The sequence below is a fragment of the Tupaia chinensis genome, unplaced genomic scaffold (assembly GCF_000334495.1).
Source record: "Tupaia chinensis unplaced genomic scaffold, TupChi_1.0 Scaffold143247_2, whole genome shotgun sequence".
Lineage (NCBI taxonomy): Eukaryota > Metazoa > Chordata > Mammalia > Scandentia > Tupaiidae > Tupaia > Tupaia belangeri.
In genome coordinates, this window is record NW_006203092.1 from 2,501,673 (window position 1) to 2,573,761 (window position 72,089).

The 72,089-nt window shown below is 37.9% G+C and overlaps 1 protein-coding gene across 1 annotated transcript; it reads right to left on the reverse strand.

The window, feature by feature from the left end:
- Positions 1–1,443: 1,443 nt before the first annotated feature.
- Positions 1,444–43,465, reverse strand: LURAP1L (leucine rich adaptor protein 1 like). Its single transcript, XM_006163845.2, has 2 exons — positions 43,072–43,465; positions 1,444–2,250 (listed from the first exon to the last, which is right to left on the reverse strand). Exons 1-2 carry the CDS (start codon positions 43,378–43,380, stop codon positions 1,876–1,878), a joined length of 684 nt encoding a protein of 227 aa, XP_006163907.1. The 5' UTR covers positions 43,381–43,465; the 3' UTR covers positions 1,444–1,875.
- Positions 43,466–72,089: the final 28,624 nt, after the last annotated feature.

Consider the following 72,089-nt stretch of genomic DNA (forward strand, 5'->3'; position numbering starts at 1 on the left):
CAACCAATTTATGAAAAAAAATACTACAAAATAGAGGTTAATAAATTTTATCTGGAAATTTAATAATATATGTTTTAGAAACAAAAAATTTGACAAGTGTTTAATAGGGATAAAACAACAAAAAAGTTGGGAAAACATTTATTGAGGGTGGGCATTTTTCATTGATAATAGGAAGATTCATATTGTTAAGTATTTAGTGCAGAAACATATATATATATATGTATATATGTTCATATACACACACATACATATATAGATAGATAATTTTTAAAAGTTTAAAATCTTAATTAGATTCCTTTATTAAGAACCATCAAGATAAAAAAAAATATATTGGGAACCAGCAGTTAGCGTAATGGCTATGTCGCTGGACTCCCACGTAGTCGACTACAGTTCGCGTCCTGGACCCGGTGGCTTAAAACTCACGCTGGGCGCGTGCATGCGTGCCCAAGATCCCGAGAGGCGAATGGATGAAAAGGGATTGTATCATGACCATCCTCTCTGGGGGGTGATTTCTCACCAGATGTTTATTCACTACATGCGTTTAATTTTTCCAGATGTTATTTCAGAAAACTAAGAGATTATTTAGTCAGCCCAGGAAGAAAAAAATATCATACTTGATTTCACAAATGAATAAGGAATCTGTTTCCACAATGTAAGGATACCTATCTATTCACCCACCCACCCATCCCTCTGTGCGTGCCTATCTATGTGTTTCTCCTTCCTGTTAGAGTTGCACAATGCATACAATCAAATGTCAACAAAATCTCAAAATACAGTTAAATTTAGGATATCTTTGCCTGTAATCACATTTCTACCTACTCTTAATTATTTTTTGAAATTTGGAAGACTTTACATATTATTGCACAAATTACTATTTGGTTCAAGTTAGAATAATCATTGGTGAAATGCTAATCTGCAAAATCAACACAAGGGTGAGCTGACTGCCATCTTGCATTCAGTCAGAAGCTTCCAAAAGAGGGCCGTGTGTAGAAGTATTACTGATTGGGATGAGCAGGTTGTGTAATGGCTACATCACTGGACTCCCATGTAGTCGACCACAGTTCAGTTCAAGTCCTAGACCTGGTGGCTTAAATTTACGTGCCCAGCGCGTGTACATGCCCAAGATCCCGAGAAGAGAATGGAGGAGAAGGGATTGCAGGATGGATAGCACCCTGAGAGGTGATTTCTCACCTCTGTCTCTGTCTGTCTCTCTGACAAGCACACTCAGCCTATAGGAAAAAAAAAAAACAAACAAACAAACAAAACAAAACAAAACAAAATCCTCTAAAAAAAAAAAAGAAAGAAAGGAAGAAAGAAAAAATAAGTATTATTGATTATCAACTAGGAACTCGTGACTCAGAAATAATGCCTAATGTCTGTCTCAAGCATTTTGTTCAACCTGTTTTTATTTTATGAACAGTAATATATCTTGATATCTTCTGGCAGATGAATCTTTGCATCATTTAAGAACACAAGCAACAAAATTAACTGTTATTAGACTTTGGTTTATTGTAAAATTTAGCAAAGTTTTTCTGTAATCCCTGACCCCTTGCTCTGAAAACAAAAGCAAAAACATAATTATTGCTTATTTTTTCCCCCTATTTTGTGCCACTGTAAAAAGAAGGGAGAAAAATCCATATAATAAATAAAAATAGAGCTGTAACAGAGAAAAACAAATCAGTCCAGATGAGAATATTAGGAGCAACAGAAATGCCATTAAGCAGTTTTGAAATAAGCTTCTTTTTAAAAGGTTGCATTATTAAAAAAAAAAAAAACACACCAAAAATATAGCAGCGGAGAAGAAGGATAAATACAAGTTAATTGCACACCAGTCCCATGCAAAAAAAAAAAAAAAAAAAAAAAAAAACTGAGTCATTAGCCAAAGCAGTAGTACTCAGAATCCAATTTGGGATGCTTGTGCAGTGCCTGGGAATCCTCTATGATGGAGCTGTCACTGAACTGGTCCAAGTCTGAAGGGGTCTGATGGCCTGGGACATCATCTGCCAGAGTGTCCAGATAGCTTCCCACGGAGATGCCATCCAGCCCATCACTGCTGTCATGCAGGCTGTTGTAGCTGCCACGTAAGGAGGTGCTCTGACTCTCCAGCAGACTGCACAGGCTGCCACTGAGGCTGCTGCCTCGGCTGGTGATGGTGGCTTTCTCTTCAATCATCCACTTGATGGACTCGATACTCTCATTGATAATGAGCAACTGGCGCATGAGCCTGACGTCCGTGGCTCTGAGGTTAACCTATGGAGAAACGAGAGCGAGGAAAAACATGTCAGTTTTCCTACAATCTTGAAAGACTCCAAAGTCATTTGGCTCCTACCTGCTGCAGTCCACCACTTTAAATTCACAGAATAAATGAGAAGTGCACTTGATTTCAGGATCTTTCTGAAAACTGCTGATGACGGTAGAGGTCATAATCAAAGAAGTCACTTCCTGCCAGATGTCAGGCTCCAAAAGGGATAATAAAACTCCCACAGAGGCCCTGACACTAGCCAAGCTGCCTCACAATAGACTGAATGGCAGGTTCTCTGTTAAGAAATCTATTCTCTCTCTCTCTCTGGATAGACGAATAGCTTATCCATCAATGGGAATATATATGTGGACCCTGAGAGGTGGGGAGAAGAGGAAGGCATAGAAATGAAGGAATCAATATCCAAATCATAGATACCTCTGTTTATTCAGTGACAATGTGCCAGGCTTCACCAGGAAAATTCCACATTCATTAGCAAAATCTAATAACACTGTACTGCAGGTATTATTATTTTTATCCTCATTTTATGGATGCAGAAACTGAAATCTACACTCAAAAAATTAGAGTACAGAAAAGGCCCTCACTCTTTATGACTACAATGACACATACAATGTTGAATAATGTTTTTAAATAAAATCAAAGTACCCTCAACTCCCTAAATAAAGGGAGTGTTGCTACAGTAGGCTGATCAAATTTGCAAGATGAAATATTCAAGTATATTTTTAGATCTGATTATTTATTGTAGATATGTCAGGAGTACTACAATCAAAGTTGGAATATGAGACTATGGGAAGGTACTACAACCCTCTAAGTGCCTTTTAAGTGCATGGTCCTTTTGACAATTCTTTGTTTGTTTTAGAGAGATTTTTGCTATAGAATGTGTACACTTGCCAGAGAGACAGAAAGTGAGAAATCACGCCTTGGGGAGATGGCCATGCTTCAATTCCTTCTCCTCTCTTTTCTTCTTGGGATTTTGGGCATGCATGCACACCTGCCCGGAGTCAGTTTCAAACTTCAGGTCCAGGACTTGAATCGCAGTCAGCCATGTGGAAGTCCAGCAATGTAACCATTATGCCATCTGCTGGTCCCAATGATTCTCAGTAACTCCCAAGAAATCTGTCTCTACACCACAAAGCAAAGTCTGTTTCTAAGTACCATGGTTTAAGGGGAACCCTTGCCTTTTCAAGGTTGTAGCAGTTTTGGAAATGGAAATGTTATGAGAACCCCCATGACCCTCCCATTCTTGTTGGGATGGAAGAGATGTAGCTCTTTTAAATATTCCAGTGACTGGGTTGGGAAACAGGGACACGTTCAGCCACCAGAGGTCACAGTTACATTCAGTAAAGTTTGAAAATGAATTCCTGTTCCTCCAATTAGAGCATTAGCCCCATAAATTGGACCATGCTGATTCTCTTTAAGCTCTAGGGGTAGGCCCAGCCACAATTGTGTGCTGGCCACTGCTGCCTGACAGATTAAGACCATGTGGGAGGTCCAAGTTTGATTCCTAGCCCACCCTAAAAAGCCTAGCACAGTGGGTTCTTATATTCCAGCTACTTTGGAGGCAGGAAGGTTGCAACATATCAAGCTGTGCCGAAAACACTATGCATAACCCACACACACTACCACTACTACTACCAAAATCTAGGGCTAATTCAGGTTTGTAGGTTTCTAGAATCATCAAAGGTATTATTCTTGAATGACTAAAGCCATAAAGGAGAAAGGAGCCACTTGTCTTCAAAAGTATGTTTTCATATTTTTCTGGTGAGAAATTAATTCATAACTGAAGACTAACTTTGGATTGAGTGGACACAATGAACAAACATTAGGAGAGATGGGATTTCCAGTAATGACTCCAATAGATGCAAGATTATAGGTTTCAAAAATATGTAAATAAAAATTTAAAAAGCATAAAGTATTATTTTAAAATTCATTTTGCTTGACTATTAAAGTAGCTTGAGTGACTTCCTCATCTTTCCTGCAAAAACCAACAAAAATAAATACCATATAGGGTAATAGTAAAAATTATTTCTGGGGTACCAGACGGCATGGTAGTGAAGGCACTGGACTCCCACATGGGTCACTGTGGTTTGAATCTCAGACCTGGTGGCTTGCTTTCTCACTTTCTCTCTCCCACTATCATGAGTGTACATGCCCTGTAGCAAATTAAAAATGATAATAATAAATAAAATTAAATAAGTATTTCCAAAGAAAGAAGTGATTTCCAAGGTGTTCATGAACAAAAGATTGTGAACTTAACATGTCCTGAGATACTTTTCTATCCATATTTGTGGTGGTGTCTCAATGACCTTGCAATGAAATGTTGGCAAAACATGTTGGCTTTCTGTACATCTTACATTCAAATGTAACCTGTCCCTGCACCAAAAGTCATCAAGATACTGTTTCAAGTTACAAATAATACAACAAATATTTACAGATCAGGAATAATTAGCCTAGTTTTACTGAGGAGCCTAGAAAATCAATGAGAGTCAAACTCTTACAAAATTCTTCAGCAGGCATCTGGAGCTGATAAAACTGGCTGTACCCATTACAGGCATGGTGCAACGGCAATCTGACCATTTCTCAGCCACTCCCCAAATGAACCACAGCTGCGTTTGCTCATATACCCACTATGTCCCATGAAAACCCAACAACTATGCCCAGCTTCAGGCTCATCACCCTTACTCACTTCTGAAATACTTCACTCTTCTCTCTGAACCCTCCTCTTTCTTCACGTCCTACTTCTGTCAGGTACTACTTGCTGTCTCCAGCCATCTCTTCCAGTCCACTTAAACTCTCCATTCCTTGTAGTTTGCACCTCACAGTAGATTTTAATTTTGTCATAGTGTATATTGCTACAGATTATTGTGTTCTTCAGTCTTTTTTAAAAAAATACTAAACTGTAAGCTCCTGAAAGAAAGAAGCTTTGTTTTATATTTCTCTCACATCTTAAGATTTGTTTTAAGCATTGACTGATTTTTAGAAATTATATCTAAGCATAGGCCGATTTTTAGAAACTGACTGATTTTTCTAGTTTTAGGGTCCGCTAAAGTTCAGCTCTTAGAACAGTCATAACATTTCCCCAGAAACTGTGCCACTCAGGGGTTAAAACACATTTAGAATAAAGTTTTTGTCAGCAATGTGTCTCTGACTTACAAAGTGGCTGCATCAAATTCAAATATCTCAGTTTTGTTGAGCAATAAGAATAAAAGGGGAGCAGACTATGGAATAACAAAAGCTTCCTTTGACCATGAAATGATTTATTTAAATAAGAAAATCTTTTTCTTCTAAGGACAAAACATTCACAGGCCATTGAACCACTGTTGGGAGAAAAATGACGAAAGCAAGTCAGTTAGAACATGTTCATCTGGCTCACAGTCATTATAGATTTTACTGTGTCTCACCCTGGGTCCTCCAGTGAGAGTAAACAGCTTCGCACTGTGGGAGCGCTGGGTGCGCCAGTTCACACGGTGTCTACTGCTGGAGGTCCATGACCCTGGGGAGCTCCAGGTGCAGAGAGCATTTGCCTGGCTGGGTGCTACACACTGTTTTCCCCCAAACTAGGGTGCAGCTCTGCTACTGATAAGGCTTGAAAGTATGCACGATCCACCCAAGAGCTAAATCACAGTGTCCCCTCTGTCTCCAATAACTGTCTGGCCTTTCCACTCTATTCAGTCTTTACAAAGTCTGCCCATCAATTAAGAACAAAATAGCCTTCTTTGGCTGCATCAGACCAAAGTGGTTCCTTCAGTTGAGGTTTGGTATAAAAGAAATCCCAGAAGTTCATGGAAAAATGCAATTAAAATATGAATTTATTTTGTTGCCCAAAAAACACACTAAAATTCATGCAAAGTTTTTCATAATATACATTTTCTGGAGACTTTTTGAAGACCTCTCATAAAGTCCTATGACTTTACTGTGAGGATATAAAGAGTTAGGACTTTACTCAGGATCTAAGTTTGGATCACCTCTTTGGAAAACCAATTCTTAACCAATCATGGTATCCAATCCCCAAACCTCATTTTATATTCCATTTCTGTGTATCTCATTTCCTTCATAATATCGATAACTAGTTGAAATCATCCTACTTATTATTATTTATGTACATATTATTTTCTGTCTGCTCCACAAGCATGAAGGAGCCAATGGAAATACGGAATTTAGTCTCTCCTGTTCACCACTCTGTGCAAAGATCTAGACGAGTGCTTGGCACATAGTAGGTACTGAGACCAGCAGTTACTGTAATGGTTATGTTGCTGGACTCCCATGTAGCCGACTGTGGTTCGAGTCCCAGACCCGGTGGTTTAAACTCATGCCGGGCACGTGTGCATGCGTGCCCAAGATCCCGAGAGGAGAATGGAGGAGAAGGGATTGCGGCGTGGCCATCCCCCCTGGGGGGTGATTTCTCGCTTTCTATCTCTCTGTGTCTCTGTCTGTCTGGTGAGCACACATGCCCTATAGCAAAAACCTTTCAAAAAAAAAAAATGTAAGTACTCAATTAGCATCTTTCCAACCGTTGAATTACCAACTTTGCCTCAGACTGGACCATCTGTCAGGAACCTGGGGTTTCTCCGTGAATATGTGACTTGAGAAGGGAAGTAGTAGCTTCAGGAAAGCTCATATCAGTATTAAAACATGTCATGCATATAATTCCATTTCTATTCATTCCACTTTAAAATTCAAACATTGAGTAATTGGTGTGAGGTCATGCTAGCTTAAGTTTACAGAGTACAAGAGAGTATCTCTAAAAGGAAGTGGACTTCAAGGCGTGAGTCACACTCCAAACATTTTTCTGTTTGTTCAGAGGTGATAACTGGTACTAGGGCAGCACAGGTGTTCTGTAAACACTTGGTGAAATGAATTAAACAAAGGGAACACACAGAATGTGTACCAAAAACTAAAACAACAACAAAAATGAGGATTGGGCTGGTAAGAAATGTGGAATGTCCTTTCTTCTTTTCCTATTCACTACCCTATCACCACCCCCAACTCACAACCTTGGTCCTCACAGTTTTCAAGATGTGATTTACCCTCACACTAAGCCTCTCCTGCATCAGAATTGTGGCATAACAGGTCTTTGTATCTGTGGGAAGGCTGAAATTTTATGTCATTTTTTGACAGGTGATGAAATATCTGGTAGAACTTGAAATAGGAGATCTTGAAAGAACAAATATTCTTAAAAGTAAAATTTCTCAGATATCCTTTTATTCCAGACTGTCATCTAATTCTGAAAAAATACAAAGATTGGGAACCAGCAGTTAGCGTAATGGCTATGTCGCTGGACTCCCACGTAGTAGACTGCAGTTCGCATCCTGGACCCGTTGGCCTAGAACTCACGCCGGTCACGTGTGCGTGCGTGCCCAAGATCCCGAGAGGAGAATGGAGGAGAAGGGATTGCGGCATGACCATCCCTCCTGGGGAGTGATTTCTTGCTTTCTGTCTCTATGTCTCTCTCTGCCTGGTGAGCGCACGCGCCCTATAGCGAAAACCTCTCAAAAAAAAAAAAAAAAAAAAAAAGATTATGATTTGGCACAAGGGAATCCAAGGAAAAAAGTAGTAAATTTGCGGTGAATCAGGGAGCTGCTTATCAAGTTGACTTCTGTTCTGGTACTTTATGAGGAAGGTGGTGAGGTTTGGCCCTTCCACTGCAACTACACATATGTGACTTTCGGTCAAAGTGACCCCACACACAGGATCACACCCTCCTAATACATGAAGAAAATCATGATGTTTTATTCTGAACTCCGGTGAACCACGACAATCAGTGGAGGTGTAAAGCAGTTCTGTGAATGAAGACTAATTCTGCCTGGTAACCAAGACTGAACTCAACTGAGGAACCCACCAGCCCTTATACCCGCTTTCATATTGACTTTTTATCTTATGTAGACTTTCTATTCATTTGATAAGATTATACAGGTCAGATCATCTCAGAATCTCCTTCCATTCTAACACGTACTCTGATTCTGAGTCATTCCTATGGTCATTCGATTACTAGATTGTCTTTGCTATGAGAAAATTATTCAGGCTATAGAGGAGACAGAATCATCCACTGTGCTGCTCAAATGCTCCAGCGAAAGATGTAGTTGGTTAAAAATCATGACTAATGCCAGCAATGTTTGCTCTACATGAATTTTAATTACCTTACCAGAAATTGCATGGTAATAAATTTTGCTCTTGTCACTTGAGTTTAAATAAAAATCATGTCAGTGTTCTACTCCAACACAAACACGCCTAGCATCTTTAATACATCTATATATTAACTGAAACGTGCATGTGAGCTTCTGCATGTATCTTCCAAATAGGGACATTTTTCACTCTCATCATACTGGGGTCTTGGATCACGCCATGTGCTCCTCTCTCTCATAAAGTGCTCTCCACACTATTTTCATTCTTTTATTTATAAATTTCCACTAAACAGTAAAGCAGACCTAATTATGCATTCTTACTGTGAAATCCACAAAAATCTATGATGTAAATCCTATACGCCAAGCAAGCTGAAATATAAATTAGAAGGAAAAAAGACTTCTTTGCAAGTCCATAATCATAAAGAGGAAGAAAGGAAAAAAGACTAGATGTCTTTTAATGTGATATTATGACCCTAGTTTCTAAGTAGGGGAAACCAATCAGCATTTTTGTAATTGATAGAAGACAGTTTCCTTACAACAAGGCCTTTTTCCTAAGCCACGTTTTTTTTTCCAAATGTATTTAATTTTAAAACATCTATGCGAATTGAAGAGCCATTATAAAGGCACTTGGAATAGTGTTTTTCCAGCAGTTTATCACAGTTTATTTGTGTGTTCTCTTTGCATAAAATAACTTCCTTGTGTCCAAATTTGCTCCCTTTCCAAGTTCACATCCTCAATTTGATGATCACAGAAGATTTTCTGCCTACCCATCCTTAAACTTTCCAGCAGTTTTATTACTACTATATTTATAAAGCACTCCTTTAGCTGTTTTCTCAAAGGCTCCATAAGGATATTATTGTCTCTTTGCAGTCTGAGAAGGCATGGCACAACATTTCCACCCACTGCTTTTGGTTTGGAACGCTTCAGAAAAAAAGCCCGAGGCCATGTACAAGCTAGTGTTGTTCCCTCTGCCAAAGCTTTCCTTCCTTTTCTCAGTCAGTTCAAAATTTACAACAAAACGTTTCTAATTGGACAACAGAGGATTCCATTTTTCTATCAGTCAGCTTTGTCTTCCTCCATTTGTGTTGTTTATATTTGGAACTGAACAATAACTAAAACAATGTTCTCTTTTCCCAAAACCTTAAGAGGAGAGATTTCCCCAAAGACTAAATTACAGACACAAAACCCTGTCATCAGCACAGCTGACTGACTGATGTTGTTTTGATAAAGAAGAAAGCTATGTCTGGTTAATTTGAAAGGGGCACATCAGACTCCCCAGAATCATAACCATAAAGTCCTGCCACCAGGCTTGCTCTTCAGATCTGTACAGTTTCTGCGGCTGAGTCTTCTGATTACAAAGGTAAGACACGTAGCTTTCCAGTAGTATTCAGGTCTGGGTCAAACTGACACTTAGATGCCTGTGACGTCTATTTCTTTTCCATATTCTACTACAGTGAAAATTGTTTCCCCAAGTGCTTTCAATATGCATATGCAAAGTGTAATTTTGGCTAGTGCAACAGACTATAAATCATCTGAGCCAAGGTTCATTTAGAAGGATTGAGCTAAAACATGGACTCCACGCACATAAGCAGAGAAGCTTACACACACACACACACACACACACACACACACACACTTAGGATCTTCAAGAAGTTCACGGAAAATGCATATTATGTAAGAACTACACATAGATTTTTAAATTATTTATGCAACAAAATAAACTCTTACTTTAATATCATTTATCTATGAACTTTTTAAATTTCCCTTGCAGAACACAGAACAGTGAAGTTGTTCTGTTAATTTATAAATAAGTATTTTGTATTTGTGTGTTTCCAATTTAGAATTTAAAATGGTATTTTCTTTGTTTATTTGAGAGGTTTTTGTTTGTTTGTTTGTTTGGTTGTTTTGTTTTGTTTTTATTTTTTTGCTATAGGGCACATGCACTGACCAGAAAGACAGAGAGAGACAGAGACAGAAAGTGAGAAATCATCCCCCAGGACATATGGCCACGCCACAATCCTTTCTCCTCCATTCTCCTCTCGAGATCTTGGACACGCACTCACACACACTCTGCATGAGTTTAAGTTACCGGTCTGGGACTCGAACTGTGGTCCACTACATGGGAGTCCAGCGACATAACCATTATGCTATTTGCTGGTCCCTAAAATAGTATTTTCACATGGAAGACTGGGGCACAGCAGTGTGCTCCTCTGTGATCTGTAGTGGCTATGCTTACATCATAAGAGGAGGACCAGGGTCGTACACTTGCAAATGTTTAGTAACAAGTTCCCTGGGGAAAATGTACATATGTATACAAGTACATACTTATAGACATGGCACTACAGATTGTGCTGATACAAAAAAATGGGCGAGACTGGGACCAGCATATGGCATAAGAGTTATGTTGCTGGGCTCCCATGTATCAACCACAGATTGAGTCCAGGACCTGCCAGCTTATAATTCACAACTGGTGCGTGTGCATGCAAGCCCAAAATCCAGAGGGAAGAATGGAGGAGAAGGAATTACAGCATGGTCATCCTCCCTGGGCGTGATTTCTCACTTTCTGTATCTCCAGCAAACACATGCACCCAATACAAAAAAATCTCTCTAAAAAAATGGGTAACACCTTTACAACTAAAAACATATAGTACTTTTTTAATATAACCAATTCCAGAGAATGCTTGTGTTTATTCTTGCCAAAGTCTTGTATACATAGCAACATATGGTTGTAGTTCAAACTGGATTTCATAGAGTTGATCCCAACCTGCTAATCCTTTTCTTAATAATTATTTAGCACTCAATCTGACATGTGGCCTACTGTTGAATGGCTTCTCACCTGGTAAAATTATATTCAATGAACTGAAAACGGTTTCAGCCTCTGTACTGCTTATGTCAAAATTTTGCTGCTTCATCAATAATGTGAACAATTTCTTTGCTAAACTGGATAATAGTTTTTGAATAAATGGAGAATATAGGCTTTGTTTTAAAGCACTATTGGAAATGCCATAGGACAGGTGCCACCACGCCCCACACACTATTGGAAATGTAACAGTTAGGGGTATGCTGTACTTTTCAAGTTTAATATACAATATTAGCATTTATCCATTACTTTCTTAAGTCGAGACAATCAACAAAATAAAAATCACCTTCTAATCTACAGTGATTTCAATTTGTATGGTATTACTACTCCTATTATAGCCAAGTTTAAGCTACTAATGTGGTGTCACTAAATGAGTTTCATAAGAGATGCTCAGTACTGCAGCTTGTATAGTGTTTTCACCATCTAAAGAGAACTTCGGACAACTAATTAATAGTAAAACATAGTAAAATAATTAGAAACTAGTGAATTTTGAATCTTTGTTACCTTTATTCCAAATGCAAATGATTAATTTGTAGGTTTATATACATAATTTAAGTTTTAATAAAATGACTGGGTTTAATAATAAATTTGCCAGAACTCCTTAAAATTAAACAAACAGGGTGCCGGCACGTGGTGTGGTAGTTAAGAGTGCTGGACTCTCACATGGCTGGCTGTGGTTTAAGTCCCAGACCTGGCAGCTTTCTTTCTCACTTTCTCTTTTTTTCTGGTCAAATTACAATTAATTAATTAATTAATTAACTTTAAAGAATTCTTTAAAAAAATTTTAAAAACAGCTCCCATATCGCCAGAGGTGTTAGATTCAGTACATTCATTGATATGGAATGTAAGTTTGTGGTAAGTAGATTAAAGATGTTCATTTTACTTCCTAGGGTGTTTATTCTTGTGTACATGATTACAAGCTAAATGTAATTTTGTCTTTTCCACTAAGTAGAATTTAAGTTACATGTAAACTCTTTATACCAAAGTAACTAGTGTCTTTTATGAAAACACTACAAATGCTGACTATAGATCATTCCTTCAGTGTCACTCAGGCATGAAATGTATTGGGAAAGGAAATAATTAAGGTGTCTGAAATTTGCTAAGTTGAGCACTTAACATTTTTTATTATAATAATTTTTGATGAATATATTTCTGAAATATGCTGCACCTTTCTCTGTCTTGGTAAGCAGAACCAAGTTGTAAGGGGCCACCATCATAAAAATAATGCAGTTACCCAGCTATGCATTTAAGGGTTGTTGGTGAAATAGGACTGGTATTCCCTTTTTTTACATTGTCCTTGACATATTTCCCTAACTAAATACTTTATCTACTCTCTTAGCAATATTTAAAAATTCACAAAAAAAGTGTGTACGTATGCACGAGAGAGAGAGAGAGAGCGAGAGAAAAAGGAAGAAGCACTTTCCGCAGGGTTCGGTCACGCTGTTCCTCTCTCCATTCCTCCTGTCTACCAGGATCCTTGGCGCATGCACACATGCCCAGTATGCTTTCAGACCCACCAGGATGGGGTCCCAGGCTTCAGTATGTGGCTTCCAACTCCACAGTCGGATACACTACCAACTGCATCATAGAAGCTGGGCCTCTTTAAGTAATATCTTGATACTGTTATTAGATATGCTTGTCACAGACCTATTTATTTCTAATTTCCCTAATTTTATGTCCAATCTGTTCCCTATAACCAATAGTGCTTTCATAACCTCCATTTTTTTCCCTATTTGTGGAGTTGGGGAAAACCAAGTTGCCAGGAAAACTCATGCTTCACTTCCTAAAAAGTATCAATGCATGAGTAAAATTGAGGAAGCATCCCCTGCAACAAAATAAAATTCACTCACCCTCTTTCCAGAGCTGGTATCTACAACCTTGAATGTGAACATGGGTCGCCTAGGAATCTTGTTAAAATTCAGGATCTGCTCACTAGTTCCTCGATTCCACTTTCTAACCAGTTCCCAGCTAATACCAGCTATGTTGGTAACCTCTAAAATATTTCCCAATAACTTCCTTTTCCTCCATCAACATTCTTGTGCAGTTCCCTGTTCTTAAACGTAGACTGGACCTACTGATTTTCTTTCTTTTTTTTCTTTTTTTAATACTAGAGGGTATGTGCACAAAGGCACATGACATGATTCAGTATGCACAAGTGAGAGAGAAAATCCCCCCTATTGGGCCAGCTTGCTCATTCTAGAATCCTCTTTCCTCCAATTTTCCATTTCATCAGGATCTTGGGCATATGCACGTGCCAGAACTCAAACACTGGTCAGCCATGAGGGATCTGGCTTCTTCTGTTCACAGACTAACTGCTATGCTATGGGGCTAGCCCTTGACTTGTTTCTAAAGAAAAGAATACGGACAAAGTCATGGATGTTACTTACGTGAAAAGTAACACAAATATTATGGTTTCTATCAGCACATTCTCTCACTCACTCTGAGGGAAGCCATCCTCTAGCTATTACTGCTTTATTGTGAGATCCACATAGGGATCCACAGCTGAGAATTTCAGACGATGGCAAGCAAAGACCTAGACCTGCCAACTTGCAGCCACATAAGTGAGCTTAGACAGGGATCCTCCTTGAATCAAGCCTTGAACTGACTGCAGCCCCAGCTGACTTCCTGATGACAGCCTTTGGAGGGATGGTAAGCCAGAGGCACTCAGTTAATTGCTGCACTCCTGACACAGAAGCTGTGAAATAAAGTACATTCATTGTTTTAAATTGCTAAATTTAGGGATTCTTTTTTCTGTTATGCTGAAAGAATAATAAACATACCAGTGCTATTGGTATGTGACCACACTTAGAGTAGCAAGGACCTAGAGCTTGTTCAGCTTCCGCATGATTTAGGGTGAAGCATGCTGGACCATTGTCCATGAAATTGACCCACCTGATACATTACTTTTGTAATTTGGAAAAAAGTAACCATTAGAGAAAGTAGTTAAATCATTGATTGAAACAACAACAAAAAAAAACGTTCAGAGAAGTCAAGTCATCATTGAAGGTGCCACCCACACCTTCCACAGGACTTTTCTTCTCCTAAGAGAAGGTGTCTTTTTTACCAAGGAGAAATGACAGATGCTATGTCTGGTAATTAGTGACTCGGATGATGCTTTAAGTGGAGGCACTTATAAATAATACCCCCATAATTTGAGGATCATAAAAAGTAAAGTATATGCAGGTAAGGCAATAAACTATAAAATTCACATAAAATTTGAAGAGTTTAGAATATACTAAGAAATAAACTAAAATGACATTACAGAATTTTCAATATCAACAACTTTATTAAATTACAATGCTACTTTTCAGAATTCCTGTCAATTTGAAAATAAACTTTCAGTTGGTCTCAGTCGAGGAAAAAGGGAAGATTAAGGTGAGCATAAGAGTTGGGTTTATTGAATTATCTCCTATGAATAACGTTTTTGCTATATATATTAATTCACCTTCTTTAGAAAGAGCTCTTTGCAGAATGATCCTTTTGCATAGAAAATATAACTGAGACACTGACATTTTATTGAAATCATTATTTTTCACTTGCTGCTGAGAATTTGGTAAGTATATTTGAAATGCTTTACTTTATGATGCTGAAGACCAATCTTGTTTTAGTTTGTCTTTCATATGATGCCTAAACACTGACTAAATATTTTCATTTGGGAACCTTTGAATGGGACTCTCCACACAGAAGTCTCTGGTTGAGAGCAGTGATCTGAACAGTGGCCATTAAGAAAAATCTGCCATATTACAACACTCGTTGACTATACATCGATCTAGCCTAGTGATACTCAGTTTCAGCTTTTTAATATGGCTTTGCATATACTAATAAAACTATCTGACATTTATCAAATGCTTCCTATGTGCCATGTACTTAGTTAGACACCTTAAATATTAATTAATCTGATCACTGTAATGCCATTGTCACAATAAACTGTCAAGAAGCTGGTTATCATCCTAATTATGGTTCCAGCCTGACACGTAAAGAGCTTGAATGTCGTCACTTCCATGTTTGTAATAAGGAAACAGGTGTACCACCGGAAAAATTCACAACTATTCTAGATCCATCAGAGGTAAAACTCATAAAAGAGTAATTGTTCCTCTGAGGCTGGGTCGCCTTGGAGTTTGAACTCACAAGCTAGTCCACATAGAACCTCTAGCAATTCATCAATTCCAGCTTCAAGTGTTCCTATTGACATTGGCTCTGTTGGGAACTTCTGTTCTTGGTAACTCTGATTTCTCTGAATCCAGCTGTTTTCTTCCAGGGCTGTAATTTGCCCTGTAACCTCAATTAATGTTTAATATGAATTCGCTCCCTATTTCTAATGAATTTCTATATCTGATTATCTGACTCAGCCCATCCCAACTATTCAGCTGTTTACAATTTGTTATCCACAGCGACTTAATGATACCTCTGGCACCACAGATTATCAGTGACCAAATTTATATGCTACTATCTTGTCTTTTAAAACATAAAGTGCTTAAACTACCCTTTTGCATACTACCATTTGAATCTCTTTTTATTTTGATTTATTTAAATTAAGTTACATTCAAAATAATATACCCAAAATATTATATTCTTTTTTCCAATTTATTAATCTAGAAGCTCACTCTCTTATTGAAATGGACAATTTTACCTAGATGTGTGAGTTTGCACTCTTTTAAATGTGATATAATTTGTTGTGTTTGTATCTACTTTGACTCATTTCGAGCAGAAATAATACACCAAAAAAATTAAAACAAAGGCATTAAATATTTTATTTATTTACACCTGTGATGTCCTGAGACCAAACTTCCCACTGATGGTGTAGTTTCATAGGAACAGCAAGAAAACCTAAAACTTCAGTTTTAGTCTTAGTTCTACCAATAACTTAACTTCCAATTTATAACAAATCACTTAATCTTCCCATGCCTCCCTTTTCCTATTTGTTCCATCAGATACTGGAGTTTGTTTGTTTGGTTTTTATTTATTTATTTATTTATTTATTTATTTATTGCAATAGAAAATGTGTACTCACTAGAAAGACAGAGAGATAAAGAGAGAGAGGTGAGAAATCACCCCAGGAGAGACAGCCAAACCACAATCCCTTCTCCATTCTCCTCTTGGGAATTTGAACATCAACATTTATGTGCCTGCCCTGAGTTTCAAGCCACTGGGTCTAGGACTCGAATCACAATTGGCCATATGGGAGTCCATCAGCTTAGCTATTACACCAGGTGCTAGCCCCTTGGAGATCAATTTTAACATTCTTTGCAGCCCTGAAATGGCTTTGCTCTCTAACATAGCATGGTAGCAGTGCATGAGCTCCATACCATTTGCAAAGAGAAGGAAAGGCTGTGCCAAGTGTTTCAGCTGCAATAGGACACTGCTGGAATAATCTCAGTGTTTGCTTCTGGAAGATGACTGCACTGATGGAAAAGACTTACCCACGTGAACAAGCGTTTTTCAAGAAAGACAAATTTTTAAGACAGAAACAAAAATCATTAATAACAACTGAATATGACAAGTGACGAAGGTGATAGGCATGAATAACTCTAGCACAGCGGTTCTATTCTACCCCTTAATCTGAGTTTCTAACATGGTACATGGAAGAGCAATAAATGTATGCTGAGGGGAGAAACGGAGAAAAGAGAACGAACAGGCACACAGAGCATGTGGTAATGCAACGGAGAGCAAGAATAGGTTAATTAGGTTAATTTTTGTTGGAAGACATGTCAGTGAGATGGGCGTTGGTGTCCATGCCAAGGACATTGCAATTTACTGTAGAATGAGGAAAATAAGCACAGGCCCAGAAATAAAAGGTCATTTTGTACTCCAAAGTGGCAAGCCGACCAGAAGGAGAGAAAGTCACACTTAATGGAGGGAGATGAAAGTGGAAAGGTTACTTGCAGGATATTATGGGGGGGGGGCTGGAGCATTGAATAAGGACAACCCTGAGAAATGCAGCCACAGTTCATTCCACAAAAACACTCACCATATTACCCTGATCACAGCTCCAACTCACTGCTGTGCTGTGCATTACTGACTTTGAGTACCCTTAAAAAAGCTTAGAGGGCTTTCTTAGTACCTCTGGTCTGTTCTTTAGTGTTGGCAAAATTGTGCTAACAACAGCAACAAAAGACAGTAAAGCAAAAATAATTTGGCTGCACAGGGACGTGAGATAAGAACCCCAGCTTCGACTGACTTCAGGCCAACTTGATCCTATCAGTCCCCTTCTGGAATGGATGCTAACTCCTCCAGGACTAATTTTGCTAAACTGTAAGTAAACTACTGTTTCATTTTCTTGAATCCAGAGTGACAGATTCACTTTTAGGAGGACCTGGCCTGGGAATTCAAACAGAGTTAATTTGTATATGTAAAGCATGGCTGTTTTCCATTTCTTAAAAAATGAGAGTGAAGAGCTTTTAAGTATATGAGACATAAAGACCCAGAGGGCTTGACTCCAAATTCTTATTCTGAACTCCCATTTCCTCTCCATAAACCCAATCTTACTATTCATAAAATTCTCATGACAAGTATGTTCTTTTATTTGGGTTTTTACTTGTTCTTCCTTTTGGGGGACATTCTTTAGTTTCTCTGAAATATCTGTTTATGCCTTTATTTTTTTAGTGGACACAAAGGAAATTTGTCACATAACTTTCGAACGCCAAAAAGCACATCGTTCCTAATTTTAATTCCTCAACACACTTTATGCTTTTAATTAACCTATTTAAAAACATTCTTCAAACAAGATTTCCTTTTTAAATTGCATCCTTTTAGTAATTTCACTAATTATGCTGCAAATACTTCTTAAAATGGTGCATGACTTGAGAATTAAATGTTTCACCTTAGGAAAAAATATATGGTCTGGTGTTCCCTTGTAAGGAACAAGATTACAAATTCCTAAAATATACTTCTAGTAACTCCTAGTTCACAAGTAGACCATGAGCAAAGTTCTTAACAATTTGGCTATCTTTAATACATTTCACCACATTTAAAGTAACATTCTGGTGCTAGGATAATTCAGAAAGATGTTACTAGACTCAGTTAGTGACAACATGTGGAGCGGCTAGATAATCTTAGATGAAAGGTGCTATGTGGAATTGCAATATAATTATTATAATTAAGATACCACAAGTTCTACTCATGTAACTCATTGGGAAAGTATTTTTGAATCCAATATTAAAAAATTTCGATCTTTGGGGCTGGCAGGTGGCGCGGTGGTTGAGGTGCTGGACTCCCACATGGCTGACCACAGTTCAAGTCCCGGACCTGGTGGCTTGCTTTCTCACTTTCCCTCTCTCTCTTTCTCGTATTCTGTCTCTCTGGTCAAACTAAAATAAATTAAATTAAATTAAATAATTCTTTTAAAAAATTCGATCTTCATCATTATTCAAAAGCCCTAAATAATTTCAGTTCCTTGTATACTTTAGGCATCACAATTAATTTTATCGCCTAGTCAAAATCGAAATAAGAGTTTTGCAGGAACAGGCAGAGGCACAGTGGTAAACTACAATGCTCTGAGAAGGTGATCCACAAATGGAAGTCCTGGGGTTACACATAGATTTCTGTGTGTATGCCGGTCACACTCGTGCCCCTGATAGGTGGCTGGCTATAGCTGCTGGTTGAATGTGGCAACCTGTTTGGGTTGCTCCCTTTCTCTCTCTTTCTCTTTGTGTCTTTATATCATGGAAGAAATAAACTTTTTAAAAAATGTTACAAATAATAAGTCTCATTTTTTGTTTGGATTTATCAAGGGGCATCTATCGCATAAATATTACTTACTTGCCATTGTTGAAATTACTAAAATAGCAGATACTCAGATGATTTTGAAAACTCTTACTCATGCATTGATTACACCATGTTACAAAAAGGGTTTACCTAAAAACATACTAAATTCGACTGAGAAGTAACAGTTTTTTTTTTTAATTTTTTCCTATTTGATTCAATATCTTTAGACTTTTTTCCCTCTAATTCCTTATGAAATTCAAATGTTGATAGTGCAGTAAAATGGTATTCCACCTGGTACCCAATTAGAAAAAAAATGGTTTAAAAAAAAAAAAAAGAAACATGGTTTGTATCTTGACCTACTGGGTTTATTAGTTCTTGGATTTTTGTCAGTTGGATATATTACTGTACATTTTACTTACACTGGTTCTCCTGTGTGTAAAGCACTATATGTCAGTTCTTGATGATATGGTTAAGCAAAAGCTATGACCTCTTTTTCCTTCAAAGCCCTATTTCATCGGATATGAACTGTGGTCAGCCATATGGGATCCAGCTCTCTCTTTACAGCATCTGACTGCTGCACTACAAGACCAGCCTGAGAGTGTTGACATTTTAATGCAATTAAGCAGGTAATTGTTGTTCCCTTGTTTAAAAAGGTAATTTATATGTTGGTTTTAGCATAGAAAATCTGCCAAATACACTTTTCTTAAGTAATTTTAATTTTCATTGGAAAGAACAATGCTGTCTTACTCTAAATATATAGTATTGTTGCTCTGAAGCATTGCATGTGTACATTTTAAACCTGAGCTGATAAGTGTGTAAGTGATTGTTTCCACATAGTAATGAAAATGTACCCTATGACATCAAAATCACAGATTTCTAGAGCTAAGAGGGGCTATGGGTACTGTTGGAGTCATTTGAAGACCAACACGTTCTGTGAGACATATGCAGATCCAAGCTTGAAGACTTGTCCCAAATTATATCACCACTTAGCCCCAAATATTCCAACATCTGAATCTTCTGTTATCTTTTTTTTTTCAAAAATACTAAAAGAATGAGAGATACTTGTATTATGCTCTGATGAGCATGTTATTCATCTTTAATATCCCTTCAGAGTTTTCTGATGACAGTTTAGGATTGGATAAGTAATAGTCATCTTTTCAAGGAAGAAACAACTTTCCAACTTAGGTTAAAGAGGCACTGACCTGCAAGAGCACTCATGAATGATTACACCCTATAATATTTGATGTCCTGTTCACTTTGATAAAAATTTGCCAATACTTTAAAGGCAAAGATCACTCCCTCATTGCATTTCTCTGTTCAAAAGGCAAATGAAGGCACTACAATTAAGTAAAAATTATATACCAATTCAAAAACGAAAATGGCAGGAAAATAGAAATATGAATATATTTATGATTTTACTGTTATCCTCTTGTAATCATTACCAGAATAAATGGTTTGCAGATATCTATTCTTGCTCACAACAAATTAGCATAAATTCAATATTAATTCATCATTTCCAGCTTTGAAGGACCACAAATGAGGGTGATCTAGGCAGACACCTGGCATATGGCAACAGAAGGTCACTATATTTAAGAGCTAATGGGAAATGCATGGCTTACTTTTCTTAATTCTTATTGCAAAAGGTGAAAAGGATATACAGAGAAATAATCTAGCAATGTAGATTTAATTGGGTCCAAATTTCCTATGGCTTTTAAGTGTACTATTTAAAATAAACGACTTGTGCTTCAATAGTATATACTATTTCAGGACCAGCAGTTAGCATAATAGCTATGTCACTGGACTCCCACATGGTCGACTGTGGTTCGAGTCTCAGACCTGGTGGCTTAAACTATTTCGATGTCCATAACCAGGTAAAAAAATCCACAGAAGAAAGAGTCAAACTATAAGGAGGATCCCACAATACCACTGGCAAAGTAATGGCTACAAGTGAAGGAATTTCTGGAGCAGATGGCATGTGATAATTCACCAGGACACATCCAGATACCTGACTTCATATTACTGACTTCGACTGTTCCTGCTCAGCTGACACCCTATCTTACGTTAAACTGAAGTGTTCACCTATGAAGAATTTACAGTTTTATGTTAAAGTTACACATGTATTATATCATAAATTAGAGAAAAAAATGATGCTTATGTTAAAATTTTGGCTCAATCCTCATAAAACCCTGTAGTGATACCTTAAGGTAGGATGGTTGTCCAATAAACTAGTATCTAAATTACTGCTCATTTTAAGGGAATATCCCAGCATCCATTTAGAGTTGGTTACATAAATACAATTCAGAAATTCAGAAAATTAAAAGTAAAAGATATTTATATTCAAACCTAAGTCTACCTAAATAATGGATGGATTTTACTGGATCTATTTGCCATGTAATTAGCAATGATGACAAGTCAGATTCAGTCCCATGAGTATACATTTTCTAAATAAAGTTAAATTGGGTTGATTCGATTTCAGTCTATTTAAGAAAATAAATAATTCTTTTTCAATAAAATCCTTATACAATTTTCTGAGATTAAAACAGCCCAAAAGCTTGCCCTAAATCTACATAAAAAGACAAAGTTATTAAAATAATACTTTCTTTCAAACTTTCCTTCAAACTCTCATTAAAATTTGAGATGATTTTCTACCAATTAAAATCCTAGTGGATACATCAGGTTAAAAAATATCATCTATGTCTTTTAAAAAAAAAGTGTTATAAGAAATGTGTCCTCACTGAAGGGAGACAGAGACAGAGAGGGAAGAGAGAAAGCACATCCCAAAGAGAAGGCAATGCTGCAATCCCCGCTCCTCCATTCTCCTCTCAGGACTTTTGGGCATGCACAAAGACGCACCCAGCAAATTTATCAAGTCACTGGATCTTGAACCACAGAGTCAGCCATATAGGATCCAGACCCCTTATTTGGGCCCACTGGTTGGCCCAAATAATCCATATTCTACTAAGGCTCCTCTCAAAGGAGGGGTAAACTTATTTTTCCTTCTCCATAGTCTATCCCCAATGAAATAGAATTTTGGAACCAAATACACTTGGCATTAATTCCTCCTAATATTTGTATGTGCTACTTTCATAAAATCCTCAAAGTCTGACTCCCTTAGCTACTTCTCAATTACAGCAGTAGCATCTTTGTAGGCTGGTTTTGCAATGATCAGAGTTCATTGCTCTGGAAGTGGGATAAAGGATAGCTGGTGGTGAAATCTTGGAAGTAAATATAATTTTCGTAAATAAAGCCCTCCATTTGATGGCAGAATAGGAAGAGTCCTTAAGAAAGATAGATTTCAAAGGTAGTGGAGATTGTTGTTACTGATAACATATATGGTATTTGGATTGTTTTCTTATTATTTTGTTTTGTTATCCCACATGAAAATTTTAAAAATATATTTTTTTAATTTTATTTGTTATTATTATCATTATTTTTAATTTCCAAAAAGATACCTGTGTTCACCAGAGAGAGAGAGAGGAAGAAAGCAAGATGTCAGGGTAGGGACTTGAGCCGTGGTCAGCCACGTGGGAGTCCAGTGCCTTAATTACCATGCCACCTGCCAGCATCACCCACAGAAATTTTTAACTAACCTACATTGACTTTCATAGTGACAGCAAAGAATCTTAATAATAATAATAGCATAAACAGTAATAGCTAGCCTTTAATACAGCATTATGTAGGCATTATGACAAGTACTTTAAATACATCTTTGTACCTAATCTTCTCTTTAAAGATTTTTGCTATAGAGCATGTGCGCTTGCCAGAGAGATAGAGAGAGACACAGACACAGTAAGCGAGAAATCACCCCCCACAGGGGGGATGGCCACAGTCCTTTCTCTTTTATTTTCCTCTTGGGATTTTGGGGCATGTACACACATGCACCCAGCATGAGTTTTAAGCAGCTGGGTCCAGGACTTGAATTATGGTCGAGTACTCGGAAGACTAGTGACATAACCATTGTGCCATCTGCTGGTCCCTGCACCTAATCTTTTTTTTTTTTGAGAGGTATTTGCTATAGGGAGCATGTGCTCCCCAGAAAGACAGAGAGACAGAGAGACAAGCAAGAAGTCTCCCCCCAGGGGGGATAGTCACATCACAATCCCTTCTCCTCCATTCTCCTCTCCGGATCTTGGCATCCACCTAATCTTAATAAAAACCTTACATGATAGAAATTACTATTTTCAATTCGCAACTCAGAAAGAATTAGTCGATTGTCAAAGTCGCACAGCTAAGAAGTGATAGAGCCAGGATTCAGGTCTACATGTATCTGAAGACCTCAAAATCAACCTATTTCCTTGTCCTTACATAGGTGCAGGAAACACAGCAATCATGAGGTCTTTTTGAAAAATCTACTTGTCAATCTGACAAAAGAAAAAGTAAATCAGAAATTGAAAAATCATGTTATTTGGAAAAGAAATGACATTTGTTTCTTCAGCCAAGGAATTATTAAAGAAATAACCAGAAATATAGGAAAGGTATTAATCACAACAGAGATTTAAGAACCAAGTTAAATATCCAATATTAAGGAAACATACTAATAGACAAAACTCAATATTTTTTCAGGTGATACAAATTAGGTTTAGGAAACTCACATAGAAAAAGGTTTATAATGCAATGTCAAGTAAGGGAGTAGGGGCCAGCAGAAAGCTTAATGATTACATCACGGGACTTCCACATAGTCGACCATTGTTCAAGTCCTGAACCTGATGATGAATTAAAATTCATGCTGGGGGAGGACCAGTAGTTAGAGTAAGGCTATGTCGCTGGATTCCCATGCAGTCGATAGCAGTTCGAGACCCAGATCTGGTGGCTTAAACTCACGCCAGGCGTGTGTGTTTGTGTGGCCAAAATTCTGAGAGGAGAATGGAGGAGAAGGAATTGCAGCGTGGCCATTTCCCCTGAGGGGTGATTTCTTGCTTTCTGTCTCTCTGTCTCTCTGGCGAGAGCATGACCACATAGCAAAAAAAAAAAAAAAAAAAGAAGGGCGGAAGAAGAACCCAAAAGCAAAAAAAAAAAAAAAAAAAAGAAGAAGAAGAAAGAAAACTCATGCTGGGTGCATGTGTGTGCATGCCCAAGATCCTGAGAGGGGAATGGAGGCGAAGTGATTGCAATGTGATCATTCCCTGGGGGTAGAGGTGAGGGGGGGGGTGATTTCTTGCTTTCTATTACTCTGTCTCTCTGCTGAGCCCACATGCCCTATAGCAAAAATTTCTCTCAGGGAAAAAATAAAGGCAAGGGAGTATGCTCTACAAAAAGTGAGACATGTTATAAATTATAATTTCAATAATGTAAAAAAATTTACAGAAGACACTTGAGTAAAACAAAAATGTTAACAATAATGACCTCTAGGCAATGTAATCCTGTTCTTTTTTTTTTTGTCTTTCTCTTCCTTATATTTATGTGCTCTCTAAACTATATATCAGAAATGTGTATTACATTTTAATCAGAAAATATTTTAAATTATAAAATAAATCAAATAGTCATAAACATAAGTGCTTATATTAATGGGAAATCTTGGGTAAATGTCCTTTGGATGATTAAAACATTTAACTTCTTTTGTTTATACAACTTCAACATAGTAATAAAAGCAACTTTAATTTATGGAGAGCATATTGTGAATCATAAAACCTGAGTAATTGTGGAATTATATATGATAGGAAGAAAGCAAACATTTCTGAAATATTTATATCTTATACAAGCATAATTGTCTCATTCTCTTTCTATTCTTGTTCCAAAAATATTTTTGTCATTTTTTTATTTTACTGCATATTTTCATTCCTCAGTAATCGACAGTGTGCTTTCCTGTTCATGACTATTTCCAAAGTACAACATCCTTGAAGGATCCCATAATATAAAACACATGGAAACTGTTTGGTTCTCAAGAAAAGAAATGTAAGGGAAAAAAAGTATGCAAAAATATAACATCACTTTCATTATATAACTTCCCTAAAATAACACCTACTGTTGGTTCTTATTGCTTATGAAATCATACTTAAACTTCTTAGCTTAACATTCAGTATTTCTTATTAATTGGGATTATTTTCCTTTTGGAAACAATCTTGTTTCCATTAACTCTGACAGATCCATCCTGCTATCTCAGCTATCCCCATTACAGTTCCTGTGCAGTCCATGCTCCTCGTTACCCCCACATTGGCTCGAGACACTTCCATTGCCACTTCTCCCTCCTCTCTGATCACTTCCTCAAATAGTACTTTCTAGATAATTCATTTCTTATTAATTTCTCCAATACTAAGTCCTTACACTCTTAAAATCTTGGATAATAGCTACGAGAAATAGTCTAGTGAGATATATAAAAAGCAAAAACAAAAATGAATTAAAATGCCATCAGTGGTACAATCTGAAGGATAACTTCACATAGTGAGAGGTAGGTGTGGGAAAGGAATGAAGACCCAGGTCAAAGGAAGAGCACCTACGAATGTTAACAGCAAAGGGGCTCTGGGCAAAGCTGGAACTGAGATGGGGTTCAGGTTATAAACTGAGGTTTAAATGACCAGCTCTTTGGCACAGCATGAAATGAATAGGATATAATTTCTGTTTTATCTAAATTGTATTTTATTAGAGATCATGGGACCTTGAGATTAGACCAGAACTTTCAATATCACAGAAATTAAGTTGTTTTAGTACAATAATAACTGTATGCCTTATACATGTGATAGTTTTGTTTTGTTTTTGAGAGAGTTTTTGCTATAGGGCACATGCACATGCCAGAAAGACAGAAAGAGACAGAGAGACAGAAAATGAGAAATCATCCCCTGAGAGGATGACTATGCCACAATCCCTTCTCTTCCATTCTTCTCTCAGGATCTTGGGCATGCACGCACATGCGCCTGGCATTCATTTAAGCCACTGGGTCTGGGACTCGAACCATAGTTGACTACATGAGAGTCCAGTGACATAGCCATTACACCATCTGCTGGTCCTGTGTGATAGATTTGTAAGAAATCTGACATCCATGTCTCCACCTTCATCTATATTCCTTCTGGGGTTTATCACAGAAGTGGGATACACTTGATGCTTAAAAGTGTGTTGCATTCACTTGATGTCTACTAAAGAAGCATTTCTAGAAGCAGAGATGAGGAACAATGTCTGAAGCGGATATTTACATAGCTAAATGGTGTGTAGCTGAGAGTTTCCATCTGTCTCTATGGCTCAACAAGGAGTAAGGATTTGGAAATATGTATATTTACTATAGATTTGCATCATCAGTGTTTAATTGGAACAAACAAGATTTTTGGCTGAGGCAAAATTAATTTCTCGTGTGAAGTCATAGAATGGCAAATAGATTCTTATTAAACTCATTTCCAAGTGTATGAATAAAGCTGACATTCTCAACATATACTTAATCATTTTTGTTCTCAGACAAGTTTGTGTACTTGAGTAGTTCCAAATTCTATTTACAAAAGGGCACTGGGGAATTTTCATGTAGAGAATAACTTTTTCAAGTTATTTGATCTAAGTGACACAAAATCAACTTGATTTTTTTTTTTTTTAAATAGGAACACTACATTTCTCCTTAAAGAATTGGGTGGAATCCAAATGAACCAATTTTGTCTTAAGACTGAAAGCAAACAAAAATGACCAAACACTTACTGTTGTGAAATTACTGAGCATTCCCAGTAATGATGCCTGAACTTTTGGAATTAAACTATAAATGGAAGTACATTTCCTCTATTTATACTGGCTATTCTATGACACGCAAACAACCAGTCTGGGAAGTGAGAGAGTTAGTCTCATCTTTATCTACTGTGAATCACCCAGGCTCTCTATCTCCCTTTCCAACTCAACAATGAGAGCACTTTCTATTGCTTAGAGACTTAATAGATACTTAGTGGTTTTGAATAAAACAGGGTTACAGACTCCTAACAATAATCATTTCAACCCACTTGCTTACTAGTGCCAATAGGGTAAGACAGTTGTGCTATGAATACTTAAAAACCTCCCACAGAGAAAGTAGTATCCATTAGTGAGTTCAGCTTTGTTATTTATTTATTGACTGCTCATGACCATATTCTGAGCTCATTTCATTTATTAATCAAATCAAAATGTTTAGGCAATTCCATTTCGCACTGTATCCTTCAATGCACGTTGGTTTTCTGTGTCTGGTGCCAAGTAAAGCTCTGGTCCAGTAAGCAGATGTTGTTGTGCCATGACAAGGAGTGTGTCCGAGGCAGCTTTTACACAATGTCTTTACTGCAATGCATGATGGTCACTAAGATGCTTTCCTAAGTCCTGTTTTTATAATGTACAACATCATGTAAGATTTTAACTTTAAGAGAATGGAAAAGTCAACTGCTTCACTTAATAAACTTCCTACCTTCTGTGAAATCAATTTTTAAACTTTGCTTGTAAATGCAAATTGTAATATTGCTAGAAAGGAGAGCAGTAAAAAAGCACTGCCATTTAGTGATCAAACAAATCCAAAAAGTGCCTAGTGGAAAATAAAGTACATGCATTAATCTAACACTACTCCATAGTACGGGTTAAGGTCATGGGCAACAATGTATATATGGATAAGAATCAACTCGATTAAGTGAAAACCCAAATCCCACATCAATACAGATATTCAGTTCTGTTTTACATTAAGCACACCAGTGGAGAGAATCTAGATTTCATTTCCTTGTGGCATGAGATGACCCCAAAGCCAGATGCACGTTGGTAACATGGTGGTCATTTTTAAGTTCTCAGCCCACTAAAAGATGATAATTGGGGGGAGGATGATGGGACAGAGTGGGAAAATATCACCCATTTTTAAGTCCATATTAAGTTTGATATCTGTTAAGACAACATTTAATATTGATTATCAGCATGAATCCAGTGTCTACCAAAATAGACCTTGTCATATGCTACTTCATTTTTCCTCACTGATAAAAACACACACAGAGAAGATCATAAATCTCCTAGTTATCCTGACTTTTTTCCTCACATAATTATTCTGGCATTTTCAAACTAATTCTTAGAAACTTCTAAATAAGGAATAGGTGGGACAAGTACTACATTTAAAAGCAAACACAAAAGCAAATTTTAGAAATAAACCCAAAGTTAAGAAGCAGAAATACGAACATTAAAATTCCATGTCATTTCCCAAGGTTGTCAGGGCCACGTTCCTAGCAAACATAAGGACAAACAAGTGGGTATTTTTCAAGGGTTCATTTGCTATTTTATTTATTTATTTTATTATTAAATATAACCACGAAAAGGAGTTTGTTTGAGTTATAAAAACTCAATTTTGGGGTGGCAGGTGGCATGGTGGTAAAGGGCACTGGACTCCCACATGGTTGACTGTGGGTCAAGTCCTGGACCTGGTGGCTTGCTTTTTCTCTCTCTCCCCCTCCTCTCCCTCACTCTGTCTTTCTCTGGTCAAATTTAAATATATAAATAAAGTTAAATAAAATCATTCTTAAAAATAAACTCAATTTTTTTGGGGGGGAGAGGTTTTTGGTATAGGGTGCGTGCGCTCGCCAGACAGAGAGAGACATAGAGACAGAAAGCGAGAAATCACCCCCCAGGGGGGATGGTCACGCCGCAATCCCTCCTCCATTCTCCTCTTGGGATCTTGGGCACACATGCACACGTGCCCGTCCTGAGTTTAAGCCACCGGGTCCGGGACTTGAACTGTGGTCGACCACATGGGAGTCCAGCAACATAGCCATTACGCTAACTGCTGGTCCCCCCCCCAAAAAAACTCAATTTAATGTAGCTCATGGTGACATTGTGATAGTAATAGCATAGCTTGATTAATTCATTCTTTAGCCCAGAGACTGTATTTGGCAGAAAGTACTATAAATAACCACATTTATTGAGTAAATGCTTTATCTTAGCAAACCTAAACTACAAATATTTTATTGAAATATATGCTGCTGCAGATGTTATATTCATTGTGTAATTTTAATCTTATAACCTCAGAATTTAGAAAAGAAGATAATATATAAGAAATTACATTATGAACTATATAAAATAGGTACAATACAAAATAACCACTCACAGGAGAAATTTTTTTAAGACATAAGTGCTAACAAATTGTTTTTTCTTCTTATAGTACTCTTTTTTCTCACCTAATGAAACTGGTGCTCAGAATCCTTCTCTCCATACAGCTCAAATACTGCTAGGCAAGCATTGTTATTTGATCCAACATTCAAAATATATTTTCTGAATACCATGTCAAAAGCCTCCCAGTTGCTATGCCTTGCTTGCATGTATACCAGAAAATTTGGATAAAAAGATGACTTTGTGATAAAACAATATCTGGCATTAAGCCAAGAAATATATAAGAGATTGAAAATATATTCTTCTAATTATCCTTAATGAGCTTCAGGCAGACCAACTGGTATGCTATAACTCAGTGTTGGCTCCATAAGAATATGAGAAGGCCATTTGCAGAGCTCTGTTGAAAAATATTCTTAGGACATGAGTGAACTCAGTAAGAAAATGTGAAGTAAGTTATAATTATGTCATTAATTGTGTGACTACAATGGACAAGGGGGAAGAAGGGCATTTATTCTCTATAATTGTTCTTTTGTTGTTTTTTGTGTGTGGAGGAGGGGAATGCTCACTGAACTATTCACAGGTAAAATGATATCAGCAATTTTAAAGAAAATTCAATGTTCCTTAAAAATGTGTGTGTGTGTATTGAGAAGTGAAGAGACAAGAAATAGGAAAAGATTAAGAAGGAGAAATGTGAAATGTTAACATTTAGGAGAATCTAGTTGAGGGGCATGTAGTGATTTTTGGTATTATTTTTGCAATTTTTACGTAAAGTCAAAAATGTAATTTCCAAAAAATTGTAAATCTCTGCCATAATTTGGGACCCTTATGGATAATAAAAATTAGGAAATACTAACATTAAAAGTAGCAAAAACCCTTGTGAGTGTTTCTTCTTGGTAGGTAATAAGACGAATGCCACTGGGAAAGTGAGTATATAAAATGTTCATGCAGAGGTCGGCCCCATAGCCTAGTGCTTCTGGAAACAGGATTCCACATGGCCAACTGCAATTGAGTCTCAACCGCAGCAGCTTGAAAAACACAGTGGGTGCGTCTGCATGTGTGTCCAGAATGCCAACGGAGAAGTGACTGAGAAATTGTTCTGATTATGGCCTATTTGAGAGTGCTTTTTCCTTTCTCTCTCTTTCTTTCTGTCCATCTCTCTCTGGTGAGTGCACATGACCTCTGGCAATAAAAAATAAAAAGTTAATGTAAAGACAAGAAACATCCAGAAGGAAACCCAGGAGATGCTGATTTAACTGCAGCATTAAAAATATTTGGCCGCCACTTTTCATCTTTCAAATCTAGTTTTCAAAGAAACAAACACAAATTGAGTTCATTCCTTGAAACTTCTTCCAGCTTTAGGATCTCATAATGAGCATTCAAGAAATCTAGCTTTCCTACTCTATCCATCCAGCTTCTTAATCCAGACACTACTGATGGGATGCTCACAAGTTCACTAACCACTTCAAATATTTCCGAAGTCCCCATGTCTATATCAAGGGGTGTGCCGACTCAAAGAATGAATGCTCTAATGAATGTACCTCAGGCACTAAGCTAGGCTGCTAAATTAGATGATTCCTTATTTATAGCCAAAACCACATAGCTGATAATATGGATTGAAAAACATAGTATATAATAATATTGATACTGTTCTTTTTTTCTAAGTTCTTTCTTTTCACCCTGAAACCTCAAACCTTCTTTCTAGAATAGGAAAAGAGGATGGCAAATGCTAATATGTGCATATTCTTTATGAACTTAAAGATGAAGACAACAACTCCCATCCATTTCTATGCTCTGCCAATCCCCTGACAACAATGGTTTTTGAGACTGACAATATCTCAGTATACAGTAGGCCTTACTTTTTTAAAAAGTCAATTGTTACAATAAGATTTAGTCTTTCTTTACGTTGGAACTGAAGTTCCAGGTAACTGGGCTTGGCTTCTGGGAGACAAAGAAAGCGCTGGTGTTCATAGTACCATTTCGAAAAAGAAAAAAAAAATTGTAGTGCACTCAAAGCACAAAAATTGGAAGCAGAATCAAAGTGTACTTTAATTCACACATTATACAACACTTTGTTCCAAAAAAACTTGGCCAGGCATTAGAGAAATACAAGCATTGATTAGTCAGAGCCTCTGCCCTCCAGCAATTATGGTACAGAATAAAAAGATAGTGAGAAATATTAATAACCAAGTTGGAATATGGAACCTAAAACTTGCCATAATAGTAAAGTGTCAGATGAAGTCATGTATAAAGAATTTTGTCAGACTTTCACTCTAGAAATCTTCAGCTCCAGAGACTTATAAATATTTTTTAAACAATAACATGCTTTAACTGAAGAAAGATTTCTGTCAATATAGAGTATATAATTCAGTAAGTTTTATGGTATGACAAAAGTCACTAATTTAAGTGATGAAATAAAGTTATACTTCATGGTTCTGTGCAGATTCCTTTACAATACAATTTTATCATCACATTTCAAAATAGTAGACTAGAATTTGGTTTCTGCTTGTGCAGGTTTCCTGTGTAATCTTTAAAAAAAAAAAAAGCTTTCTCTGTAATCTTGATTATTTCCAACTCCTTTCTTTTCCTTGGCAAGGATAAACCTTCTCTCTAAAACCCTATCTGAACAGCTATCTGAGTCTTCATATTTTCTATTCAACTATTTATGGCAAGAAGCATAGGCGCTCATAAACTCTTAGGCAACAACTGTAGAAGGCCACGGTAAATATTTCTGACAGTCATCATCAGTTGCATAGCCTTCTTATGGTAGGCCAGTCCAGGACTAGTAGTACCCAGTACCCACTAGATCAAAATCCTGAATAGTCTGTTGGTTAAAGTTGGTTATTTGACCTTTTTTTTAAAGACAGAGTCACCGTGTCTCTGCTAGAGCCTCCTAAGTCCTGTGGCCTATGGTCTAGAGGACCAGGAATCAAACCCCAGCCTTCCATGTGGCCCCAGCCAACTGAGCATGGCATTTTGACAGTGAACACTATGTTGGCTGGGCTGAAATGGCCAATTCTTACTGGGCACTAATCATCCCAGGTACTGCTCCTGTGCGGGGACGCTCAACACTAAGTTTAGCAACTCAGATGAAATAGAAGTACAGGAAGACAAATTATTTCATTTATTGTCTTGCCTCCTTCTTCTATAAAATATAATTAAAGAAAAAAGAGAAATGTGAAGTTTAGGAAAGTACTCGTCCCATCTTTTCCGTTAAGAGTCAAAGCATTACACCACTAATGCTATGGAAAGAGCAAGAACACTAAGGCTTAAGGAGAGCTTACTGGTGAGCAGGCAGAATCCCAGCTACTTTTCCTATATTAATCTCATTACTTAAATTGTGTGCTTAAAGGCTGGGCTGCGAATCATTGAATGCAGTTCTAGCTTATTCAATGCCCTTGCTCTTTGATTATTATTTGTGAAAATTCTCTTTATTATTTCTATTTGTTTAGTAATATTTTTTCCTTATTTTTTATGATTAGTACAGAGAAACTGCACAGAACAAAATAGTTCAAGGGAAAAAAATGTCACCCATAACTACATCATCCAAAGATAGCAATGTTAACATTACAGTCTTCATTCCAGACTTTTGTTCTGTTTGTGTACATCCATAGCCATTCTCTCCATCCTATCATGTTTACAGTATAATCGTCATAGCTACACAAATGTCTATTATATACATAGAAGTAACTGTGTCTGCTCACATTATTCTAATTCTTCATTCATTCATGATACCAAATGTATACACAAACTACATTCTTGTACAAATTCATTATTATTCCTTATGATAAATTTCTACAGTATTATTGGCACCAGAGTTGGTAGGCCAATATATATATATATATATATTACCATAAATACGTTACTTATATTTTGTATCTTGTATAAACGTCACAGTGTATTAAAATACACGAACCTGGCGGCGGCACTGCTGGAGAGCACCAGCTCAAGGCAGTTCTCTGAATTGCATAATCTTGAAAGCTCATTTTCATCATTTTGTCAGGGACTGAGAGGGCCTCCTTTTCCATTTTGGTCTCAAGCTTTGTTTGGTTGATACCAAAACAATAATAGATGGGGACAGGGACATTTAAATGTTTTTTTGACTTTTTTTTTTTTTTTTTTTTTTTCTAAAACATCAAGGAAGCTGTTGGAATCGAAGCCTGTACTGTGGATCAGCAAGTTATAACAGTCATTGCTCCGTCTTTCGAATGCCGCTGCTAAACTCTTTTTACGAGTTTGCTGACGTGGGTTTAACAAAACACCAAGTGTATTCTGCCCACCAAATATGTAGAAAATCAGAAGACTTAATTTTTTAGCTCACTTCAGGTATTTAAATTTAAATCTTACAGAAAAAATATCTACGATCTTTTTTTTTTTTAACGTTTTGTTATAGGGTGTGTGCACTGGTCAGAGAGAGACAGAGACAGAGAAAATGAGAAATCACCATCCCTCTCACTCCCAAAAACGTCCACAATTTAGGTTATAAGGGAATAGCATTAACAACTTTTTAGTTTATATATTACAAGCCAAATTACCCAAGAAATGTCGTTTCAAAATTAAAAATTATTCTACAAAAGCCATGTACTAGGCCAGCTATGATGGTACTGGCAGTAGGGCATTGTGCTGCCATTCTGGGAGCCACATGGAAGACCAGGATTCAGATCCTGGATTAACTTTAGCATCCCAGGCATATTTGGGCATGAGCACCTACAGATCCTGGCTGGGTAGAAAACTTGGGTTGAGAGTGATAATCCCAGCATAATAAGACTCTATCAAGAGTGACTCTCTCTCTCATTAAAAAAATAAAATACATAAGGAAACCAGCAGATGGTATAATAGTTATTTCACTGGACACCCATGTAGCCAACTGTGGTCAAGTCCTGGACCGGATGGACCAGGCACATGTGCATGCATGCCCATAATCTCAAAAGGAGAATGGAGGAGAAGGGATTGTGGTGTGACTATCCCCCGCCCCCCCGGGGGGGGTAATTTTTTTCTGTCTGTCTCTCTGGTGAGCATACACACTCTATAGCAAAAATCTCTCTTAAAAAAAAGAAAGCAAATAGATACATTTTTAAAAAGACAGCAACAATGTGCAGGTGATAGCAGAGGGGTACATGCAAGGGAGTGTGATGGGACTCCCAGAACACTGAAATGAGGGAAACAATCATCCTCTGAAAAATCTGATATCAATCATAAGGTATCAGGAGTCAAGACTGGACTCACCCCTAAAGACTATTCAGTATGAGCAACTCTTGATTGATGGGAGTAACATTTTGAAGAAAAAGAATAGTGTCAGAAAATGCAATGAACATGCTATGCTGGCGGCCCAACCAAGAGAGCTGCGGGGAAGGGATACCCTGAATCTGCCAAATGAAACACTGGGTCCAACAGTGCCAGGAGATGATCAGATTCCTACCTTTTCTTCATTCCATGCTTTCCCAACCCTAACTTTCCATGGCATGAGCCTTTGAAGAGGCCTTATTAGTCAATTTTACACTATACAATCATTCCAGTTTTACATATCACTGTGTTATAAGAGTCGAATTGAAGGATATTAATTATTTCCTCAGTTGAAGAACCACATGTTCTCATGATGTCTGAATTCAAGGAACAGAATCTGGCAATTATCATGAGCATCCCAAAGTCTGAACAAATCTTGGGTGCTTTTGGGCTATGAAGTCTGAAGACACACTACATTACTAGGTGACTGTTCTGCCTTCTCCATATGAGACGTATCACCTTTTGCCATGTTAGTCTTTCAGTCAAATTTTTAAAGGTTTTATTAACGTTATTATTATAAGCAGAAGAAAAAAATTGACAAGATTATGGTTCAATGATGTATGACTGAAGAGAAGTTCACTCCAATTTGAAGATTTTTAATTATTTTCTATTAAAAATAAAGTGTCTGATAAAGTCAGAATTTTGTGGTCAGAATCTATTTTCTAGAAGAACTTGTAAGTATTTGTCTACTCATTTACTATAAAAAGTAAAGTTGGGCCAGTCTGTTGAGTGATGGTTAAGACAGCTGGATCCCACATGGCCAACTTCATTGTTCGAGTCCCAGACTTGGTGATTTGAAAAAAATGCCAGGAGCATGTATGTGCATCCCCAAAGTCTTGATAGGAAAATGGAAGGGAAGGGATTGTGGTATGGCCATCTCCTCTAGGGAGGTGCTTTCTCACTTTCCTTCTCTCTCTGGTGAGTGAATGCAATCTATAGCATGATTATATAATTACAGCTGTGCTGGAGTGAGTGAAAGAGCCAAGACTGGAATGACAGTGGAGATGGATAAAAAGTCTCCATAGACGGGCATCCCTGGAACCCTGCTGGGTCTTGTTGGTCTGCACTCTGACTTGCTCTGGACTTGTCTAGAACCTCTGCCTGTCTGACTTCAAAGACTATGAAGTTTTCAACAAATCAGAGAGCAATTATTTGAGGAATAAAGCACTATCTTTCAAAGGAAAGTGAGAAAATGTAATAAATTATCAGAGACCTCAGAGTCTCGTCATGAATACCAGCTTTAGAAGCACAAATGGACTTCAAAACACCCATGGAAAAATACGGACTTTGAGTATGAGTTTATCTTCATGCAAAAAAATCTTTGAATTCCATGTGTGGTTTTTTTCATAATGCTCATTTTCCATCAACTGTTCGAAGATCCTTTAGTGTGTCTCAAAAGCCTAAAGTCTTGGACCCAGCAGGTGGTGTGGTGGTTAAGGCACTGGACTCCCACATGATTGACCGTAGTTTGAGTTCTGGCACCAGTAGCTTGAAAATCATCCTGGGCACATGTGCATGCTCAATATCCCAAGTAGAGAATGGAAAAGAAAGAATTGTGGCATGGCCATCTCCCTGGGGTATGATTTCTCACTTTTCTTCTCTTCATCTCTCTTTCTCTTTTTCTCTGGTAAACACATTTGCTCTACAGCAAAAACCCTTAAAAAATGAAAGAAAACATAAACTGAACTCTTATGATATGAAAAAGTCTTTTATTAGGGACTCATTACTAAAATCAAAGGTAAAATACACATATTTTTATGTTATCATGGGAACAAACATCATTAGTTTAAAATTCTTCCACAACATGTGGTCTCTCTTGACTAGAACAGTACAGTTGAGCAACCTAAATGCAGAGTAATTCTTTTTGCCAAAATATGTTGTTCACATATGTATTGATCATACCAACATACACCCCTAAGGACAGGATGAGATCGGTCAATTTTTGAAAATGTCACTGTTTTCAAGTTATGTATAAATCCTTTAAATCTTGTCTATGAATTTCTAGCAGAGTGACATTACTGTCTTTGCCTGCTCTGCTGTCAATCTGTAAGCCAATGAGTAAGGAAATGTGTTTCAACATATTTATTTATTAGAGTAAGTAAGTATATTAGCAGTCTGTGGGCAAAATGACAGAAGACCATTGGGAATAAGATTTCTCATCTTCTTGATGTCTTTATCCCTAATCATATACCCTTCATTTGCATAATTACCAGCATTTTAAATTCTCATATAAGGCATCTATCTTGTGAGAAATCTCTTCAGCTTTATCTGTTTGTGTCAACCTTATGGCTGACGTGATGGCACCAGGCTCCCGCTGATGAGTTGATTTATAATGTCTGGCCAAATTATACTTGCTTATATCTTATCAGCTATCTTGTGAACTCATCAAGGTAAATGTTTTGCACTTTCCTGCACTTCATTATATACCTGTGGTTTTCCTTAACATTTTGGGCAACCTACAAAAACAAACAAACAAAAACACTAAATGATAAAACTCCATGATAACTAAATGAAAGAACTAAATGACAGGATGATCAAAGTTATTTCTGTCATTTTTGAGCTATGGTAATAGCCTGGCTTACTTTGAAGCATGTCCAAGGCAACTGTGAGGTTCATTTAATAAAATCATGTCTTTTTGAGAGAATTTTAAATAATCTTTGTTTTCTATTACAAAAGCACAGAAGGTACTTAAAACAGGAAGAAAAAAAAGAGGAAAGAGCAATACAAGAAAGTGTCAGTAAAAACAAGTGTAAATATATCATTCTTAAGAATTTTGACTTTTTGTATTTATATTCTTCTAGTATTATTTATGTTTGCCTATATAAATGTGTGTTTGTATCTAGTCCTGAATATTGCCTAGAAAACTTTATTAAACTAAGAATTAAGAACAAAGAAACAAGAAGTAAGGAATCAGGTTTGAGTGTTTAATAATAAGAAATGATAAGAAACTGTGAGTTTAGTTATGCTTCACTATTAATCAGCTGTCACACAAACCACTGCCCAAAATATTGATATCAGGATACAGTATTTTAAAATCAATTTTCATAATGGCTCTGCATCATCTAAATATTGGTAAACCATCTCAATATTAATATAGAATTGACTGAATCCATGGGGACCAGCAGGTGGCGTGGTGGTTAAGGTGCTGGACACTCTCACATGGGTGACCACAGTTCAAGTCCAGAACCTGGAGACTTGCTTTCTCACTTTCTCTCTCTCTCTCTCTGTGTTTCTCTCTGGTCAAATTAAAATAAAATGAATGAATAAGTAAAAAATTAAATTAAATAATTTTAAAAAAGGATTGACTAAATACAGAATGTGGCATCAGCAGGTAGTGCATATTCCATTCCAAAATATATTTTGATTTTCTGAAAGTAATCTGGGAAGGCAAACTTTGGAGAGTGCATTGGGCCTCTTTTAATTTGATGTTCCTATTTTTTAGTGATTGCTTTCATAATCTTATGTGGTTCAATATTTTTCCAGAGTAAAATGAGAAAAATAATTTTTTGAGAGAAATTTTTGCTGTAGGGTAGGTGCACTCACCAGTTGTATATAGAGAGACAGAGGGACAGAAAGCAACAAATCACTCCCCAGGAGTTGAGAGGGTGGCCACATTGCAATCCATTCTCCTTCATTCTCCTCTCGGGATTTTGGGCACATGCTCCCGGGATGACTTTTAAGCACAAGGTCCTGGACTAGAACTGCAGTTGACTACATGGGAGTCCAGTAATGTTACCATTAGGCCATCTGCTAGTCCTGAGAAAAATAATTTATAATCTCAAACTAACGGTACAATATGAACTGAGATAGTGGTAATACCCTTTGAACAGATTGTAAGAATACAATATAAAATTTATTAATACAGTTGAAACACAGTTTTGACAATAAATTTATATTTATTGGAAAATATTTTGAATATTAAGAGACTTTAAATAGACTAATACTTGATAAGCAAGGCTTAAAAGTCTATTTAGAAAATTCTTCAAAAAGAGTCTTTGCACAGACACCAGGATGAAAACTCCAAACACAGGACCTCTGGGGAGTGACATTTTATAGTAACCACTTTGTTTTATATTTCTGAGGTCTAGAGGCAAGCTTGGCACATAGTAGGAACTCAAAAATATTTGTTATTTATTTATTTATTTTTGGTAGTTATTCCTAGAGGGCATCTGTGCTCCTTGGAGTGGAGCGAGGAGGAGAAAGAACCCCACCATGGAGAATGACCATGCCACAGTCTTTCTCCTCCATCTCGTCTCCTTTTCGCGATTTTGGGCACACATACACATACCTACTGTGTTTCTTGAGCCACTTGAACTGTGTGGTTGGTCATGTGGGGTCTAGCAGCCTTAACTACGAGACCATAGAGTCAGCCCTATTTGTTGACTTTTTAAAAGTTGTATTTACTTATTACTTCCATGAGTGAGAAAGAAAGAGTGAAACAGCACCCACACAGGGCCCTGAGACCACAATCACCTCCTGTCTCAGCAAATTCTGGATTATTGGTACACAGTGTACCCAACAAGGTATGCCCATGAAGGTCTTGGGACACAACTCTGGAACCTTCTCATGAGTCAGCCTCACAGAGCATCACATTTCAACATTGTGTTATCGCCTGGTCCCCTATTTGTTCATTTTTTAATGGATCCGTATCTGTAACAACCCCTGGCATGTATCCTGAAGCTTCCTCTTCTACTGGCTCCCTTAGCAATCTAGGGGTTACTAAATTATCACAGATTTACAATAATTACACTGTACGTTGAAGAAAGAGTATTAGAATACAGAGACTGGGATGAGGACAAAGCACAGTCTATGGAGTCAGATGATTTGAGTTCAAGTTGTGATTCACGACTCATTCACTAATTAGCTGTGTAACCTTGGCCTGCTTTCTCAATCATCTCTAAACCACAATAATCTCATTGGGAAAACGTAGACGCTAACACCTACTCTTTTTCAGGTTGACCTTGGGCTCAAGTGACATGCCAGGTATCAAAACACACTGTGAATTGAAAAGTAGTGAACAAATATAATTGTGTACACTTCATATGAGGTGCCTGACCCTATTTTCAATCTCATAATAATTTCCTGTGTGTACTTTTGCATGTGCTTACCATATTGTCAAACTTCCTTATCTCTAAATTCAAATTAAAAACACTTCACCCTGGGAAAATTTGTCTTGTTCCTTTAACATCCTGAAGGTTACCTGGAATTGGCCTATTCTATCACATACATGCTTGCAAATATTTCTCCAGTATTTTCTCTCCCACCCCCTTGGTTACATATGGCGTTATTTATCTTGTTAATAAAGAATTTCTCATTAAGGAATCTGGTCATATTTAGTTTATCCCCTCTTCAGTATCTTTTTTCAACTCACTTGCTTCATAACTTATTTCACAGATCTCCGAGAGCAGTGAATCGAATATTTACTTCAAAAATTTTTTTAATAATCTATAACAGCATAAAAGGAGATGAGAGAGATAATGCTGAAATCACATGTATGTAAAGACCTTTAAGTGTTGGGAGTACTTCCCTGCAATCTACGCTGTCCTATGTCAGTGGTATACACATCCATTCCGATAGGAAAAGAAGAAAGGCTTAATTAATTCCTAGAGGTCTCTGGAAAGGCTTTTGTGCATGGCTCAGGTGTTCCTTAGGAGTTCTGAGGGCCCAGTACCTGACAATTCTTGACCATCTAGGAAGGAAAAATGTGTGAAAAACTCAAAATAATGAGCAAGAGATGGGGGGACATGCATAATACCAAAGAGGTTAACTCAATGCTCAGAGTATAGGATGGAAAGGAACACGAAAATCATGATTAAAAGGTCATAACCTGACTCTAGTTCCCTAACTCCTCTACATGGGGACTCAGAGGAGACAGGAAGAACTACAGCACTGCATCTGTTCAGTGTTTATAACAAAATCGCCAACTCTACATAAAAACAAATCTGTTGCTTTGCAATTGTGCTGAAGCTGGAGTTTTTAGACCCCACAAAACTTATGTAAAATGGGAGAGATTGTCTCCTTGGCAAAGGAATACTTGTTTCCAATCCGCTCCTTCTAAACCCCCTTAGTCAACGGTAACATTTGCTCAGTGGAGATCTTTATTACAGTACAAAGTTTAACAGAAAAAAAAAAATCTGTTCTAGTGCAAACTTTTCTAGGTCCAAGATACTAAAGCTTTTCATAGAAAATTTGCAGTTGGCATAATGGCTATGTCACTAGACTCCCAGGTAGTTGATTACGGTTCAAGTCCCAAACCCAGTGGCTTAAACTCACACCAGGCGAGTATGTGCATGAGGGCCCAAGATCCCAAGAGGAGAATGGAGGAAAGGGATTGCAGCAGGCCATCCTCCCTGGGGGATGACTTCTTGCTTTCTGTCTCTCTGTCTCTCTCAAGCTTTCCAGCAAGTGCACATGCCCTACAGCAAAAACCTCACCAAAAAAAAAAAAAAAGGAAAGAAAAGAAAAAGAAAGAAAACATAAGTCAATTGAGCAATCTGCTGCTGCTGTTGTAGATGTTTGTCTTTGTCTTAAAGAATGTATTAAGGACCAGCAGGTGACATGGTTGTTAAGGCATAGACTTCCACATAGCCAACTGTGGTTCATTAGAGTCCTGAATCCGGCAGCTTGAAAAGAACCAGGCACTCGTGTGTGCATGCCTAAAATCCCAGGAGAAGAATGGAGAAGAAGGGACTGTAGAGTGGCCTCCCTCCCCCAGGGGGCGATTCCTAATCTTCCTTTCACTGTCTCTCTCTGTGTCTCTCCAGCGAGCACAGGCACCCTGTAACAAAAACCTTTAAAAAAAGAGAATTTATTAATATACCAAAATAGTTATACAGAGCAAGATGGAGGGCAAATTTTGATCAATTATTTGAAAATTTCATTGAAAAAAATTAGATGTATAGAAGGTACTTTAGTTGAAAACCCTCCGATTATTTTCTGTACACTATAGAATTCTTGAACACGCTTGCTTTGATATACTACAAATAATACATGGCAAATGAGTGCAAGAAGTGTGAGAACCCTTAATATAACGGATATGTTCATTGATGGTTTTGTTTTGTATTTTTAGCATCCAGTTTATTACCAGCATATAGTAAATGCTAAGTAAATACTTGAATAAATAATATATATAATCTGTGTATATGTGTATATTCAGAAAAAGAAATATGAATATAGCACCAAAATCATTTGTAATACATATGGTGTATAAATAAACACACATACAAATATATATGTATAGATACATGTACATATATACTTATTCATATATATTCACTTTCAACATCTGGAACATTCCAAGTGGGAAGAAAACCAATACTTAAGGCATACAATCTATTGAGAAAGTCCTCTGGCAGACTAGCCTTAGAGATCATCTGTGAGAGGTTTCTGGAATGACATCCAGTTTTCTGAACACAGGCTATGACCTGTAAAGACTGACTTTTTGCACTAATATATTTGCCAAGATTACTTTATACTTGAAATTTATTCTCTCTGGAGTTCCCCAACTACAAAAAGAGAGGGTCCAGAAAAACCTTTTTAAAACGAATTTCCAGCAGGTCAGGTCATTTATGGAAATCCTTCTCACTATCCTGTAGGTAACTTAAGACTCGCTCCTGGGACCAGCAGTTAGCTTAATGGCTATGTCGCTGGACTCCCATGTAGTCGACTGCCATCCGAATCTCAGACCTGGTGGCTTAAACTCATGCCGGGTGCTTGTGCGTGCGTGCCCAAGATATTGAGAGGAGAATGGAGGAGAAGGGATTGCAGCGTGACCATCCGCCCTGGGGGTGATTTCTTGCTTTCTGTCTCTGGCAAGCGCATGCGACTTATAGCAAAAACCTCTCAAATAAATAAAAAGACTGGCTCTTGCAAGTTCTCTTCTTTCCAAGCTGGTAGAAAATGCTGTTACTTTGTGGTCATTTTCTTCACAGGGTTTAGGAAGGGATCATTTCCTTCGACCAAATCATCATTGTAAACATAAACTGAGGTCTACAGAGAGAGTGACTTGCCCAAGAACTCTTGGCAAGTAAATAAGTGTCTCAGGCTAAGTACATCCGGAATAACAAGTATTCTAAGACCTTGTGCTTGCTCCATTGTCCTGTTCTTTGGCTAAGGTTTGCAAAGAGAACCAAAAACAATTGAGAAGGGCCAGAGGTGGTCATTTCTAAATCCCTGGGCCTGGGGATCACCTGCTCTTCTGGATCAAAACAGTGAAACAAGCTGTTCATAAGCATTTCCAGGACGACTGGGCCATTGTTTTCAGAACCAGCTGTGGAGAATTTGCTCCTCAGTGGCCACGGAACAGCTGCGGCTGCTGCGTCAAGCGGGAGGCGGACGCGGGGAGGAGAGGGCGGAGCGGTACTCGTGGTAGAGTGAGCTAGGAAGGAGACTGCAGGGACCCCGCCGCGCCACCTCCCGGCAAACCGGGAAGTGTTTTCACGGCCACTGCATTGGGCTGAGCCACCTTTTGAACCGGTCTGAAGTGTAAACGCCACACTTCAGGCCCCAGATGGGTTCAGTAACTGCAAACCCTCAGCGGGCTGGTAGCTTTACCAAAGACAGCCCGCAGCACTGAGTCGGCACTATCAGAAAGTACACAGAACGGAACAGACTCTGCTGTCTTAGCAAACCGTGACCGAGCAAAGTCCGTGGTAAACAAGCCTCGCAGCAGCTGCCTCCAAACGCACGACCCCCCGCCCCCGCGCGCGCTCCTCTACCCACATTTCCCACGCGCCCAGCCGGCGGTACCCCGCGCCGGTCGCCCTCTTTTAACCAACCCATCCTCCGATCGCCGCATCTTTTGGCTCGGTTCCCCGCCACGGCTGACGTACCACACTCACCATTTCTTGCCTGAGGAGATGAAGCTTGGTTTCCAGCCTCTCCAGGGCGCTGGAGTGGCTACATCTTGAGGAGCCAGAGGTTGGGGAGGACGAAGAGGAGGACGACAGGGAGGGAGGGAAGCTGCAGCAGCTGCTACTGCTGCTACTACCGCCGCCGCCGCCGGCGCCGCAGCTCCCCCCGGAGGGGTCCCTGTCCCTGTCCCCGGGAACCGGCTCCTCCCCACGGAGCGAGCGCACTAGGCTCTCGGGTACTTTGCGCCCCAGCTTCAGCTCGATGTCTCTGAGGTCTGGCAGGGGGCCGTCTTCCATGACTTTCCGAGGACGGCGATAATGGAAATAAAGCGCAGTGGACGAAAGGCAGCCGCCGCGGTGACGGCGGCCGCGCGCTCCGCAGACCCCTAAAAAAAAATCTTGCCGGGCCGTGGCGGGCCCCCCGCCCGCCCAATACCCGCCAGCGCGGTGCAGCCCTGAAATCCGCACAGGACGCGGCGCTCGCAGCCGCATCTCTCTGCCACTGCGACTCCTCCGACACTTCCTAAGATTATCGAGATCGCCTCATTCCCTTCCTTTTTGGCCCTCTAACTGCGAAGTTGAGTTAATTGATTTTGCAGAGAGAGTGGAAATCAAGTACTATCGAGCAAAAGAAAAAAGAGGGAAATGAAATCTGTTTCAGCTTTACAGGGGAAAAAATCACATTATAAAACTGTCCGTTCACATTCCTGCGCCGTTCATTGACTGTCCATCTGGTACTACGCGACACAACATAGTGATGTGGCCGTACTCCGAGGCCATTTCATCTTCCAGCCATATGTCTCCACGCTTTCGGGATATCCTGCATTGTCAGAAATAACCTCTGGTTAGTGAAAGAGGTCAGTCGGGTGCATGAACGCATAAAAGAGAGAGAGTTTAGCAAGAATTTAACAGCTTCCTTGATGCAGCAGAAATGCCCTTCTTCCCATTTAGGCTGTTTGATCCAAGTCGTTGTGTTCCTCCGAGCCTAGGAAACTTTAAACTCCGCTGGCAGGTGGACCAAAACAGGGCCAACCCTTGTACCGTATGTCACCGGCAAGAAGAGCAATCGAATTTTTTTCAACCCTGCTGCTAGTAACCCTGTTTCAACACACACAGCACTTCACTTGAGAGTACCTGTCTTAGGGTATTAATTTTTCAGTTCTCCCGGCAAAATCTCCTGGTGGCCACAGTCTTTAAAACAGTCTTTAGAATTAGGGACAAAAAAAATGACTTTGAATTTGGTGTTGTTTACTATCCCCCCTTTACCTGAAAGGAAAAGAAAAGTAAATCTAGATTTAGTCGTCTTTCCTAATAATTCTACATTAATATTGTAAAAAGAGTGAAACAATTTTTACCCAAGTCCAATAAAAATGTACAAAGAAAAATAATTCTTACCAAATGTTACAGTAAGTCACCGCAACAAAAGTAAAGAATGAAATACCAGAATAATTTATATAACTACTGAGGTACCAGTGAAATTTTAAACAGGGGATGGGGACAGTTGCTGAGATACTTCAATTCTGAAAGAAAAAAATATTAAGCATAAGTGGTAAAAAAACAGTCGTCTTCTTTGAAAATTGAGTTATAACTTTTCAACTATTTAGTAAACAAATAGTACAATTTATTAATCTGAGATCCTTCTACCAAATAATTCACTATGAGCTACACGGATTCTAGTTTTGATTCAGCACAAAGTTTGTGTCAAACATCTTCAAGTAGTTTCAATTCAGTAAACTATTTATTTTACTTTTTTTGTTTCTATTGAATATTTTAGAGTAGGGGCCCCTCAATTTTTTTTTTTTTTTGAGAGAGAGATTTTCGCTATAGGGCGCGTGCGCTCGCCGGACAGACAGAGAGAGACATAGAGACAGAAAGCGAGAAATCACCCCCCAGGGGGGATGGTCACTCCGCAATCCCTTCTCCTCCATTCTCCTCTCGGGATCTTGGGCACGCACGCGCCCGGCGTGAGTTTTAAGCCACCGGGTCCGGGATGCGAACTGCGGTCGACTACGTGGGAGTCCAGAGACATAGCCATTACGCTAACTGCTGGTTCCCAGGGGCCCTTCCATTTCTGAGACAAGTAAGAATTTGGGGTTTCTTTAAGCTCCATTTCCAGAGCTATAACTCAGATTTTATACTTGTATGAAGGGGGTCTTTAAAATGTTCGTAGAAAACGCACATTATGAAAAAACTATGCCTGGATTTAAAGTTTTTGAAATTTTATGAAAAAACTATGCATGGATTTTTTTTTTTTTTTGCACTGAAATAAACTCGTACTTACTTCCATTTTCCCACACATCCTGGAATTTGTTTCATCATAACCTCATCTAAGAAACCTTCTAAGGAGAGGAAACATAGGTCTTTTCAACAAATATTTCATGTCAGGGAGAAAGTTGCTGAACTTCTTTTGTCAGTACATCAATATTTTTCCCACGTAGAAAGTGATGAAGAAAATAGTTGCGAGTGAGGTGCTCATTTCAAAGTTAGAACTACCATTTATTTATTTTTTTGAGAATTTTTTGCTATAGGGCACATGCACTTGCTAGAAAGACAGAGAGAGAGACAGAGAGACAGAATGTGAGAAATCACCCTTGGGGGGGGGGTGTGGCCACACCGCAATCCCTTCTCCTCCATTCTCCTCTCAGGATCTTGCGCACGCATGCACAGGCTCCCGGCATGAGGTTAAACCACCAGGTCCAGAATTGAACCGAGGTCGACTACATGGGAGTCCAGCGACGTAGCCATTACGCCAATTGCTGGTCCCTAGAACTACCATTTATAGATCAAAGGAGAATAAGACTGCATCTCAACTTACTGATAAAACTACATGCTTTGTCCTAAAGTTGGAAAACCACAAGTTCATTGCATAAGAATTGAACTGTGGCATGTAATTATGGAAGGCTTCCATTTCAATCAAGAACTTTTTTTATTGTTGCTATAAAGCCCTTACAAAGTTCATCACAGGGCTGGCAGAGAAGACCAGTTTGCAGATGCAATATCTAGCTTGACTTTGGTCAATAAAAAAGTTTATTGTAAAATTATCGTCAATGTAATTATGGAAAATTAGAACACCTCTTCTGCTATGAGTCATAGACAATACAATTAGTATTTGACACTGAAGGTAATTCAAAAATAAAAAAAACCCTTTTTTTAATTTTTTACTTTTTGTTTTTTAAATGTCTGTAGAAAAAACTCCTCTGATGATAAAAATATGACATATACCTCTTTGTTCTAGGAAAATAGGAAACAAAGGTAAACTACTGAAACACCTAATTACTTAAGAGCATAACTGAAAAAATAGTTATGTTGTTTTTGATCAAATGATTGGTTAATTAGCAGAGAGAGAGAGACATAGACAAGTATCTGGAAAGAGTCCCCCCCACACTGTCGTCCTTCCCCCCCATTCTCTTAGCCAGCCAAAATCACAGTCCTGCTTGTGTTCGGCCTGAACCGGAATCTAAACACGGGCATCCTGGGTGTATTCAGTTTTACACAGTGCTACTCACCTCCTACACATGTATGATTGGACCTGTGATTTAATATTTTAGATCCTGATTATTCTATGGCTCCTTTTGTGAATGATTTACGTATGAGCTAGACATGAATCTTTATTTTTCTTACTTAAAATGTGTAAGGAATTTAAGAATGAGTGTTGAACTACGAATAATTTTTATTTTGGGGGGGGAGAGGTTTTTGCTATAGGGTGCAAGCGCTTGCTAGAAAGACAGAGACAGAGAGATAGAATGCGAAAAATCACCCCCCGGGGGGGGGTGGCCATGCCGCAATCCCTTCTTCTCCATTCTCCTCTCGGGATTCTAGGCACGCACACACACGTGCCCGGTGTGAGTTTAAGCCACCGGGTCCAGGACTCAAACCGCGTTTGACTACATGGGAGTCCAGTGACATAGCCATTATGCCAACTACTGGTCCCAGAAGTATGAGGAATTTTAAAAGACTGAGTTTTTCTATAGTTGAATTGTGTTACAGAGAAGGAAAGGGATCTTCTTATTTATCATTTAAAAATAAAATAAAATTATTAAAACTAGTGGCTCTTTACATAGAAACATTGTTGGACTCAGATGACAGGTTTTGAAAGAATGCCTCAGTCACAACAGACTGATGTGCGCTTCACACATTCCACACTGAGAAAACTTCCTGGTATGAGACAAAGTATTTACAGTGAAAGTAGACTCAGCAAGACTCTGGGTTTGTGGGTAACACCACTCCCTAGTCTGTGGGCATTGTGGTAAAAGAAGAAAGACCTTCCACCTTCTTTCTGGCACTGATGGAAAGTTTGCAGCATTCCCAGCTCTCACTGGCTCAGAGTTCAAGGACTAGAGCTGTCTCTCACCTGAGACTCCACTCCCCATAGTGCAAAATAGTATCATGCAGCCAACAGCCTCAAATTATCCTGAAGAATTTTAGGAAAGAAACCTTATAATGGGTATCAGGTTCTTTGAATCTTTGCTTTAAATGTAAGAGCTACTGCTCCTATAAATGTTGCTGTTCGGCTTCTATGCAAAACAAGGAAGACATAACAAAATGAAAGAATGTCCACCCTACCCATATATGGTGGAATTACATGTCTGTTAAGGTCATTAAGGTTTTACCCTGTCTGTTTATAGTCATTAAATTCACCTATAACTTTGTCTCTCGCTTGGGTCTGTTTTACTAACTGAAATGATCTAGTTTACTACCAATTTGAGCAACTCATGCAAGTATATGCTATAGACCTGGCTATATCTATTATCTATCTAACCAAAACGTCTCTGCCTAAGACACACGGACCTTTTAACTACGACTCTGATTGAAATCTAATTAATATTTATAATCAGAGCTAAACACTTCCCGGGGAGATTTAGTAGACAATACCAAAAGTAGGTCACCGGCATCTAAATCTTCCTTATCCCCTCTTCACAATCCCTGTCAAATCTCTCTGCCTTCATTAATTGTAATAGGTACTTTATTTACTTATTCAGACCTTCCTGAGCACTGAATTCCTTCTGAAAGGTAACATGGTAGGCGGAAAAGAAAGTTCTTTAGCTAACCTTTGTTCTGTAACCATCCCAGCTTGGTTTATACAATGGATGTTACAAGTAATTTCAATTCCATGCTGGTAGATGTTACAGCTAGCACTCTGAACATGCAAAAATACTAATTTGTAGCTTTTGACAATTTTCAAGGTATAAATACTCTCACCATCTCTGATACTGAGCTATAAATGTGAGCTAGTAAGAGTTGAGCATTACATTACCTTACCGTACAGATAAAAGGTAGGTAAATCCCCTCCAGCTGGTGTGCAAGCCATAGGGTGCCTCTGCATAATTCTGGAGCCACACGGGAGGCCCCGGTTCAGATCTGAGACTTAGCTCAGACTGGTTGGTGAAGTGGCACACACACTCATAATCCTAGCTCTCTGTAAGGCTGGGCAGGATTATTATGACATGGTGGAGAGAGCCTGTCAGAAAAATGCCTCTCTCCCTCTCTTTCTCTCCTGTGTGCAAAATTTAAAAGAAGAAAAATAATAAAGAAAAAGAAAAAGGGAGGTAAAAAACCTCAAGAGCATATTAAAATGCAGTCAAATAATTAGGAAGTGTAGGAAATGATAAGTTTTGATTATTACCTTACTCTTATTTAAGTAATTTAAAGCTTATACAGTGAAAATTTTCAATAATGGTCTTGTTTAGCAATCAGCTTACACGACTCCTAAAAACCTGACAATCATCTTCTATAAACTAGTATGATCAGGCTGCAGAACATGTCTGCTTCATAAAAAGCATTGCAGGATGATCATTAATTATGGCTACCAAAGAAAGTAAAAACTCAGAGCCAGGAAAAGAAGTACAGTTTTTTAAGTTGAAGGGTTAAGCAAAGCCATAATTAGGGAAATAAATCTCAAGGCCAGAAAGCAGGAAGATTAGGAAACTCATGAAACTGTGTTTGTTAGTTTCCTAGGGTTGCCATGACAAAGTACCACAATCTGCATAGCTTAAAACAATAGCAATGTGGGCACAGCCTAGGCAGCACCTGCTGAGAAGATGCCTATGCTGTAGGCCAGGACTACATGGGAGGCTTGGGTTGGACTTTCAGTTCAACCTAAAGGTCAGGCATAGAGGCATGGGCATGTAATCCTACCAATTTAGGGGACTGAAGCTCAAGACTGGCCTGGACCACAGAGCAAGACCCTGTCTAAAAATAGAGCTGGGAGAAGTAGCCTCTGCTTGTAGTCCCAGCTGGAAGACTGAGACAGGAGTATTGCAGGACTTGTCCTTAAAATATATATATGTGTGTGTGTGTGTGTGTGTGTACAAACAAATACACACACACACACACACATGCACACAACACACATAGATACAACAACAACAACAACAACAAAAAACCCCGCCAGGAATGTAATGTTTTACAGTTTTGCAGATAGATGTGTTCTTTGACTTTTGCACCTTCTGGTAGGGTCTGACATTCCTGGGCTTATAGAGCGTGTTTCATCACTACCTCTTCTTCGCACTGCTGCTTTTGCTTTTTTTTTTTTTTTCTGTATCTAAATTTCTTTCTTCTTTTCTTTTAATTTTATTTAGTATTATTATTCTTCAATTTGTCCAGAGAGGAAGAGGGAGAGAGAGAAAGCAAGCAGCTAGGCCCAGGACTCAAACTATGGTTGGCCATGTGAGGGTCCTGTGTCTTAATCGTAGGACACTTGCTGGCCCCCAAATTTATTTCTTCTTAAGGGCATCAGCCATATTGGATGAAGGGCCCACCCTACTATAATATATCTTGGTTTAGCAAATGACAACTGCAATAGCCCCTTGCTCAAAGAAGGTCATATTCTGAGGTACCATAGGGTTAATACTCCGACTTATCTTTCGGGGGACATAATTCAACCTATAACACTGTAAATGGTGTTGGGTCTTTGAGGTGTACTTTAGATAGGAGGCTGTAATAAAATGAAGTTTCTTGAATCTTCTTTTTCTTTTATACTTTCTTTTTTAAAACTATGGCAGAGGTCTACAGGCAGCCTAGAAATTTTCAAGCCACAAGAATAATAATTAACACATTTTTTCCTAATTACAAAAAATATTTTAAAAATACAAGATCAGTTTACTCATTATTTACAATCACTTGTAAGTTAGGTAATAACAGATGTCAACTTTTTTTTTTTTTTTGAGAGGTTTCTTTTGCTATAGGGCGTGTGCGCTTGCCAGAAAGACAGAGAGAGACAGACAGACATAAAGTGAGAAATCACCCTCCCCAGGGAGGATGGCCATGCTGAATTCCTTCTCCTCTACTCTCCTCACGGAATCTTGGGCATGCACGCACACACGCTTGCTGTGAGTTTAAGCTACCGTGTCTGGGACTCAAACCGCAGTCAACTACCTGAGAGTCCAGCGACATAGTCATTATGCTAACTGCTGGTCCCAACTTCTTAAAATTTAATTTAATTATTGTTCATTCATGTAAGAGAAAGAGAGAAAATGCACCCCCAATAGAACATGGTCATGCCACAATCCGTTCTCCTCCATTTTTTCTTCCTGTCAGGATTTTGGACAGGCATGAACATATGCCAGCCATGTTTCTCAAGCCCCTGTAGCTGGGATTTGATCCCACCTTGGGCCATGTAGACTCCGACTCACAACGAATAGTGTGTAGCTACTACATTACAACACTGGCATCAACTTTTTTTTTTTTTTTTTTTTTTGTGCTTTTATAGGCTAGAAAATGGGTCACAAAGACATCCTTATTTTGCAATCCAGTGGCAGAGTCATGGAAATACTTCATATAATTTACCTTTGACATCATTCACTGACAATGTCTAAAACTGCATTTGAGGTGGGCTCTCAGAGTATATAGTACAGTGCGGCCAGCAGTTGACATAATGGCTATGTCACTGGACTCCCACATAGTCGATCGCGGTCCAAGTCCCGGACCTGGTGGCTTATCTCACCAGGCGCATTTGTGTGCATGCCCAAGATCCCGAGAACAGAATGGAGGAGAAGGAATTGTGGCATGGCCATCCCCCCGGGGGATGATTTCTCATTTTCTGTCTCTCTGTCTCTCTCTGTCTTTCTGGCAAGCACATGCACCCTATAGCAAAAACTTCTCAAAAAAAAAAAAAAGAATATATAGCATAGTCATTAAACTAAACATTAAAAGACGGAAAGAAAATATCCAATTTCTATATCCTAGCTTTGATATAATTATTTGAATTTGATTTGAAAAACATTTAACAGATTTTATTTGAAGAATTAATTTTATAAATACCATACAGAAGCTGTGTGATTGGAACCATAACCCCAGTGAAGGTAGAGAAAAGCCATGGTGATCAGACACAGCATGGAGTCTAAGAGGTTTAGAAAGCACTATGATATTCCACTATGGTGTTAATCTGTGGATGTGGCACATTCCATAGGATTTTTATTAAAGTATCATGACTTCATGATCAATGTCCATTTCTGACAAAGTCGTACAAATATCTCAATTTCTGTCCGTATTGTAGGCTTCCAATTTCTTCTTATCCTTGGTGTTATAGGCTTAGGAGAATTGTTTTTTAGAAGCCCTAGGAGGAAGAGAGTAAGAAATTAAAAAGTGCATGCATTTTTGTAATTTAAAAAAATACAAAAATTTTTAATCGATTCTATGCAATGCGAAAACACATGTAAATTAGCTGGTATTCTTTGGAAATTAAAACTCAAGAACTCTCTGTATTAGAATAATAGGTCCTGATCTTACAATTTAAGAGCATTACTCTACAGTTGGGAGTGAGCTTTCCTAAGCTATTAGCTAGCCTTGCTCTGTCTCCAGTGTTTGTGTGTGTAGCTACTTTCTTTCAGAAGCAGATGTGATTCAATAAAGATCATTTTTGATCCTAATGAGACATAGTGAGTATATACACCTCACATAAAAAAATAAGTACTGTAATTACATCCTCAAAATAAGTCAGAGAGTTAGTGGCCATTATATCCATCTGATGAATCAGTAAGAGCCCTTTTTGAAGTACAAAAGCACTTTTAAATCACTGTGATAAAATAATGTGGGAGAAATTTGAAAAGTGAAGGCTACACAGGGAGCTTCTATGTAATCAGCAATATTTTCTGACACACGCTTCTTTGTTGTGTATCGTTTAATCCTCGAAACAACTCGAGAAACAAATGTTCTTAGCCCTGCTCTGAAAAGCTACATTTGAACCACCAAGAGGTGAAATCACTCATCCTTATGTTCCATGGCATAAAGTGAAAAAGTTGAGATTTGTCCCAAGTCATGTTTTATTCCCAAATCCATAGTGTTTTCATAATTCAGATGGATATTAGCCTTCTTTAAAAACTATTAAGAGGTCTGTTGAACATACATTTTAAGGAAGTCATAATTGTTTTAGTGTTTCTGGTGATTTGGGGGAATTCATACTCAAAATGAGGAAGAGTTGAAACATAATAAATGGAAAAAGAAAAAGAGGGGAAAAAATAAAAGGATGGTTAGTGCATTTATGGAAGATTTGCTAACAATTATCATTAAGGGACATTAAAATGTTTCCAATCTCTGCTTTTTTTTTTTTTTGAGAGGTTTTCGCTATAAGGCGCGTGCGCTCACCAGAAAGACAGAGAGAGAGAGAGACAGAAAGAGAGAAATCACCCCCCAGGGGGGATGGCCATGCCACAATCCCTTCACCCCCATTCTCCTCTTGGGATCTTGGGCACGCACGCACACGTGCCTGGCGGGACTCGAACCACGGTCAATTACATGGGAGTCCAATGACATAGTCGTTATGCTAACTGCTGGTTCCTCCAATCTCTGCTTTTGATTTTATGCAAACTACCACATCCTTATATTTGAGACTGAATCTGCCTTTTGGTGGACCCAGACCTGAACAGAAGTGGGAATTAATTCTTCGGTTCTCATGCCTGGAAGTGGGAGTGCAAAGCATTCACAAGAGTGTGCTGTGTGAATGCTTGTGCATTAATCAGAGCTGGGAGGCAGGTTTCATGACCTTTGACTAGAGAGACTGCTCCTTGCCGATCTGATGTGGCAAATGCCAAGGGCGTGGCAATTTCATAGCAGGTTGGGAGGGGAGATCCAAGGCACTTTGCCCATCCTGAAGATAAAAGGCAGCTAAAGCCGAAATGCCTCAGCCTCCTCTCTTTGTGATCTTCCTATGCCCAAGTCATGTATTATAGCCGATTTTGCAGGGCTGACCCTCAATTCCATAATAAACTGTGGCTTTGGTAGTTTAAACATTTCAAAGTTTGTTTTAACAACATGCTAAACTCTATTTAAATTTCAGAATGCTCTACCGGAAATGCTTTCGATTTGATTTGTGTTGGTGAGTTAGTGCTGGTTCTTAAGGAGTCAATTGAGAAGATGATTATAAATATCTGCTGTGCCATAATACAAGAGATGGCCTCCAAAAGAAGGGGGAGTCAGGGAGCAAGAGGTGAAAAGTGAAATGAGGGAGGGAAGAGGAAAGCCCTCTGACACAGGAAAACACCCCATAGTCTATGTAGATAGGAATGGTCGCTCAGCCACAGCAATAACGAGTCTCATTTGGCAGCTGTGCAGAAATTTGCAGCAGAAATATCTGTCTTTCTCTCTCTGTCTCTCAGTTTGGGGTTTGTGCTAGACAGAATTTAGGAGAATAATAGAATTCTGAAATGACAAATTCGTATTACTTATGAGTAGCTTGTTAAAACTTCTTTGCAAGGAAATAAAGCAAAGCTTTTATTTCTCTATTTATCTATAACATTTATTTATTATTTTTTTTTAGAGAGACAGGTACCCTTTGTAAAGTCTCTCCATGCCACAGTATTCTCCAGCCTTCTACCCAGCCAGGATCACGGGCATGTCCACTAACACACTTGAACATTCAACCTGGGATCTGAACCTGAGGTCTCCCATAAGGCTCCAATATTGGACAGTGACATCCTTCTACCTGTAACAGCTGTGCTTATTTATTTACTAACTAACTTTCACCTTCAAAACACCTGAGCTGAGACTATATCTGAGGTGAAGTAAATATACTGTTGGTGTGCATGAGAATTAGTTAACATTTTTTGGAGAGCTAGTGATCAAGTTTTAAAAACAGGCAACCATGACTCAACAATTCACCTTCTAGACATTTGTCTTTAAAATGTAATCAGGGGCCAGCAGGTAGTGTGGTGGTTAAGGTGCTGGACTGGTTGGCTTAAAAATAACACCAGGCAGGGAACCAGCAGTTAGCGTAATGGCTATGTCGCTGGACTCCCATGTAGTCGACCGCGGTTCGTGTCCCGGACCCGGTGGCTTAAAAAACTCACGCCGGGCGCGTGTGCGTGCGTGCCCAAGATCCCGAGAGGAGAATGGAGGAGAAGGGATTGCGGCATGACCATCCCCCCTGGGGGGTGATTTCTCGCTTTCTGTCTCTATGTCTCTCTCTGTCTGTCTGGCGAGCGCACGCGCCCTACAGTGAAAATCTCTCCAAAAAAAATAAAAATAACACCAGGCAAATGTGTGTCTGCTTAAGAGCCCAAGAGGAGAATGAGGAGAAGGGATTGTGAAACAGTCATCCCCTTGGGGGAGGGGGTGATTTCTCACTTTCCCTCTCTGTGTCTCTGTCTTTCTCTGGCAAGCTCATGCACCCTATGGCAAAAATCTAAAAACAAAACAAAAGAAAAAATGGAATCAGCAATATATAAAAAGATTTACTTATAAATATATTCAATACAAAATCCAAACAGGGGAAAAAAGCCAAATAAGCAAAAGCTGCTACACCAAAGTCCAGCAATAAGGAAAATAGTTACATAAATTATATGTAGTCATAACTGAACATCTCCACAAAGTAAGGTTATTGAGAAAAACACTTAATAACTTGAGGAAGAATGCCCATATATTGTTAACTGGAAAAAAAAGTGCTAGAAGCATGTTCTTATATTGATACATACACACACACACAAAGACACATATATGAACATACACATATATAAAATAATAATATTTTTTAGAAAATATGTATGTATACTTACAAAATGAAATGAAAAAGTGATTGCTCTGAGAAGAGATTATGGGAGGCTTTAATTTTAACTTGGTGATTTTCTTTCTTATTAACTTTGATTAATTATAAAAATTATTGAGAACCTCATTTAAAATTTTCTTTTTAGTATTAGTTTCCATTTCATCCTTTATTGTTTTTTTTTTCTTTTTTTTTGGAGAGGTTTTTGCTATAGGGCACGTGAGCTCACCAGACAGACAGAGACAGAGAGACAGAAAGCGAAAAATCACCCCCCCCCCCAGGGGGGGACATGGGCATGCCGCAATCCCTTCTCCTCCTTTCTCCTCTCAGGATCTTGGGCACGCATGCACATGTGCCCGGCATGAGTTTAAGTCACCGGGTCCGGGACTTGAACCGTGGTCGACTACGTGGGAGTCCAGTGACATAGCCATTACACTAACTGCTGGTCCCTTATCCTTTATTGTTTATGCATAACTTTTGTACTAAGTGCATTTTGAAAACTCTGAAGAAATTAAGTCAAATATTTTTGAAGGGAATCATTGGTGCTTTAGCAAGTCAAAATGTTATTTATCCGATAACTACATCTTAATTATGGAAAATTTTGTAAATAGTCTTCGTTAATATTAAATTTAAAAACTGAACTGTATTAAAGTGTCAATAAAATTTTCATTCTCCAGATACCTCATTGCAAATTTGCTCTATAGCTCTCCCATAGTTCACTCGGTTGCCTATTCCGGCACTTTCATTAATTTTGGGATAACTTATACATAGAGAGCAAAGAATGACTCTAGAAAATTTGTGCAGAATTGCTTGATGCATAGGGTAACTATCTGGAGTGAAATCATTGAAAGTAGGCCACTTGTGACTTTTATAAAATAACAAGTGCTTGGTATTTTTTTATTATTATTTTTTTTAATTTGCTAGAGGGAACATGCACTCACTGAGGAAAGTGAGAGAGAGAGAGAAGGAAAGTGAAAATGCTCCAACCATGGGGGATGGTCATGCCTCAATTCACTCTCCTCCATTTCTCCTTTCAGAATCTTGGGCATGCCCATGCATCTGGCGTGTTTTTCAAGCTACCAGATTTAGGATTGAAACCATGCCAACAGCCATTTGAGATCCAGTTGCTTTAATCACTACCCTGCTGTCTGAACCAAGCTCTGTACTTTTAATAAATGATCCAGAAATTCTAACTTCTCCACAACAGTTCCATTGCACTTTTTTGTTTTAACTTCCCCACTGAATAGCAATATGTTAACTAGAGAAAATTTTAACCCATTCATGTTCAGGAACCCTTTGCCTGATTTGTCTTTTGCCATGTTGCATACCAAGTAACTAGGTAGGAGGACTGAAATACAAAATAGAGTAATGAAGAAGGTGGTCAAAAGTAAAACTAGAGTATAGGAATTTGGTTAGGAGCCTGTTTGGGGGGAAATAGATGAAACCACATGAATGTGTATTTCAGCACATTGGTGGGAGAGTGGGTTGAGAGGTCCTCAAATAAAACCACAGGTATACTCAATTTTATCTGTAGCCAACTCTGAATGTACACATCTTAGACTTTAAAAGTTTGCCAAAGCCTCGTGGTCACTAAATCTGTAAACCTCAGTCTATATGAAGGATGTCTCAACACACAGGAACACTGCATGAAGTCCTCACTCAGTGAGCTTGCACTATTCACTAATATTCAAGCTTGTTTTCTAAGCATAATGTGAGCATTTAAATGAACTCTTTTTTAATGCGAGAATCATAGTAATCTATAACAGATTCCTAGAGCACAGAGTTTATTCATTTCTTTAGCACACTGTCAACTCCAGACAGATTCCACAGGCTTTTGGATCAGAGATTCATTAGAAGAATGGTTTAGTTGATATGTAACCTGGCATTACATCATTCTGAATTGTGTGTGAACAGAGATTAAAAAAAAAAAATGATTTGTTGGTTTGCTGGAATGTAGTCTCTATTTTACAGAACTGAAGTTTCCTGGTATAATACAATACCTTTGCTTTGTATTATAGCACCATTCCTAATTATATAAGTGTACTTTGTTTAAAATAGGGTATAAAGGCCAAACCATATTTGACTAGGAAGGTTTGGATTGCACATTATTTAAACGAGAATTTTTATATAGTGATAGAGATATGAAAAAAAGAAGACACAGAAAAGAATGAGATGAAGTCATACTTCACACCTCGAGTCAATTCCCACGTGTCTGATACCAAGACACTTCTTTCCTTTATGTTCTGCTTTTCTTCTGCTTCCAGTGAGCTTTCCATTCACATTCATTTCCATTTCCATTCACAATTTCAGTTTACTTTTTATGTTTCTGTAATGATACCAGGGGAACAATATATGGAAATCTCAAACTTTTAAAGATTAGTTTTAAAATCTTTTCCCTGTCCCCTTTGTCATTGCTCTTTTCTGTTTTTATTTTTCTTTTGTCACTTTCTTCATCATCTTTTCTCATTTTCATCCCATTTTTCCTTCTTATTTATTCATCCTTGCTGCTTCCTCCTGCTCTCTCTCTTTCTTCTGTCTCACCATTTTTCCTCTCTTTTTGTTCTTACATTTAATAACCCCAACAAGAAATTAGTGGTGTCCTCATGCCACTGATGGTAAGTAGGTTTAACATTGTTTTCTTTTAATAATGTCAGCTAGTGTTTATTGCCTATTCATTCTGTAACTCATTAGACCTTTCCAACAACCTTAGGAGGCAGGTCCTACTGTGCCAATTCTGTAATTCTCGGCTTAGATAACTTGAGCAAATCTCCGCTATCTGTGTTGCTAGGAGCCATGTTTTAGTGTTTTATCTGAAGATAAACACCCCTCTGTCTGAATGTAGAGTCAAGGTGTTGAATCCTGATTGAATGCTTCCCTCGTTTCTTCATCAAAATCCTCAGGGATGGAGTCCCTTCCTTCCATCTGGCTCTAGCTTTTGTCAGAATCTGCTATAACTCAGAGAACCAGATCACCTTGTCACTCAGCACTGCTTTATCTCTCTCTCTCTCTCTCTTTTTTTTTTCTTTAGAGAGATTTTTGTTATAAGGTACATGTACTCACCAGAAAGAGACAGAAAGCAAGAAATCAATCTCCAGCGGGTACAGACATGCCACAATCCCTTCTCACCCATTCTCCTCTCAAGATTTTGGGCACACATGCATACATGCCTGCTATGAGATGTAAACTGCCAGGTCTGAGACTTGAACCACAGTCAAGTATGTGTGAGTACAGTGACATAACCATTACACATCTGCTGGTCCCTTTATCTCCCTTCTAAGAATCTGTTCTGGGTTCTTGTTCTTGTGTTTGCTGAAGTTTGAAGAACACATTCATTAAATGGATAGGGGGCACCTTATTTTTGTTTTATAGTGAGAAAATAAAGATATTTGCTTGACAGAAGAAAGCTCAACCAATCCTATGTTTTTGTTTTGGTGGGAATGTAAATTGGTCCAGCCACTATGGAAAACAACATGGAAGTCTTCCTCAAAGACCTACAAATAGAACTACCATATTATCCAGCAATTCTACTCCTGGGCACCTACCCAAAGGACAGGAAAATGCTCAGTTTGCACATCCACACTTATTGCAACATTATTCACAATTGCTAAGACATGGAACCAACTCAAATGTCCATAAACAGATGAATGGATTGAAAAAGTATGGCACATATACTCTATGGAATACTATTTAGCCATAAAAAGCAACAAGATCCTGGCATTTGATAGAAAGTGGATGAATATAGAAGATTCATGGCCAAGTGAAGCAAGTCAGGCTATGAAAGAGAGACATTGTATGTCTCCACTTAATATATACTGCCTGTCAGCGCTCTGTGGTAGACTGAAAGATAAGAGGCTGTAAAAGCATTGGAAATAGTTACATACAGTGGAGACAGTGTGTAAGGAGGATGAAAGAGGGGAAGAGTGTATGGAAGGAAATTAGGGAGAAAATATGGAGAGGTAAGACATTTGTGACACAGAAATGGTTTATTACCTGTTGATGATAATGTGTATAGTATTCTCATCTGGACTGGTCTGAGGTGTATTTCATGTTGGGTAAATTCTCTTTAGAAGGTAAATGATGTGTATACAATTGAATGTATACAAAACAATAATAATAAATAAAAAATAAATTGGAAAAAAAGAAGAAAAATAAATCCTGTGTCCTGTGTTCTTTAAGTTTTTCTATCTTTGAAGGTAGAAATGAGCAAATAATCTATAAAAAAAACAGCAGATAAATCACCTCTCTAGGAATTCAAGCAAAAATTTATAGCATTGCCTCAGATCTCTGATTTATAATTTATATAGATTTGATGGTTTCTAAGAATTCTAATAATTACTGTTTTAGTATATCCTCAGAATGTGATAATTATAGCAGGAATTACTGTGTCTCTTTAAATACCCAGAGATGTTAAATAACTTAATGAAAATAATAATTCAATGTCTTAAATTTCTTTACCATGCTCTGCACAGAACTAGCAACTTTGATGATCTTATCTTAATCTGAGGTCCTAACTATTATGTTATGCCATACCCAGTATCCTGGTTTATCATTATTTCTATCCTTTAGTTTTTAAAGTCCATAGCAGATTTCTTTAAATTACCTACCACTACATAAAGTCACCATATGCAAAATTAAAATTGTTATTTTCCTCAACCAACTACTACTATATTATTTTTTGTTTTGTTTTGCTATAGGGTGCGTGCGCTCGCCCAAGAGACAGAGAGAGACAGAGAGACAGAAAGTGAGAAATCACTCTCCAGGAGAGATGACCACACTACAATCCCTTCTCCTCCATTATCCTCTCAGGATTTTGGGCATGTAAGCAACATGCCTGGAGTGAGTTAAGCCACTAGGTCCAGGACTTGAACTGCGATCGACTATGTGGGAGTCCAGTGACATAACCATTACACAATCCGCTGGTCCCCTATCTATACTTTTTATTTTAATGTGTGCCATGACAATTTGTGAGCTCAAGCTCTCTCACTATTTAGAGATATGGTGATATTTACTAAGTCTCTAGCTCTTTTACTATTACACTCAAGTCCTCATACCCCACTAATTTTTTTCAATAAAGTTGCTTTCTCTTTTGAGAAACTTGCTGTAGTTTAGGCTCATGATGCCATGATCGTATTTGATCTAAACCAGTTTTTTTTTTCTTTAATCTTTTCTTTCTTATCTGTCATGCAAGAATCTATTTCCAAGTAGTTTTCTTAAAAATGCTTTCTGTCATCTTAAGAAGCTATAATGGTTCGACTGCCTCTAGCTCCAAGTGTAAATAATTCACTTAGCTTTCACAGTGTGACCTCCACAGCATAAAACATACCTTACCTATTCTGCATAATGTTTTATGGTGTCATCACATTAGTGTTTTGTTCCAGTTGGAATGGCCTCACATAGTTTCACACACACACACACACACACACACATACACACACACAAACTGTACTTCCACCGACTGCCAATTTCAACCTCTCTGGCTTGTTGATAATGTTCCACCCACCTAGAATTTTCACATTTTCTCATATTCCAGTTTATTTTTTATATCTAGATTCTTTCTTTTCACCTTTTAAATCTGCCTCCCTTTTTACTTTCCTTCATCAAACATTGCCATGTCTGCTCTGTGACAGGATTCATGTGAGGATGAAAATAAGACATACAATAGGAAAAAGGGCATAACCCTGTTGCTTAGGAAATCCACAGACAATTGAACTCAGTGTGCCTGCAAATAACCTCAGAGAGGTGTCATCTTTGTGGTTGCTCCATTCTGTGAATTCATACTTTACTAACAACTGTCGTCATCTTCATGATAATCAAGGAAAAAATAAGGAGTGCACCCACTTTGCAAAACAAAGCATCTGTCTCTGATGATATAAGAAATAATATATGACTCCTGATCAAGTTATTTATGGCCCAGTTGGGGAAGCAGTTTAGATATTACAATTTTTAAAAATTCAAAGATATAAAGATCAAGTTATTTATGGCCCAGTTGGGGAAGCAGTTTAGATATTACAATTTTTAAAAATTCAAAGATACAAAGATATAAAGATGTGGCTGAAATAGAGATCAAGGGAGAAAGCTATTAGCTAGAAAATTTAGGGAAGTTTTCACAGAGTAAATGGGGCTTTAACTGATTTTATGAAAACAAAACAAAACAAAAATAAAAAGAAATACAAAACATGGGTAGCAACAGTGGTTACTAGAGGCAAGGTGTTTCATATCATTAGATTCTATATTGTCATTCTAGTGTATTTTAATTCTTTATGCCAATAAAGTCTGTCTCGCCAGCTTCCTGGTAGGATCATCCAGGATGATACGTGTCGTATATGTTAGTTTTTATATGCTATAGCACCTAGAACTGGACTGGCCAATAATGGATTGTCAGTTGATCATGTATTTTCATTGAACTTGTAGGCAGTAATATTGTGAATTTAAGTGCAATACCATTCATTCTTTTTACAACTCACTCAAAATGTATAATTTTGGTTCTATAGTTGGGAAAGTCAATATAAAAATAGATTAAATAGGGGCCAGCAGATGTTGTAATGGTTACATGACGGGACTCTCATGTAATCTGCTGCAGTTCGAGTCTCAGACCAAGCAATTTAAAACTCATGCCGGGCACGTGAGCATGAGTGCACAAGATCCCAAGAGGAGAATGGAGGAGAATAGACTGTGGCATGACCATCCCTTTGAGGGGGTGATTTCTCACTTCCTGTCTCTCTATTTCTCTCTTCCAGAGAAGGGACATACCCTATAGCAAAATTCTCTCTGAAAAAAAAAAAAAAAGGATTAAATAACTTATCAAGGATTATTCAGTAACATTAGAAGAATTTTCTATGAGACCTGAGAGCATAACATTCACACTTTTATGTTCATTAAAATTCTTTGAAGATGTCTGTGAGAGATAATTATTTATTTTTTAAATGCAACTATCTGCCTTCAAAAATGTTCACTCTTTTTTACCTTCTTATACTCTACACACAGACTAAGCATCGGCTGCCAACAATAGCACTATTCTTAGTTGTACTGTTTGTCCTCATTAAATATTTCTTAGGCAAAGATGTTCCCTAAACATAATTTTCTGAACCACTCTCATGAATGCAGGAAAAAGGATAGGGAGGCTCAAGTTGGAAAGAATTGCATTGGGTTTTGGAGAACTTTTGCTTTAACCTAGGACCGAGAATTTGGGACAATTTGCTTAACCTCTGAATTCAGTTGTCTTGGACTATGATATAAGGTTAATAATACCTGAATCACAGGATTATTTGAAGGGTTAACTTCATTTTGTCTAACTACTTTGTTTAAGAAAGGTGATTACAGGACCAGCAGTTGGCATAATGGCTATGTTGTTGGACTTCCATGTAGTTGACTGTAGTCCGAGTCCCGGACCTGGTGTCTTAAACTCATGCCAGGTGTGTGTGCGTGCATGCCCAAGATACCGAAGATTCTAAGAAGAGAATGGAGGAGGATTACGGTGTGGCTATTCCCCCCTGGGGGGGATGATTTCTTGCTTTCTGTCTCTCTGTTGAGTGCATGCGCCCTATAGCAAAAACCTCCCCCACTCCTGCCCCCAAAAAAGAAAGGTGATTAAGGTGATTGATTGCTTGTTTCATTTAAGATTTTTTTTTCCTATGGAAGAAAAAGTGATCACATATAACACCTGCATTGTCTCCCTCTGAAATTTAGGAATTCTCTAATAATTTTGGAAAGGATGACCCATGTTGGCTTACTACTACAGTTTTTCAATAACCTACAGGACAACTGAGGAGACCTCCTAGATTCTTTTTGTGTAAGCTTTAAAAGTGGCTGGCCCTGAGCATTACTCATTTACTACAGTCCTTTTTTAATGCTTAGGAACACACAGAATAAGCAGAACTTCTTTAAATGGACAATGTGCATATTTTGAGGCCTACAGTGCAACTAACACATTATAAGGTAGTAGAGCAAATATTTTAAATTAAAGATAGCTGCCAAAGGTTCCCAGAAGCCATGGCATGACTCTGTTGTCATAGTAATCCAGCCATTGTTTGTGTTTTGTTTAATTGCAGTCACATAAAACACTATGTTCTGTGCTATCAGTTTCTGTGTGTGTGTGTGTGTGTGTGTGTGTACGACAGAGAGATGACAGTGCATTAAGTACTGTCTTTCTGCCATGTGGGGCACATCGAATTATAGAGATTCTGTCCCATTTCACAGCCACAAGACAGGGAAGTTGAACAAAGAAGGATTAAACACAAAGGTATTCTATTATGTTGTATTCAGTCTCGTTTTGGTTGAAGTCAAATAGAGAGTATTGAGAGGTCAAATAGAAGATATGTAAGAAAAAAAGGATAATTTGATTTTAGGAAAAATGAGTGTATGATTTTTTTTTTGTATGTGGAACATTGCTTTAAATCTCTCTGCTCTTTACATTATAAATAATTTTATCCAATATTCATTTCTATTCTAAAAAATACTGAGGGCTGGGACCAGCAGTTAGCGTAATGGCTATGTCGCTGAACTCCCACGTAGTCGACCGCGGTTCGTGTCCCGGACCCGGTGGCTTAAAAAACTCACGCCGGGCGCGTGTGCGTGCATGCCCAAGATCCCGAGAGGAGAATGGAGGAGAAGGGATTGCGGCGTGACCATCCCCCCTGGGGGGTGATTTCTCGCTTTCTGTCTCTATGTCTCTCTCTGTCTGTCTGGCGAGCGCACGCACCCTACAGTGAAAATCTCTCAAAAAAAAAAATAGTCATTTGCCCACATGTGTGAGGGTTTGTCTCTCGGCTCCCTATTCTATTTCATGGGTCCACATGCCTGCCTGTGCCGGCACCACACTGCTTTGATACTACAATTCTATAATATCTTTTGTAACCAAGAAGTGTGAGTCTTCTAACTTTGGACTTCTTTTTCAAGATTGTTTTAGGATCCCCTGAGCCAACCTATGAATTAGAAAAAACCTCTCCAAAAAAAGAAAAAAAAAAAATACTGAGTGCTGATCTAAATAAGAATAGGTAAAAATGAGCATTTAAGTAGTTTTTTCAAAGAAAGAAATTGTTAATTACTGAAGAAATACAAGATATGGAGGGAGAAGTATGTAAAATTAATGTCCAGGAACCAGCAGATGGCGAAATGGTTATACTGCAGGTCTCTCACATAGTAGACTGCGATTCGAGTCCTAGACCCCAGGGTGTGTGTGGGGGTGATATCTTGCTTTCTGTCTCTCTGTTTCTCTCTGTCTCTCTGGTGAGTGTGTAAACCCTATAGTAAAAATTTTTCTCTCTTAAAAAAAATTAATGTCCAATTTTCTTTTACAAAAAAAAAAAAAGAAGAAAGAAAAAAAACCTGGTACAGAGAGATTATTTTCTAGTTGCTTCCAAATAGAAAATATTCAATATTCAATATTCTGTTTGAGTCAGAGAATATCAACTTCTGTTTTTAGGGCTCGAAGAAGTAGTTCACTAGACATTTATTGAATGTATAATGTGGCATAAATCTGAACTTGTTTGCAAAAAATATTTATAAAATCAAATATGCTTTTAGCCTTAATATCTACATAGGTGAATACTCACAAAATTTTGAGGTAAATTTCAATGGAATGTCAGCCATGAGACTGCTCCTTAAATGATACTTCTGCCTTTTGATTACCTACTAGGCGTCAGGTACTTTACATATCTCATCTCAGCCAGGCTTCAAAGGACTATTATAATCCCACTAAAAAGATATGGAAAGCACATCCTGGAGATACAGTAACTTATCCAGGTGACCTTGAATCCACTCAGTTTTATTTGGCTCTGAAATCTCTTCAAAAATGATATCAACATTTGGCTAAATTCCTGGTTCACCGGGAGGTCATTAAGTATAAAGAGTAAGGCTGATTATATGTGTATTTGCTTAAATATTCTTCTGCTTATGTAAGGCCTGTAGTGCCTTGAGAACTTGGGTCACAGTTTACTTTATTGCTCCTCAGAATACAAAACAAAACAAAAGCACCAAAACTCTGTGTGTGTGTGTGTGTGTGCGTGTGTGTGTGTGTGTGAAACAGAGAGAGAGGCAGGGGGAGAGAGAAAGAGAAATTGCAAAATTATTCTCTGCTAATCTTATGACAGACATGAAGGAAAAGTAAAAGATTTAAAGACAGTAAAAAATGAGTCTTGAATCAAATAATTTGTGGGGTAAATAAAGAGTTTAGTAGCTAATTCAGTGATGGTAGCTGGAATTTATGCTATGAATGAATCTACCATGTACTCCTTATGGGAACAAGAAAAACAATTCAATGGAGTGTTTTAGTACACATTTCAATAAGGATTAACACTTGTATATTTTATGATTGAAATTATATGCTACAGTGGTATTCATACATTTGGAGATTTGTACAAGTTCCAGAATTTACCCTTCCCAAAAGACAAGAGACTATGAGAATGTTTCCTGAAATATGCAATGCAGTACCCTGGGTCACAATGTTAATGGACATTATATGAAAAAGAGAATCCAATAGTCTCATTAATTTGGGAAAACTGTTGACAAAGAGAAGTTAGATTTTTTTTTTTTTTACTGTGAGATTTCTGAGCAACTCAGAGATATTGTGAAGTACACTTTAAGTCTCCAAAAGAGAGTGTAGCTTACAGCTTTTCCTAAACTTATATAGCCAGGGAATGTCTTTTCCTTGACGCTTGTGAGATTACTGCTCTACATTAAACACTTTATGAAATGTTTTTCTATAGTTTAGATAAAAACAAATAACATGTATGTGCAATTAGTTATAATAGCTACTTATAGAATATTGATCTTTTCTCTGTACTTGTAGACTAGTAATATAAAGAACAGAAATTTTTCATGAGTTATTATTTTTATATTATCACTGCATGGTATGTGATGAATTCTCATGCATTCAGTTTTAGTTGGTAAATTGGAAATGTGGCTTAAGGGAATACAATAATATTCTGTCACTCATTTCTCCATCTGACTTTATAAGCATTTTGAAGCTTAGAATATTGTGGGCAACAAATCATACAAAGTCATCTTTCTCACACTCTCACAAGGAATTCCCAAGGTCCAAGAAACAAAATATTCTTCTCACTTTCTTTCATATGAGTAGAAGCAGTATTTTTTCTTTTTAATGGTGCGTTGTACTGGTCCCTTCCTTTCGTGTGTCAGCATGCTAGAAAATACAAAATTAGTACTCATTCCTTAAAATGAAGGAGTAACCTGCCTTAGCAAGCTTGTTTTAAAATATTCCCTGAAGACTATGACTTTAGCGGTCCAGCATGATTTCACTTATCCTAATAATTTCCTGTCTTTACAAGAGATCTGGCAACTCAGGATTCTGGCCAGTTATATAACTTAAGCTAAGTGCTGAGAAGACAAAAAAAGGTATAGTATACAGAGACAGAGTACAGTCGGCACTAAAAACAAATCTCCCACTTAAACACTTTCATTTAAGACCAGTTCCAGATTCAGACGGGGGCGTTCTTCAACTGTAGTGTGCATGAAAATTAACATAGTTCACTGCTATGAAAAGGTGAGACTCTGAGATGCTTTTCCCCTGCTGTCTGAGATGCTTTTCCCCCGCTGAACTTGATTTGGGAGAGCAAGATTAAGTCATAGTGAGTTAATAGTCACCAGACCTGAGAGAAGTGTTTGGCTTGTTCTGTTAGAGATTTTCAGTGAGAAAGGGAAAAGGAACTGACTAGAAAAGCTTTTAGTAAGTCCCTATAAGGCATTGAGGGTGGAATTGAGTAGAAAACCATGAAGTAAAAATATGAAAGTTTGAGTCACCTTTTTCTAACTGTTTCAGTAGAACTGAAGTCGAAGTGTTGAAATGAAGAGCAAGGATGGTTAGTTTGATATTTTCCTATTATGTCAGAATTTAAAGCAAAAAATAATAAAAGGACTTGATAGTATTATCAAAAGTAAAGTTAAAAGACTCTATCCTTCGGAAGAAGACTCCTCCATGGCCCCTGAGACCTAGTGATTTCATGTGGCATGAAACTTTTTTAATTATTTAAAAAAATGTTTTTCTTCTGTTTCTTTTTGTTTGTTTGTTTTTCTTTCTCTCTCTTTCTCTCTATGTGTATGTTTTCTTTCCTATTTCTTTTAGCTCATCACTCTGCTCTTCAATCTCCATTTTTTGTGTTTCTCGACAGATCTAAGGGAACCATAGCTAAACATCCAAATACTATTGGTTAACATATTCCTCAATATCCACTGATTCTGCTGCACAAAGGGATTAAAATGGAACAGTAAAGAGATTCCAGATCACCTCCTTCTGCATGCTCCTGAACGCTCAGATTGAACTTCAAGAATTAGGAAGAAATGCACCAACCATCAGATGACTAGAAATCACTGCAAGGCCACAAAAAATATGGGAAAGCAAGAAAACACCTCTCCTCCAAGGGAAAATAATAACTCCTCTTCATCCACACACAGTTCAATGGAAATAATGGAAATGTCTGATAAAGAATTTAGAATGTTCATAATGACGAGGCTAACAGAGATGGAAGAGAAGAGAGACAATGAGAACTGCAGAAGAGGCAGGAAAGAATGAGAAAATATATTCAAAGTGTTAAAGAAAAAGCAATTTCAACCAAGAATACTGTACCCGGCATATAGAAAGAAAAGACAAGAATATTCTCAGATAAACAAAACCTGAAAGAATTTATCAACATCGGACCAGATCTCCAAGTTTTCAAGAGAGTGATATTCCAAGAAAATTAAATACAGACACACAGAATTAAGAGTTCAAAAACTAAGAAAATGGCCAGCTTAATTGTAGGGACAAGTCTGGAGTTGAATATTATATCCCAGAATTTAATCAGGAAGATCGAACCACAACAGAAGATAGATTAAGTACATGAGACTGAATTCATGAAATAGCATTTTATGACTTTTGGTTAAAACATTGCTGATTTTCTTCTAGGTTTTGTTTTCTGGTTTTAAGGATTTTTGTCCTATATTGAGCTATGATAGGTTCATGTGCCTACTATTTGAACAGAATCCTAACCGGTTTCCTGGCTTTAAGTTTTAAGCAAAGTTCCTTAGCGTTTCTTTGATTTATTGAAGTTAAAACTGCTTGTCTTAAAATTACCACCTGAGGGACCAGCAATTGGCATAATGGCTATGTCGCTGGACTCCCATGTAGTCTACCACAATTCGAGTTCCAGACCCAACGACTTAAACTCATACCGGGCGCATATGTGTACATGCCCAAGATCCCGAGAGGAGAATGGAGGAGAAGGGACAGTGCTGTGGCCATCCCCCCATGGGACGTGATTTCTCGCTTTCTGTCTCTCTGTCTCTATCTTTCTAGTGAGCACACGCGCCCTATAGCAAAAACCTCTCAAAAAAAAAAAAAAAGGAAAGAAACAAAGAAAAAGAAAAGAAGAAGAAATTACCAGCTGAACTTGCTATTGAAAATAGTTAGATTATATAAGAAATTGTGTGATCAATAAAATGTGGGGGAAAAGGAATTGAAAACAACTGCAGACACCAGAGATAGTGTGGGAGGAGGGTGGGAAAGGGCAGAGGGTCAGAAATAGGGGTTAATATATATATATATATATATGAAACTGGAAATGGAAAATTATAGATGATAACATGCATGATTAAGCCACTATCCAGTATATTCTGGATGGGAAATCACATTTTGTATACTGTGACAATGCTTAAGGAATGAATGTAAATTAATTAATTTTAAAAAATGTTTCACACACACACACACACAAAGCTCATTAAAATACATGTAATGGAAAAACTATGAATTTCAAGAAGGTTTTGTACCAAAATAAAGTCATACTTTAATTGTCAAAGAAAAAAAAAAAAAAAAGACTGTATCAAGTCAATTTATTGGTCCTCATTTGGAAAGAGATGACTGAGAAAAGGTAAAGTTCCAGAATCACAGAACCAGAGATTTTTCGGGTTTCTATAGGAGAAATTGAAAGCCCAGGGAAGTAATTTGTCAGAGGCACAAGGACAGTTGGAACCAGGAAAACAGTGTCCTTGCCTCTGCTTATGTTTCTGTTGTATGTTGTCTCTAAATAGGAACCTCATAATAATCTTGTTATCTCTGGTTAGGTGAAGGTTGTGACTCTAGGAATCACTTACTGACAAAATATTTTTAAAAGTACGCACAATTTTTTTTTAACAGAAGTTTGTCTAAAATTTTAAGATATTTATAATTTCTATAGAACATCAGTGGCACTGCTAGTTTTTCAACGAATGGGTTCAGAAACAGGTTGAGAGTAAAAAGTATCACAGAAAGTATAGTTCATCTATTTCATCTCTGAATGAAGGATACTTAGCCAGTATTTTTTAGACACAAAAGAAGAACTGTAATATATTTAATTTTCTAATAAAAATACATGTAATAAAATGTTCTTAAAAAGTCCCCAAATATCATTTGAGCTTATAAGGAAGGAACGTTTAACACTTATCCCTAAATTCTGGGGAGAAGTGGGTTTTAAATTTTCATCTAATTTTTGTGCAGCTTTGAAGATTTTTTTTATAAACATCAGATTGCATAAAATATTTTACTCCCAGAATAATAAATTGAACTTTTTATTATCTATGTAATTCATTAATTATCATATTTCCTGTGTATGGGTTGTTAGAAAGAATGCTCTCCACAAACACAACCCTTTTGCTTTTGAGAAACAGATTAGTAATTTCTAAACTTAAACTGCCAGTGCTTATGTTAGAATCATCCAGTTGTTGGCAGTCTGCTTTCTCACTTCCTCTCTTTCTCTCACTCTGTCCCTCTTTGGTCAGAATTTAAAATAAATGAATAAAGTTAAAGAAAATAATTCTTTTTTTTTTTTTTTTTGTGGAGAAGTTTTTGCTATAGGGCGCGTGTGCTCACCAGATAGACAGAGAGACAGAGAGACAGAAAGTGAGAAATCACCCCCTGGGGGGATGGCCACGCCACAATCCCTTCTCCTCCATTCTCCTCTCGGGATCTTGGGCACGTGCGCACACGCCCCTGGCATGAGTTTTAAGCCACCGGATCCACGATGAGAACCATGGTCAACTACATGGGAGTCCAGCAACATAGCCATTACACTAACTGCTGGTCCTGAGAAAATAATTCTTTAAAAAATAGGATAAAATAAAATTTGAGATACATTTCATCGAAATTAGGAAAACCTATAAAAGGCAGCAAATATGAAACCTATACATTGCTTTTGCAATTTATCTTGCAGTTCCAGTTCAAGATAAGATGGAGTAAGCACACTCAATCCTATCCAAATGAATACAATTAAAAACCTGGACAGAATGCATGGGGCACTATGTGAGGACTTGGATTAGAAAAAAAAAAAAAAAAAAAAAAAATTAATTGTGGATTGACTACTGTAAGCAGTTGAGGACAACTTAACAATTGGGTGTCTCTATGAACACGTAGGAACAGGAAATCAGGTAAAACGCATCAATGATAAGAATGCACTTACCACAGAAGAGGGAGTCATTATGGAATGATGTGTGTGTGTCTGCGGCATTTCCAGGAAGGAACAATTTTTCCTGTATACCTTTTCTCTGGTTTTAATTCATCATCCAGCCTCATTAACACTAGGACTGATTTTTTTTTTTCTTTTTCATCTCAAGCAGCACAATTTCATTTTCAATCTTCCATCTAAGACATGACTTTACTTTTACAAAAGCATTACCTTTTTTTTATTATTATTTAATTAATCTCTAAGAGCACGTGTAAACAAAGGCAGATTTCTCCCCTCCCTCTCTCTTCTTCTTTTTTGGAGAGACTTTTGCTATAGGATATGTGCACTCCCCAGAAACACAGAGAGAGACAGAAAACAAGAAATCAACCCCCAGGGGTGATGGTCACACCACAATCCCTTCTCTTCCACTCGCCACTTGGGATTTTGGGCACACATGCACATGTATCCATCATGAGTTTCAAGCCCCCGGATCTGGGACCCAAACCACAGTCTGCTATGTGAGAGTCTGCCACCTCAACACTATACCACTTGCTGGCCCGCAGGTGAGTCTTTTATATGGGAGAATGTAAAAAGTGAGGTTTTAAGTAGCACTGTCATCACTAATAGTATGGTTTTGGGGCCAGCAGATGGCATTATGGTTACGTTTGAGAGGCAAATATTTTGGTTTTGGGGTGGTTTTTTGAGAAAAAGACAAATTGATAAGACTGTTGGGGGACATAAATTATTAGTATCAAAAATCAAAGAGGAGAAATCACTACAGCTTTGATGGATACTAAAAGGATAATAAAAGAATACTATGAATAACTATGTAACCACACACCTTATAACCTGAATGAAATAGGCCAATTCCTTGAAAGACATACCTGACCAAATCTATGCCAGAAGAAAAAGACTATGCAAATAAGTTTATATCTACTTTTAAAATTGTGTAAATAATTAACAACATTCCAGCAACATCATTTTATCCTTAAAAGATATATAACTACAGTTAGACTAGAGAAATACATTCCAAGAGATCTATAGTGCTCCAAGGAAACTGTAGTCAATGATATACTACAGGTGCTGGATTCACACATGACCAGCCACGGTTCAAGTCCCAGACCTGGTGGCTTGCTTTCTAACATTCCCTTTGTCTCTCTGTCTCTTTCCAGTCAAATTAAATAATAATGCCTTATTAATATTATTTATAATAATAATAACAACAAATGGAATTAAATAACTAAATATTGTTTAAAAAGGAAAAAGAAGAAAATCTGAAAAGAATTAACCAAAACAAATAAACAAAAAGTAAACACCAATACTACAACTAGTAGTAGATAATAGGAGAGTTCAGGATACAACTTTAAATACAGAAGTCAATTGCTTTACTATACACCATCAATAAAAAGTGGAATTTTGGAGACCAGCAGCTAGCACAGTGATTAAGGCGCTAGACTCCCACATGTCTGACAGTGCTTCATGTTCCTGAACTGGCAGCTTGAAAGTCATGCTGGGCACATGTGTGTGCATGTAAACCCAAAATCCTGAGAGGAGAATGGAGGAGATAATATTGCAGCATAGCCATCCCTCTGGGAGTGGTTTTTTTGTTTGTTTGTTTGTTTGTT

Excerpts from the sequence above, each read along its gene's own strand:
- LURAP1L (XM_006163845.2), bottom strand. The coding sequence starts at position 43,380 with ATGGAAGACGGCCCCCTGCCAGACCTCAGAGACATCGAGCTGAAGCTG. Across the intron at positions 2,251-43,071 it reads ATCTCCTCAGGCAAGAAATG|GTTAACCTCAGAGCCACGGA; the intron begins GTGAGTGTGGTA and ends GTTTCTCCATAG.